Genomic DNA, 60,948 nt, shown 5'->3' on the forward strand with positions numbered 1-60,948 from the left:
CCTTTAATGTGAGAATGTTTAATACTCTCAATTTAATTGTTTAATAGCATAAATCTTTCATTTACTAGGTAATATAGAAAAATATATTATATATTTATTATTATTCATTTTTATTTCATTTGAAGAACTCTTTTGTTTTGCTAAAACAATTTTCATTATTTCTCAACCATTGAATATATATGTTGATATTTGAAAAGTTTGTTTAGATCTCTAAGGTATTTTTTAATTTTTTAATATTTTTATTTTTTGTTTATTTTCATCACGTAGAATACTATTTCAATATATTTTATCTAATTATTTTTTATTTTCTAATTCATTATCAATCATACTGTAATTTTTTACTATAGTTGTATAAATAACTTTTATTTACTACAATATAAAAATTGAATGTAATTGCCATGAATATTTTTATCACCGTCCAAGATATATTAAAGTTCAAAAGATACAAGATCTATGTCAAAAATGTTATTATTATGTTATTATTTGTTCTTTGCGTCATTTTGATGAAGTGATGTATTATAACTTTCATTAGTTTATAAACAATAGATTCATTAGAAATTAAAAAATTGAAGTAAACAAATATTTAAAATATATTTAATTTGAATATTTGTTTTCTTTTTATATTTTTTTAAAAGTATTTTTAAATTTTATCAACTAGGTTTCATTAATGTTTGAAAATTTAATAAATGTTTTTATTCTCATCAAATTTTATTTAGTATTGTAATCTAAAATATAAATAATTATAATTTATTTCAAAGTATTCGATATCGAAGAAACAATTATACTCCTATTGAAGATTTGATAATATTATGTATCCTTTATCGTAATTTTTTATTATTTTATAAAAATTAATTAAAATTAATATTTAAGTAATAAGAAAACGGGTATGAGTACGGGTACGAGATTATACCCGTTATCCGGTGGGAATGGGGATGAGACAAAAGTTTGATACTTGTTGGATTTAAGTATGGGGATGAGGATGAATTTTTTCTACGGGGATGGGTATGGGACAGCGAAACTCGTTCTCGCCCCGTCCCGTTGTCATTCCTAGTGTCAAATGCCTTATGTGATTGAGCTTAGATCTCATTTATATATATAATATAAATAGAGTGGGTCCTATTATATTTAATAGGGGTGGGCATGGATTGAATTTTTAATGATCCAATCCACATCCATTTTAGATCCAAATAATTGAATTAGATTTTCAACCCAAATTCATTTTTTTAGCAAAACTAGTTTGGATTTTTTTAAAATCCAGATCCAAATATTTGGATCAAGATTTAAATCCAGTCCAAATATTTGGATCAAGTTCAAAATCCAGAATCCATTCTTTATAAAAGAAATTTAAATTGAATTTTCTAAAACTTGTGTTCTTAAGGCCAACATGACTCAGTCCGTAAGGTCGTCGGGCACGACTCGTCTGAGTCGTCAAGCCGACCCATCCTAGTCCATCTGAGTCTTCGGGCCCACAGGCCCGTTCGGGTCATCGCACTACAAGAAATATGTTAATTACTGACGGACAAATACCAACGGATATTTATCCGTCTGTAAAATTAATTTTCTGACGGATTTAGCGACGGATGTTAAGCGGGAAAAATACCGACGGATTAGTCTGTCGGTAAGTTCGTGGATTAAACTTAAAAAAAATCAGAAACCCTTTCCCCCATTTCGTAAAACTCGTCTCCTCCAAAGCGCATCATTGAGAACGCGCCGCTCGTGTTGCCGTCGTTACTGTCACTCTTAACCGCCGCCGTGCCACTTCCAATCTTCGCCATAACGGCCTTCTTCCGATGTCGCTGCCTTCCCCCCACTGCAAAACTTGGTTCTTCTTCTCCAAACGCATCATTGAAGTCGCCGCTACTGTTGCCGCCCATTGCTGCTACCACTGCCGCTGCCAAGCCACTCCCAATTGCCGCCGTGACGGCCTCCTTCCAGTAACGCTTTCGGTGGCTTGAGTTCGACTTTGGGGATCCGCTCTGACGTTGATAGAGAAGCAGGGTAAGGTTTTTGTTGCTCGAGCAATAATCCAAGCTTTTAATTCATCCTTACCAATTATTTTTTTTCTGATAGTTGCTTCCATTTTTGTGGTGAAAGGAATTCGAATTGGGCTTCCGCGTGAGTGAAGGTGCTCTGTTTGGTGCTGCTCCAGCCGTGGAGGCATTCCGGCCGTCGAGGTGCTCTGACCGTGGGGGGAACCACTGGCTTTGGTGCTGCTGGGTTGTCGTAGAGGTAACACCCATTTTCCTTTCATTTTTCTTCCTACTGTAGTGCATCCGAATTGAATGATAGAGCATGTGCTGCTGATTTGAAGCTTCATTTTATGATAATTATCATCACCAATCTTATATAATTGTTTAGATAGACTTCATTTTAACTAACCAATGTATATAGATGCATGTATTTTGGACTGCATTGTTTTGGTGAATGGAAGACTTGAACGTGAAAGGTAGTGAATTTTGATATGTTTGTGATTGGAATTAATGATCTGATTTAGCTAGCTAGCATCTTCATTCGTATCATATTTTTTTGGTTTTGTTTTTGGTCCTGTCCATTGGCCATTAGGGTTTTGACTAGCCAAACTCGAATTACATTGTTAATTCTGAGTTGTGATCTTTTCTCCACCTTTCTTCTGTTAATTAGAACTTGTCCAATTAGTTTTATAATAGGTATATGCACTAGTGTACTTAATTTCTAATTTTTTGTAGTTTTAGCATAGTTTAGTGGTAGTTTTAGGCGTTAAGGACCTAGATTTCGAGTTGTTGTTGATTTTAGTCGTGTTTGTTGTTTGTAGTCATATTTTGGCATTAGAAACTTGTGTGGATAGTTAGATTAAAGTTGCATAGGTTAGGGTAGTACATGCACATAGAAAATACTTAATTTAGTAGACTAATCTTGGTTTTAGGTAGTGATTTTGTGTAAATCTCTTCGGAGGTAGTTTGTGTGTTAGGATTAAGTTTTCTTAAGTCATTTTAAACTTGTCTAGGTAGTTTGTATCCACTTCTACCCATGATTTAGCATAACCATAGTTTTTAGCCTAGTTTTAGTGTCTTTTTAGTGGTTTTAGGTTGTGAAAATTTGAGTTTTAGGTAGGATTTCAGTTTTGAGTTATTTCTTAGGTTCCTTTTGTCATTTTAAGTTTGTTGAGTAGGTTCTTGGTGCTATTTTTACCAATTTTCATAGTTATCATATTAGAGCAAAAATGCAAAAAGTCAACCCATGGTCAACTTACCAACTTTTCATCCAATTTAGTGCTTATTTTGGCCACTGTTTCAGCTGCATTTTCTGCCATGGGATCACTGTTTCTGCATCAAACTAAGCCACAAAGTTAGTCACTCTAATTCAATGAGAAAAACATTAACTAAGTTGTGAGTGGTAGACTACTTATGCATAAAGTTAGCCTCCACATATGAATTTTCATGTTCCATTTTATTCCTTACATTGGCCTAAGTTTTCATCATTCTTATACAAATTAGATTGTGTTTGCATCATTGCTTAAGAATTCCCTTACTAATTTGGTAGCCTTAGCTCATTTTGGCCAATTTCTAGTTCATTTTTTGAGTTTTGACTAGCCAAACTCGAATTACCTTGTTAATTCTGAGTTGTGATCTTTTCTCCACCTTTCTTCTGTTAATTAGAACTGTGTATTGAAGCATCCTAAACATTCTCCATCAATTTACACTTGCATTTATTGGTTCAAATAAAAAAGTCAAAGTTTAGTCAACTTTCTAAATGGCTTCTTCTTTTGTAGGTACATTGACTATCTTCTTTTGTAGTTCCTTCTTCTTTGACTCAACCTCAACCCTTCTCTGGTGTTTTTGGTATGTAGCTTTCATTGTAACTTTTTGTTGTTGTTTGAATATATATGATTGAAGTATGATTATAGAAAATACTAATTGCTTTATATAATTGCTACCTTGAAATCAAGTATACTACCTTGAAATCAAATGCCTTCTACATGCATGGGCTTAAGTAATAATAGGTTTATTACTTAAGTCCAATGTTTGATAATTGTCCTTTGTTGCACTTATGCAGTGTGTAACATAACATTTTCCTCCTTTGGTTTGTCCTAGGATATGGCCGAATTTCTCATCCAATTGTATATGTGAATTGCTATTGGACTAAAATAATACTATAAAATTGGTGCAAAAATTGAAATCAAGTTAACTAGAGGTGTGTTAGAATGAAGAAATTATTCGTGCACCCTCTATCTTTGCCTTCTACATGCATGGGCTTAAGTGATAATAGGTTTATTACTTAAGTCCCATGTTTGATAATTGTACTTTGTTGCACTAGCATAGTGTAACATAACATTTTCCTCCTTTGGCTTGTCCCAGGACATGGCCGAAGTTCCCATCCACCGTGGTTGGATGTATGACCGTTGTTATCCTGGAAGAAGAGGTTTGAAGGAAGATTTTATCATAGGAGTTGAAGACTTTGTTTGGACGGCTCGACAATATAAATATTATGCTCTTGATGGAGGGATTAGATGTCCATGCTTAAAGTGCCAATGCACTAAAATTTTGAAAGACGAGGTGGTTAAAGTTCATCTATACCAAAAAGGATTCATGCCAAATTACAAGATTTGGACATTTCATGGTGAAGAAATGCCCTCTGTTGATTTGACTGCACAAGAAAATTGCCTTCATAGTTTAAGTACTGTTGCACACACCTCTGAGATGGAAATCCTTTTACTAATTATTATTTCCTTTAAACTTAAATGTTGTACCTTATTTAACTAATTTGTCATTGTTTTCTTTAACAGGAAGAATTTTCAACTAGACTCTCACAAGTCAGATATGAGCAAGGGTCATGTGCTGAGGCGTCAGAGCATAATGATGAGGAAGAAGTCATTAGGACACAGTGTTGGGTTGACGTTGTCGGCGGAAAAAATAAAGGAAGACTTTATGGCACTAGAGAACTTGGCAAAGGTTACACTACTGGAAGAGGTATCCACAAACAACAAGCATCTTCTTCCAGCAATGCTGAGGAGGCCGTGAATCGACTCACGCAACGACTAGAAGAACGTGATCAAGCTTATGAAAATTTGAGAAGTCAGTTTCAGAACTTCCAAAATCTAGTCATGGCCTTTCTACCTGTTGATGATCAGACCCGTCTTCAACAACAGCAGTCCAACCCAACACCGCCCCAACAACATCCCACTCCAGTCCAACCCACATCAGTCCAACCCACACCAGTCCAATCCACACCAGCCCAGCCCACTCCAATCCAGCCACAGATTGAGCAACAAGAAGAGCCTGCAAAAGAAAATCATTCAGATGATTATGTAGATTATTAGGACTTTTTTCTATACTGAGTTTGTTACTTATGTCTGCTTTTACATTAGTTAAACATAACCTATGAGATTGTGATTGAAATATGTTTATCTTTATTTCACTTTTATATGCAAACTCTTAAAATATTTATGCGTATACGTGTGATGTATGTATAAGATATATGTCTGGATTAGCTACGAATAATTATAAGCTGGGCAGGTCTGATTGTATTTGTGAGATTGCAGGTTTGATAAATTTTGTGGACTGTGCGAATACAAATTGCACTGGAAAACTATTTTGAAATTACCGACAGATTATTCCGTCGACAATCCATCGAAAATGTTGCGTCAAACTCATGTATATACCGACGGATTACGTCGTCAGTAATTACCGATGGATCCTTCGGTCGGTAATTACCGACGGATCCCGTCGTAGGTAATTACAGACGGATCTTGCAGTCAGTAATTACCGACGGACAGTATCCGTCAGTAAGTGTTAGCTACGACCCTTTTACCGACGGATTTTGGCCCGTCAGAAATCCGTCGGAAAAATTCGTTTACCGACGGATATATGTTGTTATCGACGGATCTCGGCCATCGGTAATATCTATTTTTTTGTAGTGTCGGGCCTCCCAGCTCGTTCGGTTCTTCGGGCCCGTCTGACCCATTCTATTCTTCGGGACTGCCTGGCCCGTTCGATTCTTCGGGTCCGCTTGGCCAGTTCGGTTCTTTGGGCCGATTTGGCCAGTTCGGGTCAGGTCATCGGGCCCCCCTGACTTGTTCGGGTCTTCGGTCTGAGTCTAAATTTAGCCTAGTCCATCTCAACCTTTAGCCTAACCCAATTAAAAATTTAAACTGAAAATTTGGATTGGATTTTTTGGATTATCCATGTTTGAAAATCTTGATTTATAGAATGGATATCTAATCCATAAAATATATAAAATGTAGACTAAATTGAAATCCAGATCCATTAAGTGGATTTTAAATGGATTGGATTTTTAATAAAACGGATTTTAAATGGATCAGATCAAAGCAAAAGTGGATTAGATCAAGAAAATTAGATTTTTTATCCACCCCTAATATTGAACATAGAATTTATAAGAGCAAGTAGTTGTATTATATCTAATTAACATAGAGTTTACTCTTAACGGAATTCTAATTACTCTTAGATTGAGATTCTTTGGACGAATCTTGTTAAGACCTAGACGGTCTAGACTTGTCAATTGTTGGACTATCATGTAAAAAAGTTTGATGATAATAAATATGAACATATATTCTTATATAATGTTTATAAACCTTCTCTTATGTCTTTTATACATAAATTAATTATGTGTACAAGTTTAAAATTTTCTCAAATCCACTTAAACATTACACTTAGCATTCAAAGCGTTAAATATATTGAAACAAAGTGATTTGAAGACATTCAAATCTTTCTGTAAAGAATTAATTAGCAATTTATATTTGTATACAATCAATAAACATATTTTGTCAAATATTATTGTATGTTTCTTTGTTTACAAAGTAGTACAGTACAATCTTCTGCACATGGATTGAATATATATATATAAAGTTCACATTTGTGTAAAGAATAAATAATTATGTTATCATATCATTTTTAAATATTATACAAGTAATATTCATATTTCTAACCACAAATTGAATAATAAGAAAATGTTTTTGCCTTTATTGTAATATGTGATTTGTTGAAATGTTACAATATATGTATTTTCCACTTTGAAGTTACTTACTAGAGAAATAGTAATACTAGTAGTTAAGAATATTGATTAGGGGCGGACAAAAAATCTAATTTTCTTGATTTAATCCATTTTTGTTTTGATCTAATCCATTTAAAATTTATTTTATTAAAAATCCAATCCATCTAAAATCCATTAAATGGATCTGGATTTCAATTTAATCTACATTTTATATATTTTATGGATTAGATATCCATTCTATAAATCAAGATTTTCAAATATGGATAATCCAAAAAATCCAATCCAAATTTTCAGTTTAAATTTTTAGTTGGGTTAGGCTAAAGGTTGAAATGGACTAGGCTAAATTCAAACTCAGACCGAAGACCCGAACAAGTCAAGGGGGTCCGATGACCCGAACGGGTCAAGCGGACCCGATGACCCGAACAGGTCAGGCACGCCCGAAGACCCGAACGGGCCAAATCGGCCCAAAGAACCGAACTGGCTAAGCGGACCCGAAAAATTGAATAGGCCAAGCAGTCCTGAAGAATAGAATGGGTCAGACGGGCCCGAAGAATTGAACGGGCCGGGAGGCCCGATGACCCGAACGGGCCTACGGGCCCGAAGACTCAAATGGACTAGGATGGGTCGGCTTGACGACTCAGACGAGTCGTGCCCGACAACCTTACGGGCTGAGTCATGTTGGCCTTAAGAACACAAGTTTTAGAAAATTCAATTTAAATTTCTTTTATAAAGAATGGATTCTGGATTTTGAACTTGATCCAAATATTTGGACTGGATTTAAATCTTGATCCAAATATTTGGATCTGAATTTTAAAAAAATTCAAACTAGTTTTGCTAAAAAAATGAATTTGGGTTGAAAATCTAATTCAATTATTTGGATCTAAAATGGATGTGGATTGGATCATTAAAAATTCAATTCATGTCCACCCCTAATATTGATCAAGTTTTCAATCTTGGAGAGAGACCGAGAAGGAATAACCGGTAATAATTTGTGTGCTAGCCCAGAAATCATAGTACATTATTTTAAAAGTTTCTTAGAAATACATATAAAATAATCTTGTTTGGATCAAAATTTCGTAATTTATATGGGATTCATGAATTTGAATAGATCTCATTTCAAATTGTTTTATTTTTTAAATGTTTTATTTGAATAAAGTAATTTAAATTTAGTGAATTTTTTTTTTTTTTGATAAATTAACCAAATTCAAAACAAAAACTATTTAAATATAACAAAATCGTTAAAATTTTAAAATATCAGTATTAATAATATTTTGTAATTAATATTGATTCATTTTTTTTATCAAAGTTTTGTAAGATTCTTTTATTTTATATTTGCAATTTTTTTGAATTTATGTTAATCAAGTTCAAATTATTAAATGCTAGATCGGGGCGAGTGGCTCAGGCCAAGGACGAGATGAGTTGATTAGTTGGGTTAAACAGACTTAAGGCAAGTCAACATAGTCGAGATGAGTTTACATTGTCTAAGTCAGGACTAACCCATTGATAATGTTATTTCTTGTCATTGTTTGAGTTATATTTTATTAACAAAATTAACTCTTCCATAGCTTTTAACGTTCTTAATCTTCAATTTTATCCTACTTTCCTAGAGAAATATATTTTGGGTTGCACTAATCTAATTATACCATTAATCTCGCTTTTTTGTGTCTAATTTAACCTTTGTTCCAAAACCTAGACAAGTTAGCAATCCTGAGTAACAAGAAAAAGATAAAAAAAATGTCAAATAATAGAGGAGACAGAGCTCGTTGGGCGCCACACAAAGGTTAGGCGATACAAAGTCAGAGAGCTTTTCCAATTCTGCAAAAAGCCAGTGTCGGGCCGCCAATACCAATGTCGGGCGCCAGCTTCATTCCTGAAGGGTGCATCGTGCGCCACCTAAAGGGCGTTAGGGGCCAGATGAACAAAGCCATCTTTTCTCTTCTTTAGATGCTCGTCCCTGATGGTGGACAACTTGCATCGGGAACCACTTTTGTTGATGTGGCAAGTTGGTTTTATATCTTTTTTGATTTCTCAAGGGAAAGTTATATATCTTGAAATGTTTTGAGCACGAAAAACACTCTTTGGAGAGCTTGGAGGTCTATTAGGGCTTGTCAGAGCAATCTTTTCTTCCTCCTTGTATCTTCATCTTCTTCCGCATTTCATTTTGTAAGCTTGTGCTCTCCATGACAATAGAGAGATAAACCCATTTTTTTGGAGGCAGATATAGCCACTAAACTCTCTTGTTTCTTCGAATGTTTTGAATATATACATGTTTCTTCCATTAAATGCTAGGATCTTTGTTTCTTTACTTAATGCTTGCTTTGATTTGGCCACTCATTGCATGATACTTGGTTTATTGAGTATGGGAAAATGTCTTTTGAAACCTAGATTTGGAACAAGATACCTAATGGAACTTGATTTTAGGAATGAAGCTTGACCTATTAGTTGTCTTAAACCCTAGTTCATAAAGCGGGTTCACTTATTTGGGATTCAATGGATTAACTCTTAATGAGGAAACATAGGCTCATTCAACTAAGGGAGTAGGGTTTAAGTAAACTTATGGGTTGACATTAGTATATTAATAAAGAGTTTGAGTGTTTTAAACACATGAGAGTGAAGTCGGTGAAATCTAACCCCAACAATATCAATCCATTTCATTTCTAGTCTTTTCCGCTCGCTAAATGCTTTGGATTTCCCAAGTTCATCTTTTCTCATCTATGTTGAATTTATTTTCTAGCACAAAAACCTCCAGTTATGGAATTATTCTTTAGTCTAGATTAGTTATTAATTGCACAACTATTTGGTATTGCACGACTCTTTTGGGAAACGATATTCCGGTCTTACTAGTTATTACTTGCACGATTTGGTACGGTTGCCAAAGTGTTAACACCCACGTTTAGCCGAGTTGGGCTAGGCCCAAGTCAATCCTAATCCGGTCAAGACCAGGTTGAACTAAGTTAGTTTGTCCCTAATGGAGCTAAGTTAACTCAGGTTTGATCGAGTTGAATATGTGCAAGTCTAATCGAGTTGAGTCAACTTGAGCTCGATCAAGTCATGTTAGCTTGAGTGAGTCATGTCGAGCTAAGTCGACCTGGGTTTCACTTGGGCTGGGTCTAAGTGGGATTGGGCTCAAGTGAGACCAAGACAAATAAAGTCAGATTTAGCCAAGTCGAGTTGGACTATGTTGAATTGATACATCTAGTGTGGACCATGTCAAACTAAGTTAGGTCTCGTCAAATTGAGTCACTACAAGAAAATCTCACATTAACAACCAATTTTTGTGACCCAAAATTTTTATTCACTATAATGACCAATTTAAATACTAATTTATAAAAAAAAATTATTGGTTTCTAAAATAGTCACTATTATGAATAAAAAAATTTAATTAGTCTCTAAATTGCTTTCTAAAATTTGCCTACCAAGATGTTCGCTATTAAGAGAATTAGTTTATAAATTGGTTACTAAATATTAGCTATCAAGGTTTTGGCTACCAAAGAAATTAGTTTTTAAATTAGCCGCTAATTAATTAGTGACCAATTGAGCAACCAAATATAATTTTTTTATTCATAATAGTAATTATTTAGTAACTGTCGCAACCGTAATCGCGACGGGACGACGAACCAAAAAAAGAAAACGGGTTTTAAAAAAAGAGATTTGGGAGTCGCCACCATAGTTATTCCGGAAAACTATGGAAAACCATAAAGATAAGACAAGTCTGCGAAAAACAAGATTTTGGATCCGGGAGTCGATTACGCGTAGGAAAGATATCACCACCCTACAACGCCCGCCCGAGGGCGGTACCTTTAATCAAATATGCCAAGTTGATGTGATTTTCAAAATGTTAATTTTCCCCAAAAATAATGAGAGTAAAATGCTAAAAAGAAACAAAAATATTTTTTTAATTTTTTGAGCCCGACAAGGATTGACCTTGGTCCTACGTATTCTCATGAAAATGAGAAATTAGGGTTACGTAGTTCTTTAAAAAGACGTTATTTGAAAATGTTGATATTTGTGTATTTTGAAAATTTTGTATTTTTTTTTTTTTTGATATTTTTGGATTAGTTGAAGATTTGTGTCACACGACGCGAACGGTCGGACAAACACTAAAAAAGGGAAAATAAAACTTTTTTTTTGGTATTTGAAAATGAGTGTCATGCGGTGCGAGCGACCGGACAGACACAATAAAGAGAAAGAAAACTATTTTTGGTTTTTTAGATTTTTCCTATTTTTTTGTAATTTTTAATAATTTTCAAATATATTTGTTTTTTTTTTAATAAATAAAAGAAGATAAATAAATAAAATGATGAAATTATTTTAAAAAAGATGGTGCATGAATAACATGGGAGGTGCATGAAGTTAATCAGGAGTGTACAGTAAAAAAAAGGGGTGTGACAAGTGAAATATAAAACATGTCCAAAGATGCAATGGAACATGCAAGTAAACATAGTGGGTGTAAAGCTATCAGAAATTGGGGGTGCGAGAAGAAAAGAGATAAGAAGCATAGAGGTGTATGAGATAAAATACAGGAGTACATGTGATAATGGGGGGTGCGAAGAAATAGTTGAAGGTGCAGGAAACAAGGAGGAAACGGAGGGGGCCAAAAAGGTAATAACGCGCGCTGGGGGTGTGGACTCAGTAAAAGAAGGTGTTGCACAAGCAAATCAAATGAAATGGAAACAGCCCCCAAATCAAACGCAAAGTGGCAGCACGGAAGATGATCATTCAACCCTAATCTCCCTCCTTCTCAAAATCGAAAAACGAGACTCTCTTCTTCTCTCACGCCTGGAACCACAAACATCACCAAACTTCAACAGTGCCGCACCCACTCCGGCGGGCCAGGGACGCCGGAGACGACGCCGACCACCATCAACGACCACCTTCATCGTTGCATCACCACGCCACCGCGGCGCCTATTGACGCCGGAGACGTCGCCCTCGTTCTCGGCGGCTCAACGACTCTTTCGCGCACGCATCCAACCCGAGATATCGTCTCCCCGCTGCAACCACCCAAAGACGACGACAGCGACGCCACCACAGACCTCGACGAGAGCCCAGGATACGCGACCTTCACTCTCCCTCCTCCCAAGCACGACTCGAACGGCCGCTGCTCCGGCGCCCAAAGCCACTGCCGACAATGCTTAGCTCACCGCGACCCAGACCGCCGTCGCAGCGCCGCTGTTGGGAACTAGGAACACCGCTGGGGATTCTAGTTCAGTTCCCTTCTCCTCGCGTCAACGCGGCTCAACCCTAGCACCAGTTTGCACACGAGTCCTCTGCGAGAAACCCTGAATCGCCGGCGACGAAGCCGCCGGCGACTGCTTCAATTCGTTTTTTTATCTCTCTGTTCCGATTGGATGTGGCTGTCTGGCACTGGAATTGGGGGTCTGTTCTTTGTTTTTTTTTTTTTTTTTTGTTTTCTATGCAGGTGAATGTGAAAATTGAGGAAGAAAAGATTGTTGTTAGAATCTGGAGATGAAAGCCGAGACAGATTTGGGCTCATTCGTGCGTGAGAATGTGGACGAGATAATGGTGAAAACAGGTCCTAGGAATGTTTACAACTTTGGCTATTTGGTTGGATATGGAAGATGGTGAGGATGAGTGAATAGAGGTTCTCTGCCTTTGGTTGTTTTGTGCAGATTGGAAGAATGGGGAATGTGTTTGAGGTTGAAGTTGAAGTGAGGACATGAATGGATGAGATTTTACGTGCGTGTTGGGTTTGGTCTCGTAGTCTTGATTGTCATACAAGAGAATGGACATATTGGTATGCACGAACGTGTGTGAGAAGATTGGTGAGCATAGACGAATGAGGATCGTGACGAGGAAAAGAATGGGGAGTAGCAAAATCGTGTGACTCAAATCCAACAAATAAAATGCAGCAAACACAACAATATCATCTTTGTTCATGGCATTCAAGGATTAGAACTAGAACGAAACATATCATACCCAACACGCCGGCTTACATCATGCTCAATCAAGTATGGGCGCAGGTTTACCTCGGAGTTCCTTAACTTGTGTTGTGGCCCCAAATCTTTCCTTGCTCGAGCCGCTTGCCTCCTTGTTTTTTCAAGTATAATGAAACTCTCTTCTCCCCCTTTTCATGTGCTAGGAAGTTCTTCCTTTCAAACGACTCTCTCCCTTTTTTCCGTTGCTCTCTTTCTTTAAAGAAAAGTCACTTCCTGCTGCCATCTAGCCATAGCCATAGCTGCATTGCTATGCCTGTCATGGCTGCTGCTGCAGCCAATACCCAAAATTTCCTCTCTCACGTTAAGACCTAAAGGTCAAGAGTTGACCATCATGAAGGAATGACCGGACAGTTCAATAATAAGTCAACTTTCATCATTTCATTTTTTTTTATATTATTATTATTTTTTCCTTTAAAAAAAAATAAATAAAAAAAATAAAAAAAAACAAAAATAATAATAAAAAAGAAATAAAATAGGATAAAAATTCAAAATAAGATAAAATAAATGTAAAGTAAAACGAGATAATAATAATAATAATAATAATAATAATAAATAAATAAAAGTAAATAAAATAGATAAATAAAAAAATAAATATGTACGTGTATATATATATATATATATATATATATATATATATATATATAAGAAATACAAATAATAAAATAAAATTAAAAGTAAAATAAAAATATTTATTTATACTCAAGTCAAGGTTCACCTTCTTTTGTATTTTTTTTATTTTTTAAATTAAAATTTTTATTTTTTACCCGGACGAAATTGGGTGTTGACAGTAACCAATAATATTTTATTTTGTAAATTGGTCAATGTAGTAACTAACCAATTTTACAATTTTTGGTAACTAAAATTGGTTATTATATAAGAATCTTCTTGTTGTACTGACTCTACCTGGACTTTGGTCAAACCAAATTGTCCGAAACGATCCAATCAACAAAGACCAAAATATAAATTTAAAAAATAGGAATGTCTCAAATTCTTACATTTTGGTTGAATTTGAACTTCAGTAATCCAATTATTCTAATGAAATTTTCAAAATTCAATTTCTTTCAAAAACTATGTACTTAAACAACATATTTTATCGTAATGCAATTCAAATTCTATGAAAAAAAAATGAATTATTATCTTAAAACACTATATCCAATCAAAGATAAAAGGTGTGGATAAAGTGGTATAAACTTTTATTTAATTTTCTTTATCCAATACTCTATCAATTTTTTAGAGAAAAATTTTGTAAATCTTTTCAATCTCTTCTCCTAAGATCAGTTTTCTATTTTAAACTTTTCAAATTTCTTAATGACTTAGTTTGTTATTTTAAATTTGTCAAATTTCTTAAATGAATGAAAATTCGTTGAACAAAAGAAGTTTAGAATTAACTTTAATTCTCTCTTAATACTAGAAATTCATTGCGTCAACTATGTAAAACTAGAAATTCTACATCATTTTTCGAAAACCAAGATCAATTCCAGACTAACCAAGTTATTTGTTCTAACAAGTTTAAAAACACTACTAGAAATTCTCATATTACATAAGATTTTTCTTGTAAATTTGTTAAAAAAAATTACAAGAAAAGATATTTTTTTGCCATTTTTTCTAAGAATTTTAATTGGCAGGTAATTCTTTCGTAGGTAATCATTTCCTACAAAATTATAAAATTTGCAAGTATTTTCTACAAAATTTGTTGCGAAAAGTGTTTAATACTATTTTGCAAGAAAATTTGTTACAATTTTTTGCAAAAGTTTTTTTCACAACAAAATTTGTAGGTATTTCCTACAGAAAAATTTTTAAAACAAAATTGTCAGAAAATATGAGTTTTTTTAGTAGTGAAAGTAACGATATCACAGACAAAACATAAATTGCATTTTATAACTAATATTTCTCGACATGAACACGCAAACCTCAATTTCAAGCCTTAAATCAATAATAATAAAAATACAATCAATATCAATTCAACTATTTCAAAGCCCAAAATCAACCATTTTTTTGATAACAACATTTTCTAAATCAGATATTCAACTTTAAAATAGTTCCTCTTTTCTGAAAAATTATTTGGAGTACAATGAATAGGTTAATGAGAGATGAAACCAACCATACAAGTGTAAGTGTCCGTCAGCGATGTTAGAAATTATTTGAATTTCAGTCCAACGATCTTTTAAAGTAAAAATAAAAATAGGAAGGATAAAATTAGGAAGAACAAATATATAAAATAAGGAGGACAAAATGATTTTTTTTTTAAATATTTGATAATAAATTTTAAAAATCATAAATACATCTTGTCCATCTTCATGTATACGTAGGTCTCATAAGTAAATAAATAATTTTTTTTCATGATCGAGCGCTTACTATTAAATTAAAAATTATAGTTAATAGTCAGAACGTAACTATTTGTATTTAGTAATGTAACAGCCCGACCGTCACGATTCGATTGTGATCCAGCTCACTTAGTCTCCGTTACAGGACTATTGATACCACATGTAACAATATCTCCCTCAACAATGTCCTAATAAAAATTCTATTGGGACTTGTACTACTTAACTTCCACCACAAAACAATTTAACCCGCAACATTCCATAAAAATCTTATGATCTTGCTTGAGAAAATGACATTTAAGAAGGTGTTGTCATTTTGAAACTCAAATTTTCAGAAAATAAAGGGAAGGGAACGATGTAGTGCCGAAGCTTCTACCACTCTTGTCTGTCCGTGACAAGTTGTCAACAAAACACGACGTGTTCTCATTGCTGACACCGACAGATTGTGCAATCTTTGACCCTTATTATAATGCTTTTCATATGCTACTTGTCTCCCACTAGCTACCTCAAAAAATGTGTGTTCATCTCATCTTATATATTAATACCACCAAGAATCAAAAATAACTAAGCCACTTACCTCTTCTTCTTCTCTTTCTTGTGGCTTCAATTCAAGCTTCTTCCATATCAGTTCATGGCTTTGTCTTTCTTCTGCTGTTGCCGTTTCTCATCAGATTCCTCACATTCCAAAGAGTTCATATGCCATGGTGATGTTTGCATGCTCAGAGACAGGAAGAAGTATCAAACCAAGAGATCCAAGACCAAGCAATAGCGAAGAAGGTTTTATGCAACTATGATGTTTGTTTTTGTGCATGTTATCAATGGTACTATGGTAAAATCTTGAAGGAGATTGGAGAAAGAATTTTTTGTTCCACTTCTCTCCTTTCTTTAGAATTTTCATGTCTGTGTAGGACATGGCTGAGAAAGTCTGTTGATAGCTACTTCATGAAATTTCTTGAAAAATAAAGTTTTCTTGTGAGAATAATGTGCATGTTAATTTCTTCCTTCTCATTATTTTTATCCTTGTTCATTTTTTGTCTCACTGATCGAAGAAAGCAAGGTTTTTTTTTTCTTCCACACATCAAACTTATGTCAGATAAAAGAAATTATAACAAAAATATTCATGTATGTAGATAATATATCCACCTATTAGTAGAGAATGTATATGATTTTAGAAGAATACAAATGTTAATCATCACAACCAGATTTTCTTCATACTCCATGAAAGTAATGGGAGTCCAACTACTTGGTTAAGAGAAAAATATAAGATAAGTAATTTATACGAGATATATGTGTAAGAATTGTTAAGAATGTATTGCACAAATAACATTATTCTATGAAAAATATGTAAATTCATATGAGAAAAGTTGAAACTTAAATAGATTTTATTAATGAAGAGAATATTGTTATAAAAGTTATTTTCCATCTTTTCCATTTCTAAGTTAAGTAGTAAGGGGGCTGACATATCAGATCTATTTAACTATTTCATAAGAATTAAAAGAAAAATAATTCAGTTAGTGATATTAATTTATTAACATGTTGTATAACTTTTTTTTTCAAAATTATTCCTATAGTTGAAATTTCATGTACCTAATATATCTTTTTTCATCTAAGTAATTCATTCACGATCATTTAAAATATTTTTTATATAAATTAAGGCTTAAATACGTTTTTAATCACAAATAACTGTTTTTCCCTTAAAAAACAATGGCTTTTCTTTTCCTAATATTTTTTTAATATGTTTTCTGATTTAAAACCAGGTTAGATAAGACTTTGAACCATTAGATAAAGCAATTTAAATGTATTTTGAAACAAAATAAAATAACAAAATTCGATTACCTATTAGCGCTTAAAATATATTTAAATCAAAATATAATAATAATAAAAATAAAAATACATTAGAATATTTTTTACATAACATATGATAAAAAAAATTGGTTTTCCTTATTGATTTAGTCTTATAATTTTTGTTTTGGTTCATTTTGATCTTTTTATTATTTTTTTGTTCAATTTAGATTTTTAATTTCTTAAAAAGGTTCAATTTAGTTCCTTATTATTTTTGATTCAATTGAGTCCTTTTTTTTTTAAACGATCCAATTTTATCTTTTGCAATTTGAGACAAAGTTAGTAATTAAGCTTAATTACAACTTGTATGTAAATCTTAAAATAATTTTTTAGAATTTATACATCAAATCACTCTACCTAAATATAAAAAACTTGAGTATTTTGGTGAGTTGTAAAAAATTAAATAAGTTGAATAGTTAAGCGAAGTGATTTGATATATAAATTATAAAAAATTATTTTAACATGTATATATGAGTTTTAATTGAGCTTAATTACTATTTCGATCTCAAATTAAAAGACATTAGATTTTTTAGAAAATAAATGACTAAATTAAATAAAATATTATAAGAGGATCAAATTAAATATATTTTAAAAATTGAAGAATTAAATTAAATCAAAAAATAATAAAAACACGAAAATGAACCAAAGTAGCGGATTAAATCACAAATTAAGCCAAAAACATCATCACCTTTCTTTTTTTCTCAAAATCACGGCTTAAAGTGTAAGTTTTTTGTTTAGTTTCTGAAAGTTGTAACTACAGTTAAGAGGTTAAGAGGTTTAGTGGTTAAATAGAAGGGAAGAGAGAAAAAGGTTGTGGGTTTGATCATGTTGTTAACAATTTAATTTAGAAGGGAAAGGTTGGTTTTGTTGGTTTAGTAAGGAGAGTGGAAGACTCTACATCCTGTTCTTCATTTTTCCATCTTTTTTTTATTCGCATTGCATTCATATGTTTTTGTTAACCATTGACTCTAATATCACTTGTCAGGTTTTACAGAGGGGGTTTGACTGGGGAGAACAACACCAATGAGATCTGAGCCTAACCACATAAGACATTGACACCACTCTCAACCCAAAACCTTAAGGCAATGGGTTTATGGGTCTTGATTCTTATATAGTGTTCTACTTACTCATCTCTGATCAATGTGGGACTTAGATTCACACTTGGATTCCTAACAGTTTTGTCATTATGAATTTAGGTGCTGGATGATTCTACTAAGCAAGCTGGTGAGTGTGGCCCAAAGATGTAGCAAGGTTTTTTTATTTTCCTTTAAGGCTGCAAATGATTTAAAAACTTTTTTCGTTAACAAGAACTAACATTTGTGGATCAAGAAGTAAAAAAGATGTAATTAGTCCTATTTAGAATTGTACCGTATGGCCTATCGACATCTCCGGCCAGATCATCGGTCAGGCGGTCTAAGGATAAGTGGCCGAAAGCCACTCGTTACAAGCGGACGATCATCGGTTAGACTCACACTTGGATTCCTAACAGTTTTGTCATTATGAATTTAGGTGCTGCATGATTCTACTTCGCAAGCTGGTGAGTGTGGCCCAAAGATGTATCAAGGTTTTTTTATTTTCCTTTAAGGCTGCAAATGATTTAAAAACTTTTTTCGTTAACAAGAACTAACATTTGTGGATCAAGAAGTAAAAAAGATGTAATTAGTCCTATTTAGAATTGTACCGTATGGCCTATCGACATCTCCGGCCAGATCATCGGTCAGGCGGTCTAAGGATAAGTGGCCGAAAGCCACTCGTTACAAGCGGACGATCATCGGTTAGACTCACACTTGGATTCCTAACAGTTTTGTCATTATGAATTTAGGTGCTGCATGATTCTACTTCGCAAGCTGGTGAGTGTGGCCCAAAGATGTATCAAGGTTTTTTTATTTTCCTTTAAGGCTGCAAATGATTTAAAAACTTTTTTCGTTAACAAGAACTAACATTTGTGGATCAAGAAGTAAAAAAGATGTAATTAGTCCTATTTAGAATTGTACCGTATGGCCTATCGACATCTCCGGCCAGATCATCGGTCAGGCGGTCTAAGGATAAGTGGCCGAAAGCCACTCGTTACAAGCGGACGATCATCGGTTAGACTCACACTTGGATTCCTAACAGTTTTGTCATTATGAATTTAGGTGCTGCATGATTCTACTTCGCAAGCTGGTGAGTGTGGCCCAAAGATGTATCAAGGTTTTTTTATTTTCCTTTAACGCTGCAAATGATTTAAAAACCTTTTTCGTTAACAAGAACTATAACATTTGTGGATCAAGAAGTAAAAAAGATGTAATTAGTCCTATTTAGAATTGTACCGTATGGCCTATCGACATCTCCGGCCAGATCATCGGTCAGGCGGTCTAAGGATAAGTGGCCGAAAGCCACTCGTTACAAGCGGACGATCATCGGTTAGACTCACACTTGGATTCCTAACAGTTTTGTCATTATGAATTTAGGTGCTGGATGATTCTACTTCGCAAGCTGGTGAGTGTGGCCCAAAGTTGTATCAAGGTTTTTTTATTTTCCTTTAAGGCTGCAAATGATTTAAAAACTTTTTTCGTTAACAAGAACTAACATTTGTGGATCAAGAAGTAAAAAAGATGTAATTAGTCCTATTTAGAATTGTACCGTATGGCCTATCGACATCTCCGGCCAGATCATCGGTCAGGCGGTCTAAGAATAAGTGGCCGAAAGCCACTCGTTACAAGCGGACGATCATCGGTTAGACTCACACTTGGATTCCTAACAGTTTTGTCATTATGAATTTAGGTGCTGGATGATTCTACTAAGCAAGCTGGTGAGTGTGGCCCAAAGATGTATCAAGGTTTTTTTATTTTCCTTTAAGGCTGCAAATGATTTAAAAACTTTTTTCGTTAACAAGAACTAACATTTGTAGATCAAGAAGTAAAAAAGATGTAATTAGTCCTATTTAGAATTGTACCGTATGGCCTATCGACATCTCCGGCCAGATCATCGGTCAGGCGGTCTAAGGATAAGTGGCCGAAAGTCACTCGTTACAAACGGACGATCCCTTGGGTTGTTGATGTGGCAATTTTTTCGAAGTGATTTAAGGGAGCTCGCAACCGAACGGCCTTCGTCGTTCATTCTAGTGAAATTTTGTCATCCTAACATAATTATGGAGACCTCCATGAGAACGCACGGCTCTTCGATCAGGCAACTGCACCAAAACTAAATCAGTAAGCTAAAAGTAAATTAAAATAATACAAGTCAGTAATCAAATTTAAAAAGTAATTGAGTCATGATTAAGAAAACCCTAATCACGGACCCATGTCAAAAACTATAAAATAGGAGCCCAAGGTAAGTTGGTGAGGACTTTTACTTCACATTTATTACAGCATTAATTGTGCTTACCCAAACTGACTTAAGCATCAGAGCCTTGTCTGGTCCACCGAAAGGACAGAAGGAGGACGAATGGAAGACTGAGTGAGGAGAACAAACAGTGGAAGCTACTACGAGAAGAGGACAAACAAATTGAATGTTAGAGATAAATGCTTAGTCCCTATATCCGAAACAAGAACACAAAAAATTTAAATCTTTTTCATTAACAAAAACTAACGACTAACATTTATAAATAAAAAATGTAAGTAGTATTAATTAGATTAGGTTTTTTATAGAAGTTTTTGTTATATAAAATTTTCAATCTCATATATTTCTTAATTTGTAAGTGTCTAATAAGCATTTCTAGCCTTATGTTTCAAATTTTCAATTAAAATTTCGATTCTTAATTTGTTCTTGAATTTACATCGATTGTTTTGATTGTTTTCAGTTGTAGACTTATTCTACCATTGCTCTTCATTTTTCCACTTCACTGTTCCATGTTTTTTATTCACATTGCATTGATATATTTAATCGTTCTGAGTTTAGGTGTTACTTTCAATGGAAGACTCTGCTTTTGAAGGTAAGTGTGGTCCAAGAATGTATCAAGGTCTTTGGACCCTGCTTAAGACTGCAAAAGATTTAAAAAAAAATTCCCCACTAACATAAATTAACAACTAATAATTGTTGATAAAAGAAAGAGAAGTAATTTTAAGATTTGAAGAGAAATTTCATCTATAAACTGAATTTTATTATTCAAAACAAGAAATAGCATGACGCATAGACTTTCATTAGAATGAAAATGAAGAAAACAAGTACTCAAAGACTCTGGAAGGATTAGTCCTTGAATCCCATAAAAATTAGTCTTTATAGGCTAGTTTTGTAGTTTCGGTGCATACCAACAGTACACAAAGCAAGACGTGTTCTCACTGTTGACACTGACAGATTGTGCAATCTTTGACCCTTATTATAATGCTTTTCATATTCTACTTCTCTTCCACTACCTACCTCAAAAAAATGTGTTGATCTCATGTTATAGGTATCATAGCACCAAGAATCAAAAACAACCAAGCCACTAAGCTCTTTTTTTCTTTCTTGTAGCTTCAATATTCAAGCTTCATCCATCAGTTCATGGCTTTATCTCTCTTCTCCTGTTGCCGTTTCTCATCAGATTCCTCACAGTCCAAAGAGTTCATATGCCATGGTGATGTTTGCAGGCTCAGAGATAGAGATAGGAAGAAGTACCAAGCTATAACATCCAAGAGAAAGTAATAGCAAAGGTGTTATGCAAAAAATTAATTCAGTTTGTAAAGTTCATTTATTAACATTTTTTATAACTTTTTTTCAAAATTATCTTAATATTGAGATTTCATTTGCTCAATATTTTTTCATCAAATTAATTCACTCATCATCGTTTAAATTTATTTTTATAAAAATTAAGGCTTAAATACGTTTATAATCACAAATAACTGTTTTTTTGTCTTAAAAATAATGACTTTTTTCCTAATATTTTCATTTTTTATGTTATTTCTTCTGATTTAAAAGTGGGTTAGATAAGACTTTGAACCATTAAACAAAGCAATTTAAATATCTTATTGAAACAACAAAAAAATAATTAAAAACAAAAAAAAAAGATTAAAAAAATATAAAGACTTGAACCAAACTTGGTGATCTATTAGCGTTGAAAATATATTTAAATCAAATAATAAAATCATACATTAGACCATTTTTAACACATCTGATAAAAGAAAATCAACACCTTTTTTTTTTCAAAATATTGCAAAATAGGCACCCGAAACAATAATTAATTTAGTTTTATATAAAAATATAAAAAAATGTATATTTAGAAAATGGCACTACATGCTTCAGGAGTATGCCATGAGTTGTCGTTTGAACATTTTTAACGTGGCATTGATTCCAGTAGTTGGAGTCTAGGAGCATATATGTTGCTGAAGCATCCCATCATTTCAAGATCTGATAGATCTTGCCCTGACCATTTGGATCACCAAGAGTCTAAAAAGTTGCCCCAAATTTTGTGGCTGGCAAGTTCAATCTCTGCATTGTTGACCATTACTTTACATATCCCAAAAGTTAGATGAGCAACGTTATTTTTCAAATTTGGCTTTGCAGTATTAAACCAGTTGGCAAGCAATAAATAAAGGTAATCAACAGGAAAACTCTTCAATACCTTGGAGCTAGAACCATTCATGGTTGTCATCCTCAAACATCTTGTGCTGCTTCCCTGTAAGGCAGAACCAATTTGGTATGTGAGATTATCCAAATTTGTTGCTGCTAGCTGCCATTAAAGTGCCTTGAACCCTTAGAACCACCATTTAGGTTTCTGCTGTTTGGTTTCATTAAACTAATAATTGCTTCAGCGTGTCATACTCAACCTGAGTTAAGGGGAGATGAGAAATTGATATACTAATTCTATTCTCGAATCAGTAATCTGCAATTTTCTTTTTGCACTCCTACATACTTCTTTTTGTGTGCAGGTGATTAGGACGGGCAGATAAGAATAATTGACTGCCGTTTCAAAAAAATACCTTGTCAGGGAGAACAAGTCTTTGCAAAGGGGCTGAATTGAGTTGACATGCAAAGAAAAAGACGCAAGCAATCCTTTTCCATTAGTAACATGTAAATCTCATGTACAAAATAATAGCATAATTAAGAAGTGATGCCCTACCACGAATTCGGATACACAAGTAGTCATCACAAGAAACGAAATATCCAGGCAATCAAATATAATCAAATTGTAAACAATATACATACAAGGCATCAGGACTATATTTTGCCTGCAACCGATATAATCAGTCAACATGCAGACCTTTTTTTCCACAGCTTCAACCCTAGGTTAACGGAAACGTGTTGCATTGATTTGGCAATCCTCGTCTGGAAATGATGATAGTAAGTCCTTGAGTTATTTCTGTTAAATCCAGTCTCCTGCACTATCAAAATCATTTTGAGTCAGGCTAACTTGTGCTAAATCCAATCCGGGTAGAGTTTGGCATTTTCACATATAATATGCAAGCCTTTTAAGGATCAAATTCCACATCCGTGACAGGAGCTGCAATAAAAATTCCTTGACCAGTCCAATTCAATTGGAAACATCCATACCAAGACAGCAATGCCTTATCATAGTTGCAAAGCCAGGTCTGGTTGCTGTGAGTCAACAAGGACACCAGAAGATTGTTTTGCAGGTGACCCTGGAGGTTGAAAACCAATATTCAAATCAGGGGGAAAGGTTTCCTGTTTCTGTCTTGACTGGCTACGAGGACTGAGTCCTCGCCAAGGGGACTGCATCTGAAATCTAGATTGGTCAGCAGAAGCCAACTGAGGGAAAACCATAGGCCGGTTGGGAAATTGTGAAACAGTGCCTGTGTGACTAGATTGAGGAGCAAGTGCTTGAAATGGTTGGAAAGGCATTCCAGCAGAGGGAAACTCCCCTCTAATTCTTGAAATATGCTGATGGAACTCTCTTGTGGAGTTGTACAAAGAATCTGCAGATATCTGACTTTTGGGTGAATTAGAATTATCTGGACCTTGTTTAAACCCTCCAGCCCCAACAGACATCCATGCACGGGCAGCAGCTGCTGAAGCATTGCCTAAGTCGTCTCTCTGCCCGGATGGACCCGATAGTGTCACTGGTGGAGTATCAACAACCGAATGATTGGAATTCTGTTGCTTTTGAGCCCTTTCAGCAAACATTCCCATCACATGAACTGGGTCACTAACACCCAGCTCCTTCCCATGGACAACAGGACCCTCCCTGCTTGATTGGTTTGATGTACTTTCAGGTGATGGACCAGTCACTTGTCTGTTCAAACTTGTATCTGTGACTTTTCCATTAGGCAACTCTCCACTAACATCTGGCTGCTTGAACATGTTCCTTGGCACCATCTCTCTGGGCTTGGACTCTGCTGCAGGAGTGTTACTAGTAAACTTTGCAACCAGGACATTGTTATTCTGCTTACTTGAGGATAAAGAATTCAACTCTTCTTGTTTCAAACCCTTCTTCTCGGGTTTGCCGATTTTCCTGGATTGGTTGTTCTGCTCCTGATTTAGGATGTTGGCCGGAGCACATAGCCTTTCTCCAGCAGAACCAAAGAAAGGTTTTCCTTCAACATCAGGCATCAAAGGATGTTTTCCGTCTAGCATCTGCCTATTTACAGGATGCTCAATGCTGGATTCCACATTCTTACAATTTTTGTCACCCTTTGGTAATTCAATAGTTGAATGCGACTTCATGGCCAAACTAGTTCCTTTATGGACCTCATTATTAACCATTAATATTGGGGTTGGAAGCTGTTCATACTCTCCAACCCAACCACGACCATATTTAAAGCCAGGTGGCAGAGCCTGCTGAATCCTGTGGGAAGCAATTTTCCAAGCAATAGGTCCAAGAGATGCACTAAATCGAGCCAAACTTCTAGCGTAGGAATACTCTGCATGAAGCCCAACCTGTATCCAAAAATTACAATTGTAACGTTATATGTTTTGACAATGAGAAAAAGAAAACGAACAATTCGAGAAAAATATTTCGTTGCTTATGATACATACAGCAACCAGCTGCTTCATTTCACTGTCAAAAGTCATAAAGATTGATTCTGAACGACCAATTGGTTGATTGGACATGTTATAAGATGCACGCCGACTTTCATCAAGCACAACGGACTTCCTTCCCCACTTGGAGTGAAGGCCCTTCCCTGAAAGAATAAAGCAACACAATCAAAATTATTAACTACATTTTGACATAAGAATTCTCCTTTAAAAGTATGTTCAGGAATAATAAAGACAACTGTAACAGGATAAAGATAATAGCATGATCTCTTTACTGAAATACCTGATAAAACGTCTTCAGCTTTCTCTTGATTTGCATCAATCCAGAAAGCATTTGCCTCCAAAATACCATCAATATTGCCAGGCCTCTCACATCTACCACCTTGCATCGGATGGGAAGTTGGCTGTAAATCTGCAATAGTAGCAAGAGTCGCTCCTGAACAGAAATCAGAGCCAACAGGTTCCAGTGAAGTACGTACTAAAGGCTTCTTCAGTTGCTTCTTAACCAAATAATTAGATCCTGCCTTTTGCTCTGATTTCTGCTCCATCTGAGACCGTTCAAAGCCAATCCTTAACTTCTCAAACTTCTTCCGTCCAAGTTCTTGTATTGATCGTGCCTGTGACAAATATAGGAGTCACACAGTAAGCAGAATAAAGCAATCATTGACGTAGAATTTGGGAGGGAAACACAGTGAAGCATCGAACTGTATACCTGTTTGTGGTATATAGTCTCCGCTGCATTGTATTGCATTGCGTTTGAGCAAATTAAAAATATATCACTCTGCATCCAACGATTCCATTCACAAGTCAGTGCAATTAGAGTATAACCTTGTCTACCAACTTTTACTCGATTATAAAGATAAAAATCAATGCACGGTTAAGATAATACTGGAGAGAAAAACATTTTGGACTTTCATCTCATATAGGGATCTATTTGCTTCTCACGCGTTTCTTGAATATCCAATCAAATCCATCATATATACCAATAAACTTTCAAGTCAAATCCACTATCTTTCCATTAAACCAAATCACTTCACTTTCTCTCCAAATACTCCAAATCAATCCTCCACTTGGAAATTTCCACAAAAAAATTTAATAATTATTTTTATAAATTTTTGGGAGGCCTAAAATGATTTTTATAATTTAATGCACTGGAATTAGTTTGCGAAGGGACCACGTCCCCCTCACCTGACTCTGTATCTACAAATTGTCATTACAAAAAAAAAGCCGCCCGAGTTTATCAGAGAGATAAACAACTTTAAGAAAAACAACTTCTCCTTCCCAGAATAAATTAAGCAAGAACCATTATCTCAGAGAAATCTTCAGCAACAGTTTCTAACTAAAAATAACATTGATGTATGTATACCAAAGATACTGCCTCAGTTTTCCTAGAAAAACAAGACTACCAATCCAACACCTAATGAGGCATTAGCATTTGCCATCTGAGAAATACCCATGAAGAACAGGAAGCCAGAAACAGAAACCACGTGCAAATATTACTTACTTCTTATACTTCTGACTAATGATAAAAAGGGAAGCAATAGACAACAAAATCAATAATTAGAGGGAGATGGTGTTATTGACAATATTAAACAACCCTTTTGTCCAGAAAAGGTCTAGGAAGAAACAGAGAATTTGTGCTCACAAGATAGTTTAAGCACGATCAAAATCAAATCATATGATGAGGATGAAATGTTTTGAAGTTCCACATCCGTGAGAGTTAAACTATAACATTAACACCAAGTGAGGGTGTGGTTAGAGTTAGACTATCACGATTCATTGCCAATCAAACAGGTACGAGTTAAACAAAAATAAAAAGATTTTCCTGCCTGCTCTGTGGATAGATCCTTCATTATTGCCCAAATCCAATTAATCAGCAGGTTGAAAGACATGTATCTCATGGGTATAAAACACAATCAAATAAACACCAAGTCTCATTCGATCCCATTCATATTATACTGCAACAATCATCACCCATTAAAACCCATCAAAAAGCACACGAGCAACAACTGTTTAGCATCATGCCATTTTCAGAATGTGTTAACAAAATACCGACATACTTCAGTTAACAATACAATAAACATGGGATGATGCACCAACGAATGAGAAATTAAAATATGCGGCCAATAGTTGCCTACTAAAATGATGCAATAACCATCCTTAAGCAACACTGTTACTACAGAAAGACCAGTTCAAAATTGAAAATATCCTGAATAAGTCAAGAAACTAGTCATTCCGAATGCTTTCCTTGCATGGTAAGCACTCCACATCGGCTGACTCTTGCTAACAACCCAACTATTTCACTGATAGTCTATACATCATTGATAATAGTCATCATTGCTGAATTCTTTATAGAAAAGACAGCAAGTTATGTTTTGCCTAAAGTATGTCAAGTTCAAACACCAACAAATAATATCTAGAAGAGCAGACACAATCAACATCAAAATCCAGTACCAAACAATTAAAAATTCAATACAAAACAGCAAACACCTCCAATCATGAGCAGCTGAAACATGTTTGCACACCTCAAATTGTTCTAAAGTAGTATAAGATCCAGCTGCCAACTTCTGCCTCACAGTGGCAAAGTCCATGGGATGGTCGATCACATCATGATAATCAGGTAGCTGCGAGTCAAAACAGAATTCGAACTTCCAAGTCAGGGGTGTCTTCGAAAAGCAAGATTACTAACTCACAGGAAGAAAATTTGACACACCTCTTCTGGATCAACAGGCTCCGCAAACACACCGTAAGTGTCCTTCCTGCAATCATCCAGACCCCGCAATAGTTCGAAGTCAGAAAACAAAAATAGTACCCAAAAACATACACCCCCACAAATCCCTCAAACACTGAAAAATGGAAAAGGAAACACATACTTCTGAAGCTTGTCAAGGATCAATTCCAGAGTCCTCTTATCAGGTAACGGAATCCCAGATTGAAGAATAACCGGAGTTCCTGACAGTAAAATAAAACAAAAACAAAAAAGGGCAAATTGATGAAAGCACACAAAGGACGATGCAGAAACAAAACCACTGATACCCTTTGAGCAGTCATCACTTTTTTCCTTTTCAATTATCCATATATATATAAAAACTAAAAAACCATACCCACAACCATAGCAAGTACCCCAATTAAAATCACACGAACCTGAAACAGAAATAGAGTGGAGCCCTTTCGATTCTACTTTTCTGCCCTTTACCTGTCATCATTAGAAACACACGCACACAATTAATAGCGTCCAAAGGCTAAATACTTCACTCATCACTTATATTTATAATAGAGAGTGCGACAGAGACACAAATAATAGACAGAGACAGCTATGTATATCTATATATAGAGAGAGAGAGCCTGTGGAGAGAGAAAGAGAGTATATATAGAGAGAGAGTTTATGTATATATAGAGAGATCAGATTCTGTGTTTTAGTTTTTTACAGTTGACTTGTTAGTTAATCTCTCTCTAGATTCCCACACGAACAGAGAGAAATTTAGAGAGAGAAATTGAGATAAATTCCATGGACCAATCGGTTATTACACCGAAGAAGAATCTCAGTGACACTAACACGAATTCTGCTGAAACGTCAAGATTGTTAGCGTTGACAATGTACTCGTGGCCGCATTTATCCGCAATTTCCAGTAACATCAAAGATCGCAACAAAAACGCAACCGCAATTTCAAAATAATGCATTACCACGCCATCTGCGTCTTCTTCTTGCTCTTCCTCTTGCTCATGTTCTTGCTCTTCCTCTTGTTCGTTTTCGTCGTCCTCGTAATCTTCCGCCGGCGTATCAGCGCAAGTGCGGCTTGGCGTCATGTCGTTTTCTTCTTCACGCTCTTCTTCGCCATCCTGGTTCAGCTTCGCCATGAGCTTGAGCTTCTTCTTCTCGCGCCTCCTCTCGTCCTCCTCGTCGTCTAGGTAGTCGCCATCGTAGTCGATGATGTTGTACCTCACGCTCCGGCGCCGGTGGCTTCGCCGGAGATCGGGCTGCGACGCGGCTGCCGGAGACTCACCGGAGCGGCGCGCCAGATCCGCCTTTGACGGCCGTCCCTTCTTCCTCCTTGCGATCTGAACCATCGCGCGCGCCCTTGGCTCCTTTCTCTCTAGAGACCCACTGCTCTCTCTCTCTAATCGGTTCGTTCTTTTTTCCGCCCTGTCTTTATCTCTCTAGAAACGCGTTCTTTTTTTCTCTCTCTTCCCTTGCTTCGTTAGTTCTCCCTTTCCGTGGAGTTTTCGAGGGGCACAGGTTTGGACTCTTTTGGAGACTCGTGTCCGAGGCTGAGCTTCTCACTTGCGAAGCTGAGGCTCGGGTGAGTGGGGCAGTACCTAATAATAAATGATGGCTCCTTCTTTCGTCTCAAGGGTCTGAACTCTGAAAACGGCGCTTAGTGCTGCCCGCTGCCCGGACGGCCCTGCGTGGCCCTTTTGCTTGCTGCCCGAATTTTCATCATTTCGTTTTTTTTTTTGTCTTTCAAGTTTCCACCTGAGCTTCCTCTCTCTCGTGACGCGTAAACCCCACGCGCACTTTTTTACTTTGTCTTTTTTTCAATGCCGAGGCTTTGGAGATTCTTTTAGAATAAAGTTTTGAAAGTATTTTTTAGTTTTTATAATAATGAGTAATGTATTGTGAAAAGAAAAAAAAGTGTTTTAGAATTAAATTGTTTTTAGTTCCTCCACTCCACCTGCAGTTAGGTGTTATCAATCTTATATAACACACCATCTTTTAACACATTTTTTTATTGATTAAGATTCTAATTTATATGTTTTTAATTGATAAAGTTATTATTAAATTATAAATTAATTAAAAATATAAAATAAAAAACATATGTATAAGTTCTAATAATTAATAAAATTTATGTTTTTAGATAAAAAATATATTACTATATAATTATAATTTGTAGTGGTTTATTTATTTTTTTTAAATGTTGCATATTAAACAAATCACTTTAATTAATTTAGTTGACATAATAAATATTAATTAGACTTATTCTTTAATTTTATAATTTTTTTCAATTTAAAATACAATTCCATTGAGTCTTTTTTTATAATCCTCACATTGTATAATGTTTATATATTATTTTATAATGAAATGGTAATGGCTTTAGTTTTGTGATGTTAAATATGTTTTAATTTGAGTTACTAAAAATTAAAAGGTAACCAATAAATATTAAAAATAGTGGTATAATGGATTGTCCGAGTAAAATTAAATTCAGCATATGAGGCCTAAAAAGAACTCATAAGAAAGTGTATTAACTGGGTTGTTGGAAAGGTGTTATAATCATGTTCCGAAGAAATATGCAGACTCGTTGATTAAGAACGAATTTGTTCAGGAATACAAAGTCAAAGATTCATTAATTTAGGAGTCGTTGAGCGAATCAAAAGTCACAAAGCTTATTAACTTTGTTATCATTGGTCGAGAATATTCTCATTGAGCAAATTATGGAAGAATTTTCCTCCCAGAGTTTCAGTGGTTCACTCACTAAGAAAGCCATTTGGTTGTTAGATGAGTGAGCTTTTGTGCACTTTTTGTCTAGCAAGAGGATAGTTTCACTGAGCAAGTGTATTATAAGTCTTTGATCTATTATAGATTTTGGATGTTTTGTGACTAATGTGAAGCATTATTCATGAAAAGGAATGATGTATGAAATTAAAATGTAAATTGTTGATACTAATCCAAGGAGGATGAATGGTTATTTATAATAATAGTGTATGTATTGGTATACGGATCCAGTTGAAAGTTATCATGACACTCTAATGACCGTCTAATTCTCAAGTAGAGAAGGATGGGACATGTGATGAGAAGAGCAGGAGGTCTTAATTTGGGAGTTTTACATTGGCCAAAGATGTTAACAGACTAATCTTTGTGTGTGGCAGGATGAAACCAATTGATAATGGTTCTGCGGAGCAGTAGAGACGTACACAAGTGCACAACTTACCATTATCTAATATCAATGCATGTTTTCAAATAATTGAGTCATTGTTGGGGTTTTTGTGTGAAATAGAATGATATTGATTCATGATTGACTATGTATCATTAATTGATTCTATTCTTTTATATGATTAAGTCTTTTGTACATTAGTTTATCCTTCCCATTAGATTTGTTTTGTCTTGTGTTTTATTCTTATTTATAATGATCACTTAATTGGTGTAAACAAATGAAGACGTTGTAGTTTAACCTCTTTAATGAGTGAATGATGTAGGTGTCTAGCTAATGTTTAGACTCCTTATGCATATACCTTCTTTTTGAAGAATTTCGGTCTCTTTAAAACATGAAAGAATTTCAATCTCTTTAAAATATCACGTATAAATTGTATTTCAGTTTAGTTTTTGGATAAGTTTAATATGACAATTACATTTTAATACTATAGGCTTTATTGATATTAAATATTTTGTTCAGTAATTATACTACTAAATGGGTTGTTATAATTAGGGAAGGCAACGGGGCGGGGTGGGGACGAGTTTCGCTATCCCATATCCATCCCCGCATAAAAAATTCATCCTTATCCCCATACCCAAACCCAACGGGTATCAAACTTTTTTCTCATCCCCATCCCCACCGGGTAACGGGTATAATCTCGTACCCATACCCGTACCCGTGTTCTAACTACTTCAATATTAATTTTTATAAAAGAAAAAAAATTACGGTAAAGAAAACATAATATTCTGAAATATTCAATATTAGGAGGATTTTCTTCGATGCCAAATACCTTAAAATAAATTATAATTATTTACATTTTATATTAGAATACCAAATAAAATTTCATGTGAACTAAAACATTTATTAAATTTGCAAACTACAACATTGATGAACTTAGTTGATAAAATTAAAAAATATTTCAAAAAAAATGTAAAAGGAAAACAAATATTCAAATTAAAATATATTTTAAATGTTCGTTTACTTCAATTTTTTAAATTCTAATGAATCCCTTTTTTATACACTAATAAAAGTTATAGTATATCACTTGATCAAAATGACACAAAGAACAAATAATAAACATAATAATAAAAGAAAAACAAATATTCAAATTAAAATATATTTTAAATGTTTGTTTACTTCAATTTTTTTAAATTATAATAAATCTCTTTTTTATACACTAATAAAAGTTATAATACATCACTTGATCAAAATGACACAAAGAACAAATAATAAACATAATAATAAAATTTTGACATAGATTTTGTATCTTTTGAACTTCAATATATGTTGGATAGTGACAAAAAAATATTCATAGCAATTACATTAAATTTTTATATTGTAGTAAATAAAAGTTATTTATACAATTAAAGTGAAAAAAATTACAGTATGATTAATAGTGAGTTATAAAATAACAAATAATTAGATAGAATATATCGAAATATTATTCTACATGGTGAAAATAAACAATAAATAAAAATATTAAAAAACTAACAAATGTGTGTTTTAGAAATAATTTGAGAGACTATCGAAAGAAACCGCACAAAGGAAATCAAATGTATAATTAAGGTATGATAAAATGAAAAATACCTTAGATAACTAATTATTAAATTACGTTTGAAGTGGTTAAAATTAAATAGAAATATCATTAGTGACCAAAAAATTTGTCATTAAATTACAAATAAATTAGTAATTAAATTGGTCACTAAATCAAGTATCGATTCGATCATTGAATCAGTCACTAATTTAGTCATTGATTCAGATAATAAATCAACTACTACCACCAATGACGAAAAATAGTGACTGATATGAGTTACTGACTAAATCAGTCACCATTTCATGTTTTTCTTGTAGTGAATTATCATATAGTATTCCTAAATATCATTATATATATATATATATATATATATATATATAATTTTAACCACTTCAAACAGAATTTAAAGTGAAAAAATTACATTATGATTAATAATGAGTTATAAAATAAAAAATAATTAGATAGAATATATCGAAATATTATTCTACATGATAAAAATAAAAACAATAAATAAAAATATTAAAAAACTAACAAATGTGTGTTTTAAAAATAATTTGAGAGACTATCGAAAAAAATCACACAAAGGAAATCAAATGTATAACTAAGGTATGATAAGACGAAAAATATCTTAGAGAACTAAGAAAACTTTTCAAATATCAACATATATACTTAATGGTTGAAAAATAACGAAAAATATTTTAATGAAACAAAAGAGTTCTTCAAATTAAATAAAAATTAATAATAATAATAATAAGTAAAGAATTTTTTTTATATTACCTTAAATTGAGAGTATAAACATTCTCATGTGAAAGGAAAATTTATAATAAATAAAAATATTAAAAAATAATATAAATATTCAAATGTGAGGCATAATATTTTTTTTATTAACATACATCATTTTAACATAATTACATAAAAGTTATCATAAGATAAAAAATATATTAGAGATGAGAATGAGTTTCATGACAAATGAAATAATTAAAAGAAAAAAAAAATATATATATATATATATATATATATATATAGGAGTTATTTGATTAATTGTGAATATTTTAATAATTTAAACGAGAATGAAGATATGGCGGGGACGGGTATTATGGCGGGTATATGTACATCCCCATACCCATCCTCATACCCAACTGAAAAAGTCGGGGATTCCCCATACCCATACCCATACCCAGTCAATGCGGGGATTCCCCTTCAAAACGGAGACGAGTTCGGACAATACCCACGAGGACAGATTTATTTGCCATCTCTAATTATAATTACTTCTATTCATGACACATTTTTTCATTATACATTTACAGATAAAATTATACATTATGTGAATAATTTTAAGTAATTTAGAGCAAGTATTCTTGTAAATAAGTGATGAAATTGATAAAACTGACTATGTTAATCTAAAAATATGTGTGATAAACAATTTGTTATACAATTTATTGATGAATTTTGTTCTCATTCACACACACACACACATATATATATATATATATATATATATATATATATATATATATATATATATATATATATATATATATATATATATAAATAACATAAAAAATGATATTTTATGGTCTATTATAACATTAAAAGTAAATGATTATAAAATGAAAAATATTATTATTATTATTATAAAAATAAAATTGTATATAAAAATATATAGATAAAAATGGTATTATATATATATAAGATAAATTAAAACATTAAATTAATTAATTATAAAATAAATAAGTATCATCAACATTTGCAATTAATTATTAACATTAAATTAAATTAAAACATTAAACTCATCAACTGCTTCTCCATAACTGAACGGGACCCACACGTTTTATCGCTAAAAAAAAAAACTAATGCAAAATCCATGAAATATAAAATCGATATCAAACTGGTAAAATCAATCAATCGATAAAAACTCAGTTTTAAAATTTTGTTTAAAATAGAAGGATGTATACAACTATAATATTGTATTTTAACATTATGTTGTATATTTTTAGTTATTAAGATAATTTAATCAATATCGATTTAACTTTCAGTATCTTAATCAATTTAGTGTAGTACAATTTTCTTAAATAACATTGCTCATTAGTTTTTTGTTATGACTATTATCAACGTAATATTTTATTGCACTAAAGGACGTCAGTCTTTTTATGGACAGATTTCTTGTAATTAATGTTGTTCGTTTTCAATGAAAAGTAAATAATAGACGATGATTTGTGAGATTATATTGTAATTTTGATCTTGTTGTTTTGAAAAGATTTACAAGATAATTTTGTAAATTTATTATTTTATCCTTTGTTATTATATTGAAAAATATAGTATTTGTATCGCTAAAACTGTACTCATAGGTTGAAGGTCTGCATAAAAAACAAGATGTTTCATTTATTCTACTTCTCTTTTTTTCTATGTTGGTCGGTTTGATTTTTCATATGATACCCAAAATTTACAGAATTTTCATGGAGATACGAAGAAGTAATGGAATGGATACATTACACTCTACTTGTATATGATTTCAACTTGTTTCCTTTTTTTCCACTTACCCGATCTCATTATTGATATATCCGATTTCAAGTGCTTTAATCTTGTATTTAGATAAGTCTTGTGTTTTATTTTTTTATTGTTGTTATGTTATGGCAGGAAGTTGATGTTGTTTTGTATATGGATACATTTTATTTAATTAATAAATATTTTTAATATTTTAATTTATGTAGAAAAAATTCAAAATTAATTACAATTTATTTAATTACCATTTTATATTATATTTAATACCAATGATAATTTAATAATTTAATTTTTCATAAATTAAATTTGATTTTTTATTTATTATATCAGTCACATCTTATACAAACTTTTACAGAGTTTACTCTCAAATCTATTTCAATATCATTTCTAAATCACTTAAAAAAAACAATACAAATTTCATCCTCAAATCCACTTTAATCAATTATATCCATCTTCTTTAAATCTTTCAACTCATGAAAACACACTCTAAAAATTAGAAGGAGTATTCTATAAGAAGATCAAGAAGATCTTGTATAATACAAAAGAAAAATAATAATAGTGTATGGATTTAATGTAAAGACAAACTTATTTATCATATTAAAATGATTTAATTAAAGGCATTTAATTCTCCATACAACTAGTTTTGTTTTTATATTTTAAAGATCTTAGGAAAATAACTTCTGAATATAAACTTTCGATAAGTTTCTATATTTATCAGAAAATATTTGCATAATTTATTAGGAAAATAATTTTTGTATTATAATAAACAATTGAAAATTAATTGGTGTGTTGAGTTAGGGTGTGGCGAAAGGGTTACATGAAGAAGAAGAAGAAGAAGAAGGAGAAGAAAAGAAAGTAAGAAAATTGATGGAGAAACTGAGAAGTGCAGTGAATGAAATAGCCTACGCTCACACTCTCTCTCACCTTACTCCATTTCACCGCTCTCTGCTCCCTTTCCTTTCCATTTCTTCCACACTCTACAAACTCGTCCTCTCACTTCGTCGCTCACTTTACCAACACCGTTTCTTTCAAGTCCAACGGTAAATTTTTCCTTTTCAGTTTGCGCTTTCGAATTTGGGAAATTGAAATTCATGAAATCGCGTTTCTAATCTTTATCCAAACAAATCCTTAAGTTCACTAACTAACCGTGTTTTCGGTGGTGTTGTTTTGTATGTAGTTTGCCGGTTCGTGTGATCAGTGTTGGTAATTTGAGTTGGGGAGGCAATGGGAAGACGCCGATGGTGGAGTTCATCGCTCTCTGCTTTTCGCGTTACGGAATTTCACCTCTAGTTCTTTCCAGGGTATTTCCTTTTTCATTCCCCGAAATAATAGCCGTTAGGGTCTCTTCTTGGTTCAATTTTTGTAGACTAGTGATTTTGTTTTTCACAGTTAGCAGAAAAAGCATAAATGATTAATTTAATTAGATAAATTGTTCGTTTTCTTAGTGCTTATTTATTAATTGATTATTAAACACTTCTAGTGTAACAAAAAAAAAATGAAATTAGTTTTTCATAAGCTTATACATAAATTAAAAAAAAAAAACTAATGTGAAATAACTTTTATAATTTAGTTTATACATAAGCTGATTCTAGGTTATGGAAAAGCTGATTTTATTTTTTCTTCTTATTTTTTTCTTCTAAAAGTGTTTATGGAAAATATATTTTATCAGACCCCTTAGACATGTTCATGTAAACTTTCTTATGAACACTCAAGCTTCTTATGTTTGTTGAAATTAAGTAATTAAAGAAGCTAAATGAAGTAATTTATACAAATTAGCTAATATTTAAACTAATTTTAACTTAAGAGAGAATCTTATTTATTTATTTTTTGAAGAAGTGTTTGTTGAATGGTGTATCCGAGTAGTGTTTTAACCCAGTCACTGGTCAGATCAATGAACTAGTTATAAAGATTCATGGCTGCTAAATTTCTTACTAAAACAAAAATCTTACTTATCCTGATGCCAAAAGGCTCCTGGATAAGCAAAGATATGAGAGAAAATAATTGTATGTAACCTTTTCAATCACACTATGTGTATCATTGGTTTCCCAATCAGACCAGTTTGACTTGCTAGTCTGAACTGGCCTAGATAACTATGATTATAAGTGCATAAATTATTGACGTAGTTTGGTAATTGGTTAATAATTAAATGTTACAGTTGCTGATGTGTGTGTTGTTTTGCAATACCTTTAGTATTTACTTCCATGTAAAATAATGACACTTGGCTATGAACTTATGACCGTTTTTCTTGATTTTCGTGCTCTTAAGTTTAAACTGAAGCGGTCAATGTCTGGCAGGGTTATGGCGGTGGGGATGAAGTCAACATGCTTAGGAGGCATTTACTTGGGACACCAACCAAGATTGGTGTTGGTGCTAACCGAGCTGCTGTTGCAAGGCAATTTATCCAAAAATATGGCTACATTGATATTTGTAAGACTTCATGGCATGAAAAACAATACCTTGAACAAAAGGTTCATGATTGTCTTGATTCAGAAAAAATTGGGGTTGTAGTTCTTGACGATGCTATGCAGGTAATGCAACTCCTCTCCCCACTTGTTTATTTTCCTCACTTTGTTGATTTACTACCTCATGATTTTGTTGCTAATGATATCCTGAAAGTACCTTGTTCCCCAATTGTGATCTGCTTCGCTGCTAGTGACACAAATGCTTGAAATTAAGATTTTATCTTTTGCCTTGACGTGGCATTTGGTCTAAACCGTATTATCTACATGTAAGGTAGCATTGGAGCTTGTGGCGAGATTTGGATATTGTAATGGTTAATGGATTAACTCTTTGGGGTAACCTTCAACTATTGCCGCGTGGACCGCTAAGGGAGCCGTTGACTGCACTTAGGCGAGCAGATGCAGTTGTAATCCATCATGCCGATTTGGTATGATAAAAATGATATATGTAGTTCCCTTTTAAGAAAAAATTGCTTACCTTTTTGGCAAGCTTTCTTTCATCAGTGTAGTTTTGCTGTTTGCATGAGCAATTTTGGTTTTGCTGAATTTTAAAAGCTTGTCATATTACTGAAAATTGTACTTTGGTAGAACAGGTTTCTGAGCATACTCTCAAGGATATTGAATCAATGATCTTAAGGATTAAAAGGTCTGTTTCTATTTTCTTTACAAAAATGGATCCAACTTACTTATTTGAGGTGGGAACTATCAATGCCAAAATACCATTGACGGCTCTTCATGAAACTACTGTATTATGTGTTTCTGCTATTGGTTCTGCGGAGCCTTTTGTGAAGCAGATTCAAAAGGTATTCCTCCGTACTAGTTACTCCTTATCCTAATGAAATTTATTTATATCTAGACACAAACATATTAATTGACTGTTTCGTTTTAACATCCTAAGACTTATCTACCATTTTACCATTTTATCTAAAATCATATAATTGTAAAATTTCTTAACTTTCGGATGTATTAGAAGTAAAATAACTCAATACTATTTAATGAAATGCTTAACTAAGTGGGTGGCATTCTTGTCACAACGCTGTATAGATTTTAAGTGGATTTTCACTTTCTTTTCTCCTTACTTTTGTCTGTATTTATTATTTGATCTCTAAACTGCAGATAACTTGATGCTGATGCAGATGCGAGCACTTTATGTTGATCGAATAGATTTCAGTGATCACCACATATTCCATGCCAAGGTACACTTTTCTCCTGAATTTGGAAGAAATAATTTGTTGACTGACGGCATACCATGTTAATTGAAAACACCATTTAAACCTGTTGTGCTTTTTTGGATGCTGTGCTGTGCTGTTAAAATGGACAATGGTTTGTAAGATAACTGCACGAGGATCATATTGAGCCTTGTCTACTTCTATTTTATTAATTTATTTTGAATTTTCTTATGTGGTTTAGTTAGACACTGACTAAGATGCTACTTTATTGTATATTTTCAATTAATCCAGGATATTGAGATAATCAGAGCCAAACTTAGAGAACTAGAGGAGAAGTTTGGTTCCAAACCAGTTGTTGTAATAACTGAAAAGGTAAGTAGTCATACTTCCCATATACATTTTGTTGTGTGTAGTGTATGTAGTATTGAGTTACATATATTTCTTAGCCTCTGGAATCAAATCATTATTTCTTCTTGGCAGGATTATGATAGGGACCCTGAAATTCTTAAGCAATTGTATCCATTTAGAGTTTTTGTTCTCTGTTCTGTTTTGAAGATTCTACCCTATAGTGGAAGCACAGAGGATAGCTTTAAGAAATTTCTGAAGGACCATTTAAAATTAGAATGGCCTCCGGCACATTAGTCCTATCCTATGTCACTGGTCCTGGTTACTTTTATATAGTTGATGGTTTTTTTCCCCCGAATTACGCAAGGGACCAATAAAGTTGATACTTATTGTTTTTCAGAGACTGATAATGTACTAGGCACAAAGGGTGAATGATGGAACAATTAAAGTATCTCTGATTTATAATCTTGAGGAATATTTAGTTACTTTTTCTTTAAGGACCAAATTGAGTAGAGTGATTGTTTTTTCAAGACCGGATTTTACTTTTTATCAATTTAGCATATGAAATTCTTAGTATTAGTCAATTTAGTTTCTAAAGTTTTGAAAATATTATCTTAGTCTTTGAAATTACCAAACGACAGGTATCATTTGTAGAGTAATTCTTATTTCAGTAATTAGATTGTTCTTTCCCATCTCATGATGTAGAAGAGGATGAGGTAGAGTTCAAATCCATAAAATCGGCATCATAATCTAATCATCTTTCTTGTTTGAAAGTGAACAACCTTTTCATGTAATTCAACAATTCAGAACAGATCTCCTTGATATATCTTTCCCTGAGATCCTTCCAGACCTCAAAAGTAGATTCCACCTAGTGCAATCTTTGTGTAAATGATTGATCTGATTCTTGATTAACCTGTAATAGGACCCTGCATGATCCAAAAGGTAGATAATGTCTAGATTTGAAGAGAGTTTCATCTATAAAATGGATTTTTATTCTTCAAAACAAGAATAATAGCATCACAGCATCACGCATAGGTTTTCATTAGAATCAAGAAAACAAGTGCTCAAAGAATCTTTGGAAGGATTAGTCCTTGCCAATCTAACGAATCCCCTAAAATTAGTCTTTATAGGGTAATTTTGTAGTTTCTTTGAATACCACCACCACACAATGTGTTGAACTAAAAGTTACATAAAATAATTGAACTATCAGAAACTATAGAATTATTGAATTTTAGGTATTAATATTATGAAAGACTTATAAATATATTGAAACAAGCAAACAACAAAATATCATAACTAAATGTTAACTTCACACTATTTCTTTCCCTTGTTTACTTATGAACCAATAATTTTTTTTTATATGCTTGCCATGAACTCAAACAAAACGGAGGGTAACGTGTTATTATTAAACTCATAAATTTTCGATTGGGACAGAGCCAAATAGAGCATCAATAAGGTCACAAATATCACAATTTCCTTTTTTTTTTTCTTTGTAGATATCTCAACACAAGTTATGATAATAATAAGTTGAAGCTGTTTAAGATATAATAGTGACTTGTATCCAACGGATTGATAGTGATTGTTGCGACGTGGTGCGACAAGTTATAACATCTTTCACTATACTTAATTAAATATTATGCTGAATTTCGATTTACTAAATGTTATAATGTGATTTGCAATATTATATAATTAAGTTGAAAGCTTAGTTTCGATTAGTAATAATTGTTTTAAAAATTATCATTATAATTATACAAGTTAAAAAATTTGTTAACATTAGCACAGCATTCAAATATGTAATAGAAGTCTATTATCTACTTCTCGGATTCTCTAAATTTGTCATGACTTTTTTAATATATATATATATATATATATATATATATATATATATATATATATATATATATATATATATATATCCTTCAATGAATAAACCAATTTATACAATTTGATTTGAATTAATTTTACACTAATTCTATTTTTTTTATTAAAAAAATATGTTTTCTTTTCATCTTTTAAATTAAAATATAATAATAAAAAATATGTTATTCAAAATCTGATACATATATTGAATAATAAGTTTATGAGTAATTATATGCCTTCTATTGTTTTTTTTTTCTTCTACTTTGGATTTGCTCCAATGAATTTATGGTTAATTTCACAACAAATTAAATTACATTGATGTTGGATATCACTCAAATTAAATATTTCATATTAGGACTATTAAAGACAGTCTTGTAGGTCAACAAGGTTTTTTAGATGTACTAGATGGTGAAGCCAAACTTGATGTTTCAAATTTCAATGTCATTTTAAGTGATTATTATCATTTTTCATAATTTCCATATCAACTAAAAAGAAAGAAAACATTAGAGTAGCTACTATAAATTTTTTAAAGGATAAACATCTTATGTAAAACATAATGAAAAAAATAGAAATTATTCATTTTTTTTTATATAACTAGGGAGAGAAGTTTGTCAATAGGGAATTGTGTATAAATGTATTTTGAAAGTTAGTTAACAGTTTTTATTTATCTATGTGGTATTCTAAGCATTTTTTTTTTCTTTTCAAATTCGTTATAGTGAGATTGTATTAATTTCATAAAAAATATTATTATTAAAAATGGACCATTTTTAATTATATAATAATTTACGATTCGATCATTATTAATTTTGTTAAATTATAATTAATCTTAAAATTGAAATACTAATGACAGAAAGTAATGTATTAATATATAAAAAAAAGAATGGGAAATAAAACTATGTTTGTATAAGTCCACTTCAATTCAACTTTAACAGATAAGACTTGTTTGAATGGAATATGATTTTTCTCGACATATAGAGTGAGGTTTGGGTTAAAGGTCTTTGGCAAATTTCTTCTCCTAACTCAAATATTTCTTTGACTAGCTTCTACTTGTATTGAAATACAATTTTTTAATATCGCGGAAATTCCATTTCAGAATAAATGAGAGAAAATCAAAGAATTATGTTAGGTAAATACATTTACTTTGTTACAGCATGCATGTAGATTAATACTTTTTAATGTCGGTTTTATCTTTTTACTTATCACCAGTTAAATATAAAGACTAATTTTCTTTGGGGGATTTAAGGGGTAAATAGGTGAGATCTTTCTAAGTTTGAGTTTTATTCTCTATAAAACCTTAGTAAGTTTTTATTTCTTCATTTACTAATAGACTAAAATTTACTAAATTTTTGAGATTTTTTTTTTAAAGAAACTAAAACTTTGAAGGATCAAAACTCACTTTACACAGTATAAGCTAAGGCTTTATTCTTATTTTTTATTCTTATTAGAATTATGAATGAATTATTTTAATAGTTAAATAATAACAATTAAATAAAAAAACCTTGAAGTATTATATTTAACTAAAAATAATGAGCCACGTCATACATCTTTTTACGGCGCCCACCAAATAACGTGAAAATTAATAATTAACTTATTTGTTATACTTAGCATAAGTATCTTTTAAGACAGACAAATTTTGCTTGAGAACAATATAAATTTGACATGTACTTAAAATCCTACAATTTCAAATTCAAATCATAGCTAATAGAATATTAAATGCCTTTTACTATGAAAAAAACATCAAATTAAACACGAGTTAGAGTTAATAGAATGACATCAAATGTTCACTAATCTTATCAAATTAAATATGAACTGTGAAAAAGAAGTACTTCTAATTAAAAAGAATAAAATAATTATTTTCTCAAAATAATATTACATTTTTTAATATGAACTAGTAAAATACGTATATATGTTCACTTTTTTATAATAACAATAATTAATAAAATTATTATTATTAATCTATATATAAAAATTATAATTACAGATAATTTGAAATAGACAAGTATCAAATTATAACAATTTCTTTTATATATAAAATTTTAAAATTTAAAAGTTTGTTTTAATAAGTAGTTGAAATAGCATTAACGATGCCGCGTGGAAATAAAGACAGAGACTGAGTTGTCGGCAAATTTTGTTTTGAAACCGTTTCCTTTGGTTTGGTTTGGTTTTAAAGTTATGATGTGTGAGGCTTAAAATTTGTCCAACTTTATCTGAAAACATGAATAATAAAAGAACAAGACCATACCTTCCAGGGGAAGTCAAATTTTAGTTCTTGAAAAAACCTTTTTTTTTTTCAAATTTTCTGAGATTTTAGATCATCACTTCGCATTTCAATGAACTAATTCCTTTGAAATTAATGTTAACAAAAGCCTCATCATTGATGTTTGCTGTGTTCATATTAGGAATTGATTGCAGCATCAACCTTCTTCATGGATTTTTTTTTTCTTTGCCAATAAATGGTGTGTGTGGGTCTTTCAAGATATTCAATATGTTCCACTTCAATTGGTTATAAATTAATTCATACAAGATAGAAAAAAAAAATTATAATATTATTTTTAATTTAAAATTTCAATATAATAAGGTTATTAGTCGTTTTCTTTCAAACTCGTACTTTTCTCTCTCTCCATGTGTATATATATATAGATAATACTAACATAATCTGTGTATACATTTTTTAAATATGTGTGATATTATATTAATAGGTGATAATATTGTAATATTATTAAGGTAATATATAAACTAAATTATATTTATTAAAAATGAAATGAAATATATCAAAATAGATGAAAGAATAACCATTGATAAATAAAGAAGAAGAAAAGAAGGAAAGATAGTCGATTTTATAAAAAACTGGTAAAAGTAACTGTCAATTTTAAAAAATTTAAAAAATTATTATATTTAAAAAGTAAAATTGGTATTTTAAATTGTGAACATAAAAAAAAGGAGAATCTCCTTTATATATACAAAATAATGATATACTTATTCCAAAAATAATTTTTATTGCATGTTAATTTTTACTTTGTAACAATAAAAATATAAAATTAATTCTTCTAATTATTATCAAAATAAAAATATTAAATTTATAATTTTTTTTTAAATTACAAAATTAAACATCAAATAATTAATAAACTAAGTTATGTTAATTAATAAGAGTAAAATAGTGTGTATACTAAAAGGTGATTATCAAGTAGTTATCAGTTATCGGAGACAATCATCACATTAATAACCAATATATATATATATATATATATATATATATATATATATATATATATATATATATATATATATATATATGAAAACATTCTTTAACGAGAGACATTCCAAAAAAAAAAATTATGAAAAAATTACATTATTTTATAATACATTAATGATCTTTTAAAATTTAACTACAATAATATCATGATTAATTATATTCTGATGACCTATTTATAAACTTAAAATTATAAAAAAGAATGATATTTTGACTATTAAACTTTGACAACGTTTTTTACAATATGAGGTGTCATATTCTAAATGGTTTTTGAATATTGAAAATGAGAAAAAGGAGAAATAAAAAACCACATAAAAGATAACACCTAAGGTTGTAAGAAAAAGTTGTCAAAATTTAGTAGTCAAAAAATTATTTTCCAATTATAAATGATACTAGTTATAATAATTAAATATAAAAATCTAATATTGTATTGTAAGTTTATGAAAATTATTAACTTTTGCAATATTTATTTATGTTTCAAAAAATGTTTTAATAATCTAAAATTAAAGTTTTAATAATAAATTTCAATTCTTTAAAATATTCATTAATTTTATAGATAATTATATACTAAATAATAAAATATAAATTGATATATATATATATATATATATATATATATATATAACTTAAGTATTTTACAAGTATAATAATATTTTACAAAAAAAATCTGTGAATAAAATATTATATTTTATTAATTATTAAAAAAATATAAAAATAAAAGTACCTTATAATTTTGAATTAAAATAATTAAAAAATTAAATATATTCGTACTCAATTAGAAAAAATAAAAAATAAAAATATTCCTTTTCTATAAAATATATTAAACAAATCTTTATTTTGATTTGAATTATATTTTAAGTAAACATTTAAATGTATTTATATTACTTATAATACATGTTTAATAGAAATAAAAATTATGAATTTAAAATTAATGATATAAATATATGCTTTAACATTTAGTATATAATTATCTATAAATTTATATTATAAAAGAACAAATTTATATTATTAAAAATTAACTAAAATATAAATAAATATTATGAAAGTTAATAGTTTTAATAAATTTATAACATTATATAAATTTTTTATATTTAATTATTATAAATAGTATAAATTATAATGTTAATGTTGCAAGTAGTCACATCCAAATATATTTAATTGCAATTATAATTATAATTTGATTATATCCAATTAAATATTAAATATATAAGACTTTTTATATAAATAATTTGGATTAAATATATTTCTAATATTTAAAGTTAGATGTAAAATTAGAATTCATTCATGTTTTAAATTTTGGATACATTTTAGTCTTTAAAATTAAAAAATGAATTGATTCAATCTTTTTAACTAAACAAATTAATTTTTTTTATTTGTTAAATATTGTTCAAAATTGACATTTAACTCGATCAAATAGTATACACAACTTAAATATTAATTCAACCATAAATTTTGTTTAGCACAAAAAAATATAAGTAATTTAGGTTAAGTCCACCAAATGTATTTATTTTGAAAGTTTAAAGATAAACTAAATTAAAGTTTGAGAGAAATAAATTCTAATTTCCTCTCACATTTTAAGAATTACAAATTTACTTAACCCAAATAATTTTATACTGAAATAATTGTCAAAATGGATGTTAATAGAGAGGAAAGAGGAAAAATTTAAATAAGAGATATTATTGATTTTCTAAAAAAGAATCAAACACAACTATTATTTCATTTATCTAACTAATGAATTCAAAATGAGATAAAAGGACTGTATGCATATACACACACTGTGTCTATGAAAATTTAGAAGTTAGTGACTTCAATATTCCTGAGAGACAAAGACAATTTAAATGTGTGGTTCTGCCATCACCAAACACCAATTTATTACAAATCAAAGACATGATATGAACTAGATTGGGTTCACATTCAATATCTGAGACTACACTTCGGTTCAATTTCTGTGACTCAATTCTCCTTTTCACACTCATCAACTTTCTGATTTTTCCATCTTTAAATCTCTGTCTGTTTCCACACACCAATTCTCAGAAGGATCATTCCAACATGGGAAACAGAACTGTGATCACAAATTCTCTTCTCTTTCTCTGTTTCTTCATCTTCTTCAGCTTAGAACACTTGGAGGCACAAAAGGCTCCTGCAGTTTATGTGTTTGGAGACTCACTTGTTGATGTTGGCAACAACAATTACTTGCCTTTATCCATTGAAAAGGCCATTCTTCCTCACTATGGCATTGATTTTCCTACTAAGAAACCCACCGGCAGATTCACCAATGGCAAAAATGCTGCAGATTTAATTGGTGAGTGATTCAAGATTGATTTACTCTGTGATTTGGGTCATCAAATCAAAACTTTATGCGTCGCATAGTATTTGAAGATGAACAATCTTTAACTTACATCATTGAAATCTTTCTATTCTCCTGTTTATTTCTTATAGTTTCTGCATGTTTCTCTTCTGCTGCATGTGTAGTAAGTTAGAAGTCTTATGTTGCTGTGTTACCAACCAAATTTTTACACTCACTTTACATCCATTATTTTACCTTCTTTCTTTATAAATATAAAAGTTTACTTTTTAATAATTATTTTACCTTAAAAATGGGTTGTCAAATAACTATTTATGTGTCAAAAAATCGTTTACTAGAATTAAAAAGTTTCAATTGGATAATATTTTTCTATACAAATAAATATGACTCGTATTTTTTTTATTTTCACCCTCTATTTTCTAATATGACTTAGTGTGGGTCATTGATTAATATATTATTATCTCTTTTTCTGAAAGAATCAATGATTTATACTAAATCACATCAAAAAATAGGAGTCAAAGTATAATTTTTCAATAAATATCTAACATGGACAAGGATCAGAGGGCAACACTTTAACCTATTACTCATTGATTTCTTCATATATTTTCTTTTGTAAGAAAATCATGGATGATGGGATAACTTCCAAAAGTCCTAAAAGGGTCATCAACATGGGAATAAAAAAAGTATATTTTTTTTGTATTGACTTCAGAAAGAAAATTATAGTTTAAACATGGAATGTAGGGAAACCAAAGGCACTTTCTTTATAGCAATGTGGTAAATAAAAGAAAGACATTTTCTTTTTTATTAGGGGCAATGAAAACTTGTATTGGACATAAAAAATAGAAAAAAGTTAATATGATTGTTTTATTTGTTGTTGTTTTTGCATGCATATTGATAATAGTAGCACAAAGTTACAAATTGTGTTTTGCTAATATTGGCATGAAATGAATTGTTGGGTGACAGCTGAAAAATTGGGTCTACCCACTTCACCACCTTATCTCTCCCTTCTCTCAAAAGTTCACAATTCCAACAAAAACATATCTTTTCTGAATGGTGTTAACTTTGCCTCTGGAGGTGCTGGAATATTTAATGCCTCAGATAAAGGTTTTGTAAGTACAATTTTCTCTACTATTACTTTTATTCATCATATTTAGGAGATTATAATATAACAGGAATTACTATACCAAGAAAAAAAAAACAAAAGTAAAAGAGCAAAATGACCCTTAAGAAGCACCTCAAAATAATAAGAAAATCTTCCCCAAATGAGTTATCTCTTATGAGACATTTCTTGCAGATGCAATCAATTCCTTTGCAGAAACAAGTGGACTACTACTCACAAGTGCATGAAACACTTAGACAGCAAATAGAAGCATCTTCTCTTGAGAAACACCTTTCAAAGTCTATTTTCATTGTGGTGATTGGTGGCAACGATGTCTTTGGTTATTTTGACTCAAAGGATCTTCAAAATAAAAACACTCCTCAACAGTATGCAGATTCCATGGCTTCCACATTGAAACTTCAACTACAGGTAAATGACATGGTTGTAAAAAGTAAGCAACAACTTGGTGTGTGATTGAACAGTTGAAAATTCAATTATGAGTCTAAATTTTACATTGAGTAACAACCAAGAAGTTGAACACCTTATAAGGATAAAAACTCATAGACCCATTGTCTTAAAGGTTTTGGATTGAGAATAATGTTAATTATGTGGTTGGACTCGGGTATTATTGGTATTATATCTCTCCAGTGAATCTTCCTCCTCTAAAGACCTAACATTAACTTGTGCTTGCAAACTTCATGAACATTTGTCTAAAACCATGTTGATGGATATTTCAATGTAACTTTAGGTAACCAAAAATGGATCTAAACACATACTTTATTTTGGTTTGGCAGAGATTATACAACAATGGTGCAAAGAAATTTGAGATTGCTGGTGTTGGTCCAATTGGGTGCTGCCCTGCATACAGGCTTAAGAACAAAACAGAATGTGCTTCTGCAGCAAATGATTTGTCAGCCAAATACAATGAAGCTCTTCAATACATGTTAAAGGAATGGAAGTTGGAGAAAAAAGACATAAATTATTCCTATTTTGATACTTATGCTGCCCTCCAAGACCTCATTCACAATCCAACTTCTTATGGTATTAACATATTACCCTTTTTACCTTTACATTATTATTGGTGTAGATATTGGATATTAGGTCACCACCATGCCTCAGACAAATTTTTTCATATACACCTTTTCAAAATGATTCATAACAAGTTCATAATCATTATAAGCGTTTAAAATGAATTAAAAGTCCCGCATCGAATAAAAAAAAAAACTAGTATATAAATAGGAAGACTCGTAGTATCAAATCTTCCATCACAAACTTTACAAAACATGTAATAAAAACTTACATGTCGAAAAGTATGTGATTTGTAGAAAATTACTTAGATTGAGATGAGAAGATGTTCACCAAAGTGTGTATTCCATTTTCAGGATTTGTTAATGTAAAAGGTGCTTGTTGTGGACTTGGTGAGTTGAATGCACAAATTCCATGTCTACCAGTGTCAAGCATTTGTTCCAACAGACAAGACCATGTTTTCTGGGATGCATTCCATCCGACAGAGGCAGCTTCTCGCATATTTGTGGATGAAATATTCAAAGGACCTTCAAAATTCATATCTCCTATTAATATGGAACAGCTATTGGCTATCTGAATTGGAAAATCAGTGATTACCCTTTGTAATCTACCACTTTTTTTCTGGGGTTACTTGTTATGAAACAACAACAGAATAGAGAAAGGAAAAATAGATTATTGTTTAAAGGATTCACACCAATAGCACTAAACCTTTGCTTCTTAATGTTATCAGTTCCAGTAATATCAGAATTCAGTCTTCTTAAATAAAGTCTCAAGTATAATGAAAAAATATTACAAAGGTTATGTACTAAAGATGACCACACCATTGTCATTTAATTATGTGTATTATTGGTTCAGATTCTGAGAAACTTTAACCTGTTTGTTGACATATTACATTCAATAATACTTGTTTTGTTGAGTACAGTGGGGAGTTTATACTCTGTTCTTTCTGTGGTTATTGTGAACTTTCGATATGAAACATGGCAATGCAACACAAAACTAAGTAGTTAGTTTGATTGAATTGATCTTGTGATCCAAGAACATGGATAGAAATTATCGTAAGGGATCACAGAATTGCTGGATGAGAAAGCACGATAGCTAAGAAACAAGGAGGAGTAAAATCTGTAAGTGTAAAAACAGTTTTATGCCAATAAACAAGTTTGTAAGTGAAACCAAACACACTATGAAAATCAGTTTTATAACATATTTTAAATTAATATTATTTCAAGAAAATCGGTTTTGAAAAGTTAATTAAATTAGTTTTGATTCATAAAAACACGTTTACAATAAACTTTTAAAAGTATTAGACAAATTAACAACTACCATTTTCCATACATATCTACATATTTGAACTCATAGAATAGAAGTCTTCAATACAGTTATATAAGGGCCGCGCAAAACGCAGGCCCACACCCACAAATTACGATGTAGGTACTACAATATTGTAGACCTTAGAGCAGGGGCGTTCCAAGTGCAATGAAAGCCGCTGATCTAGGCCATGGACCTTCTTGATCGTCCATTGACCCCATCCAGGTATGTAAGTTTTCACTCACTTACTTTCAATCTTATACTTCATCCTCCAATTTGTTTTCGCTATCATTTTTGATGTGGGACTCTTCTGCATACCATACTTCAAACATCGGAGGTTTTTGTTTGGCATTTGTTTCTTTATAAAAGGCCTGTAAAATTAATTTTCTAACATAGAATTAATATGTGTTTAGTTTCTAAAATCAATTGAAAGATAATAAATTTATGTATTTATTTAGTTTCCAAATTTAATTAAAAGATAAAGATTTATATGTTGAATGAGAACAATTTTTTTTCCGACACTGAACCAACCACATAAATTTAATATATGTGCATTTTCTCAAATTGTGCTTCAAGTAAGTTTGGAAAGCTAACTAGTGCAAAATCTATTTTGCATTGAGCTTTCAAAAGTAACTCTCAATTTACCACATTTCAACAGTTTCACCCTTTGTTTTAAATAAGGGAGGGCAGGTTATTTATATTTCATTTGATTGGTCAGGGACTAATTGAAAATTAAGTTGTGGTAATTCTAGAGATTTTCCGAGAAAAAAAGAGATATCTTCAACGTTAATCGTACCATGTGAAAGTAGTGATGCAACTTTATATAGTCATTCAATTTGAATGTTACACGAAGAACATGAATCAGATGAAGAAACAAGAAGACCTAAAATGTAGATCATAATATGAATGACAGATTTGGATTTCCACTGGTGTATTTCATTGTGATATATATATATATATATATATATATATATATATATATATATATATATATATATATATATATATATATATATATATATAGATCCATTCTTAAGCAAAGCTACCCTATGATTTTTCCAGTTCTGGAAACCATTTCTATAATCAATTTATCATTCATTAAATTAAATACAAAACCGAATCTAAAACTATTGGAACTTTATCATTACCAAACTAAATGATTAAATTCCATATTCAATTAAACTTTGCATAGATTTAGTATACGGAGATTGTTAAACTTACAAACAGAAACTAGAACCAAAGTAGTAAAAAGAAAACAGGAAGGTTGTTGAACTTATAAACAAAAACTAGAACCAGGTAGAAAACAGAAAACATTGATTAGTGAACTTATAAACAAAAGATTGTTAAACTTATAAACAAAAACTAACCAAGTAGAAAACAGAATACATTGATTAGTAAACTTATAAAAAAAATGTTAATTAATAAACAAAAACTAGAACCAAGTAGAAAACAGAAAACAATGTTTATTAATAAACAAAAACTAAAACCAAGTAGAAAACAGACAGCATTAGTTAGTTAACATAGATAAATATTGAATTAGGAATAGGAGAGGGCTGCGCGGACGCAAACCCCCACTACCACAAATTATGATGTAGGTTCTGTCCATAGGACAGACCTTAGAGTAATGCCCCTCCCATGTGCAATGGAGGTCAGTACCCTAGGCCATAGACCTTATTGATCGTCTATTGACCCCACCCAGGTAAGTGAATATTAACGTTGCCAAAGCTTAAATTTTATAGCTCGTCCAATCCCTTACATTACCTGAATTTTTCAGTGTGGGACTAATCTACTTCTAATGATCATGCACAGGTATGTGATGTTCTAAGAGCATTTATCTCCCACAAATCGATGGCATGGGATGTACTCTTACGTTTCATCTTCAATCATTCAGTAGACATGTTTCTGTGTCTTCTTGGTTAAACAATTTACACACCCATTGATGTTGTTCTTTCGATTCTGCATATCCTCTTGTGACCATTGATGAAAGCCACACACAGATAAAGAAACATTCTGTAAGACTTCAGTATTTAATCATCTAGACCAAACTACAATGAGAAAATCTTAGAACATTTTGACATTCATCGAGAATGATTCAATTTCCACATTACTCTTATCTTAAATTAAGTATTTTTTGTAAGATTTTATTTTATTATTTAATTATAAACTGTTATATTTATACATATGAAAAATTTGTTGGTTTTTATAATAATTGTTTAAGTTATATAGTATATATAATATTTATGAAAATATATAAATATTAAACTCTTACTATATTCCACAGTGCAGATGAAGTAAGAATGAAACTACTGAAGTGAACAAAACCTGTGTTTGGAGAACTACCTTGGAACCATGCTGGCGGCGATTCGGAGAATGACGACAGTGGCCGGAGAAACTGCGCGCATAACCAGATTCTCTCTTCATGCCCCAAAACACGTTAGTTACTTTTTCTCTCTATTGTCTTCATACCCACCCTTCTATTGGTATTTTTCCTTAACTATATTTAATCGTTTAGGTTGCAATAGATTGGGTTAATATCTTTTGAGCATGCGTCAATTGATGAAAATTTTCAGATTTATTGCAAGGTTGAAATTTGTAAATAGAATTGATGGAACTGTTATGTCTTCCATAAGTAATAATGATCACGGTTTCTTGTTTTAAAATTTTTGTTTTTGTTTCAGGTAGAGGTGGAATTTGGCGATGGTAGAATGTTCAAGTTATCAGCTGAATTTCTCAGAATAAATAGTCCCGCAGTTGATGGGAAGATTAGGTCAATTGGAGGTGAAAAGGTACTACTCGTAGCAGAGGTTTTGGGAGCTTCTCAGCATTTAATGGTTGAATTAGGATGTGTTTGGAAAAGTTTCTTTGCATATATATTTGGGCTTATAATGAGAAGCACTTGTTTTAAGTGGTTGAGGCAGCAGATTGTGAAAGTAGCTCATGATTTGTCTCTACGCTGTTTTCAGATTATTTCAGTTAACTCCACAGGATAGCTTATGAAAACAGCTACAATTTATAGGAAATCAGTTTAATCCTATTTCCTTCTTTATTATTAAAACCACTTATGCATGTGAGTTAGTTCTACAATCGTTAGATGAAAGAACTTCTACAAAGTTGAAGCCGTGAGTTAGTTCATTTTCCTTCTTATCCAAACAGGGTCTTATTCTATAAGAGCACTTAATCAAGCTATTTACCCAAATGCGCCCAATAACAATGTCCTTTCTAATATAATCGATTTTGAGATTTTGAATTGAATTCTATTGGTTCCTTTCTAGTTATGCTTCCTTTGATGAACTTGAACCAGGTGATATCTGGGAGACGCCATGTAGGAATCATGTCTGCAGAACCAGTGGGAAACTATGGGGTGAGGTAACACAACAAGCTTTGGCATTGGTTCTAAATTTCAGAGTCCTTGTTTTATTGTCCGTCTGAACTAGACTGCAATGCATGATTGTTGAATTTGGCTGGTTCAGGTTCAATTTTGATGACTTGCATAAGACTGGTATTTATTCCTGGGACTATTTTTATCATCTGGGGAGCAACAAGTTTACCCTTATGAGAAATTACATTAAAACTTTGAAGAAGCATGGACTTAGTAGGGATCCAAGAGGAAGGAAATGATGCAGACTTTAGTTTAACCACCCAAATATAGCTTGAGATTTGGTGGCAGTTGTCAAATATCAGCATGGCACTCTGATAGCTTCATTTGTTGAAGGGTTTGAGTTCAATGAATGGTGAATTATGGATATCAATACTATTGGAGAAGAGAGGGGAATAAAGGAAGGTTTTCCATCCTTTCCGGTTCTTGTTTTTTTGTGAGGAAAGGATAATCTGCGAAGGCAGTTCTGTATTTTCTAGAGAGCTCTTGATTCCATTTTAGATCTTGTTGTATTTTAATTACTGTACCTTGCTTCTTTATTCTTCTTCTTTACTCATATTCATCTATTAAAATCTGTAATCTTTAAAATTCTTTTGACTTACCTGCAAAGTGATCTGAAAAATATTATGGACTTTAATGGAAAAACCCATTTTTTCCTGGTGTTTGGTGATTATGCCAAAACCCTTATAATGCTCATCTTTCCGCTGTGAAAACTTATATTATAAAAACTTTACAAGGCACAATGAACATGATTGGGAGTAGAAAAGGTATCAGTTTTTTTTATTCTCTATCAAGAAGCCAACAGAAAAAGGTAAATATTTCTTCAAAATAAGCTATTTTAACGGTACTGAATATAATTAGCTTTAAAATAAGTCTTCTGTTATATATTTGAATAATTTGATCCCTTAAGATGATAATTAGTTTACTTTATAAGACCAAATTGGTGCAACCAATCTTTGAAAATCCGGGAATGATACCTTGTATATCTTTCGAGGATTAAATTAGAACTTTACTTGTATCTTTATACTTCACTTTTGCTTTATCTCTCTCTTTATAAGTGTTTCAAATATTTATAAGATTAGAAAAATAAAAATAGCTTTCCCATAATAAATTAGAATGGACAATTTGAACACTAATTATTCACATCTTATACCTACAAAACTCTCGAGGTGTAAATATAGCTTATTTTACACCTAAACAGAGAGAGTGAGAAATATTAATCTTTTTGGGTTGGAAGAAGGAAGGATTTGTCTTTGGCTAAAGCTTCCTGTACTCCATAAAGCTTTACTTTATACTCTATCAAAAGCTTCTGAAAAATGTTTTTCCTAAAACAAGAGGGGATTAGTTTCTAGAAAAAAAAAAAATTGTTTACTGTATTCCGAAAAATAAATTCTGAAATGATAAGAGAAGTGAAAGAGTAGTGTTAGAAGAAAATGAGGATGCAGAGGTAATTTCTTTACCTTTGTTCCCCTTCTTTTCTTGTGGTCCAGATGACAAAAGTGGGCCACAATAGGAATTCGCGATAATTTGCTACAAGCTGAATTAGATTTAAGCTAGATAAGGACAAAGAAATTGGAATATGGAATATGTTTTCAAATCCCCATCCAAATATGTAAATAGGATAGCAGCTGCAGAATTGTGTAGAGAACTCCAGATCTCACCAGAACCAAAGTCACAATCACAAAAGATCAGATTTTTTATCATCTGGGTCCAGAAATGTCCAATGCATCCTATAAATTTAAATGCAAACATCAGTTTCTCAATGTCCTTTGTCTTACCATTAGCATTGACATCCCCTTAGCATCTTTGCCTAAAAGAAAAATGGCCTCAACTGTAGTACCAAATATGAGTTTCTATGCCCACACTTCACCTACTAGAATAAACAAATTCTCCAGTGTCAAATTGCTACCATTGTCAAGCACAGGGAATAGAACTTTCTGCAATAATGTAAAGGCTAAGGCAGGAGGTGAAGCAAGTTTGCAGAAGTTAAAGCAGCAGCAGCAGCAGCAATTGCAGCCAAAGATGAGGGTGCCACAAGCTTCACCTAAAGGTAATTAAACAGTAATAATTCATAATTTCTTTTTATTCCTTCACTAGACATTGAAGATAGTGATTTTGACAAATGACAAATGATTACTCTTTATGCAGTGCTGTTGAACCAATTTCCAGTAGCAAGGACTGTGCAGCAAATGATGGACACAATGGAGAGGATGGTGGAGAATCCCTTAGTTTATGATAGCACTTCACCTTGGATAGTTGCAGGAGACGATGAATACAGTAAGGGAAAGATTCCTTGGGCAATAAAGGAAGGCCAGAAAGATTACAGAATGAGATTCAACATGCCAGGAATGAACAAGGATGACGTCAAGATATGGGTAGAGGAGAACATGCTGGTGGTGAAGGCCGAGAAGACACTTAGAGAGCACCATGAAGCTCAAGCAAACAGTAATGAAGAAATAAGTACAAAATATGAAGAAGATTGGCCTGCCAATAGCTATGGTAGATATAACCATAGAATAGCCCTCCCAGAAAACATTGAGTTTGATAAGATTAAGGCACAGGTCAAAGATGGAATTCTTCATGTAACAATTCCCAAAGCCAACACCTCCGCAAAAGTAATTAACATAGATGTACAATAACTCTAAGCTAAAAATTAAGTTTGTGTTCACCACTACATAGTTTATGTCATCTAATTTCTGACATGAAGGATAAAATGAAACCTTATTTTTATTTCCTCAGCACAACGATACTGACAGAATTTCAGAAGGAATTTCTCCGAAAAAAAAAAGCCATATAAAGTAAATCACTGTAGATGATAAATAAAGGTTTACACATTAAATTCCAATCAAGTCAGAAAACAAAATAAGAATACATTCTGGGTTCATGTTATTCCTTTCGTTAGTGTTGTCACGCACAATCAAATGCAAGAAGCCATGCAAGGCAGACTGAGCCATGCAGGCCCATTTTGTGTTCAGAAAGTTTACAAGAATCTGGCTTACAGATTAGCAAAACACATAGAGGTCATTCGAAGTTAGTAATCTCTTTCTGCCGGAAATAGCAGATTGGTGTAAACTGGATTTCAAGAGCAGTTCATACTTTATCCATCAGTTACACTTTTGCTCTCTGAAAATGTAGGTGGGAATCAAGTGCACTTCACACTGCATCCATTAGTGACTCCTTCACTTTCTGAAAATGTTGATTGATAACTTCTTTGTGGAAAGAACAATCAATTAGGATGGCTTTTTCTTTCTGCCGGTTTGTGAGATGCGCTTCAGCACTTGGGTTTCCTTTTTCATTCCTCTGTAATACAAAGGACCAACATTAATTGGAGCCCTTAAAATTTAGTAAAATTAAGGTTGAGTGAGAAGCTTTGAAGTAAATACCTCTGATATAAGTAAATGTAGAGATAGTATAGTAGCAGCAGTATCACAAGCAAAATAGACAGAAAGATGTAGAACACATTTGTCTTCTTCTGCACATGTCAAGAAATTAGTTAACGAAAATTGAGTATCAGTATATCACTCATACAAGAAATTGTATATAGTTGGACAGGTATCATAGGCATACAAAAAGTAAGAAATGATTTGAAGAAAATAAGACCAATTATAGATTTCAGAATTACCCTGCGCCCTCTTGAGAAAGGTTGACTACTTCCAATGCAGCTGTGTGCCTCACAGAATTGGTGCAAGAACAATTCTGTCAAAGTGTTCACATGAGAAAGCAGTTTCACAAACCACCATAAATGCACAATATTTTGCAAGAATGAAGAAATATTGTAATACCATGAAGTCGGCTTGCCACAGGACCCTCATTAATTGGAAAACAACTGTTGGCTAAGCTCTATGAAAAAAGGTACATTAGAAACACACAAAAAATAGTTACATTTTATTATTGTAAAACAAGGGATAGACCAAAGCACACCTCACATAGATGTTTATTCCTAGAAGCAGCGGCAGGATTGCACTTTGATTTTTTTGAACCAGAATTCAATTCATGGTCACAGTGCAGTGCACCACATACATCTGCTAAGCAGTGGCTTTCATTCTGGATTCAACACAGCTATCTCATTTCAGTAATTAATGCAACTGCATCACAGATTGAGCAGAGAAGGCTACCAAAATTCTCATCTTTTGGGTTACTATTACAAAATTTTCAAAGCTAAACATAGTAACATATTACTGAAATATGAAAGTTCTCTGAAATATCATTTACTTTTGACGAGGAATGATCATACAAATCAATCCAACAAGTATTTACTTCCTAAATGATAAAACTAGATCAGATTTGTGAATAAAAATATGAATCTTTATCGATGAAACCTACTTTGCAATCCCTTCCCAGATGTGGGTAGATTACCGATAATTGAAACTACACAGAGAAAATAGTAAATTCCCTGGATATTTGAGAGAGATCCAAGACTCTCCATACATCAACTAATTCCTTCTCTCAATCCCTCTTCATATTTATAGGCAAACATGCTTTATGACTATAATTATCCCAGTCACAAATATAATTGACAAATGACCAACTAATTACTAATGGGGGTACCTAACACTACATATTTTGTTGTGTTTCTAGGTCAAGAGGGGATAACTCTCTAAACATAGAGAGAGCTTAAAGAAACTCAGTATTTTACTTTGTCCTGGACATGAATTGAGTCCATTCTTATATGTTAGGCTCGGCTTAAAATTTAGACAAGGCCGAAACAAGCATGATGTACAGCTTGATCAACACAGGGCAACGGTAAGCAGTACTGGAGTTCAGTTTGGCCCTATTACAACTCCACGTTCCTCATGAGATGACCATAATAATGTCACAAAATACAATATTCATTAACTAAATAATGACTGAAGGCATTTTGATTATTCATTCCAACCCAATTTGTACCTTATCAGAGATATTTTAGACAGTTTTCCATTAACAGAAGAATAAAAGATAGTATTGAAGAAGAATTATCTACCAAATTAAGCAAATTGGAGTGCCTGTTGTCAAAATGATGATCAAGATGTTTCTCTTCATAAAAACTTTTCTTACAGTACCCACATTGCCATTCATTTATATCTATATGAAACTTGTGCTGCTCCTGATCTCTGTATATGTCATTGTCAGGGTGAAACCTACACCGTTTTGGGATATGATATTTTTCTTTCTCCACAAAGGGCATCAAATACTGCAGAAAAAATCATATATCAGGAGAATGTACCCTAATATCAACGGGAGTTATTTGTTTGGCTATATTCTAATACCTCTTGAATGATCTTCCAAGCTGTTCTACTTCTTTCTCTAGAGCAATGTATTTGATGATCACCATCCACCTGATTCAAAATTCTGAACAGCTACATCATATATTAGCCACACCAATTCCTGAATCTTGGATCAAGATGCAAGAAAGGCACAGAGATAGACCAAAAGAAAGTAAAAGAAGGAAACAAATAAAACAAATTATACTAATTCTTGACGTCGAACAAACGACAAAAGTTTATCAACTACGAATCATACACCATTTTAGTTATTTAATTCCTTGCCCTTATCAATAACCGGATAACCACGAAGTGAGGCAGTTAATTCCAAAATGAAAGCTAAAAATTGTGTTCTTCTGGTTCAAAATACTCAAAGTTTAAAGCTCACTCACCTTTCAGCACTTGAATCTGCATAACCCTGTACAAAGAAACAATTGAATATTTATTTTTATACCGTTATGAAATTAGAAAAAATAACTGCACGAGTTTTGGAAATTGGAACTAAAATAAACAAAACAAAACCAGGACCTAACTTAGCTGCTGAAGATGATTGCAAAAAACGGCTCACAATACTAATTTAAAAAGTTCCTACTTCTACGGTGATTCACACGAAAAATATGCCGATCAATTTTAACAGCCAAAAGAAAGGTAGCTAGAAAATAAGAACAAAAACACAGCATGAACAGAAACTGGACTAATTCCTTACACATCACAACACAACTCCCTTCTATAGCAATCCAAATTCAAGCGATCCCAAATAGTCCACGGCAACAAAATGAAACTTTCAGCAAAAAGAGGAGGTAACCACGTTATGAAAGTAAGAAACACAGCATGCAATGCTCAATTCCCATTCCTCAAGTAGAAAAAGTAGAAAAATCATACAAGAACCTATTGATTTGTGCAGAGAAAGAACCAAGGATCCTCAATCGCTTGGATCTCCATTCTGAGTCAAGAATAATCGAAATTCACGCAAAACCAAACAGCCAATGATTAAATTCAGCAAAATCCCTCCCAGAAGGAAAATGGGTATTTGCAAAAATTCGAAAAAACTAACAAAAGCACATAAAAGGATCATTTTTGTTTTATAACTACATGATTAGTGTATGAAGTAGGTGAGATTGAAGATATATACCCTTGTGAACTGCAGGGAAAAACAGAGGCCACAAAGAATGTAGAGAAGAAACAATGGATGATGCGAAACCCACATCTTTTTGGTTCTTCCCTTGGTTTCTTGCTTTGTTCCGAACAGAAAAAAAGGTTGAGACTTGCACCAAAAATGTTTTGGTGCAATCTCCGTTGGGTACCAGAAACCCCTTGGGCAGCCACGACGCTTTATCCTATCAGATTCTGCCGCGTGGCCAACCACGGGAATTGGCACGCCGTTTCTTTGACTTCTGCCGTCTAACCTTGGTGGACCTGTAATGTTTTTCTTTGCAAGGTGATTTTAGGTGGATAAAACACCATTATCTTGGCTAATAATAACCCACTTACGGTTACAATATATTTTTGGTTAACTCCAAAAATAACTATGACAATTAAAAACAAATCATATGTTTATAAATATATATAATCTTAAATAAATTTAATTTATATCAAATACTAGTTTATATTATTTATTTCAAAATTATTAGTCTAAATATCTCAATTCTATAAATACAAAATATGGTATAAGTATCTTTTAAAAAAATTAATATGAAGTATGACTCACAGTTAATTTCACTTTCAAAATTTTATTCTCACATAGATCAACTTCATATATACAGAAACATTTCCAACAATATATAAATTAATATAATCTATCATCATAAAATAGAGCAAGTTTGTTAGTTAAAGCATAGCTTTTAAATTGTAAATTAGTCACTTGCTATTCGATTGAGATTTCTTAGGTGAATTCTCATTCAGTAGAAAATTATGCACAACCGACGACGAAAACAACCTATTTTTCACAACCTCAAATAGTCTAAAGGTTAAAAATTTAACATTTTCAAAAGTTTCGTAACATTGTCAAAAATATGTGAATCAATACGAGTCATATGAGTTTGGCGTAATTCTATGAATCTTGTAGAAAAATTCAATGATGACGTTTTTTAGTGTATGCATTAATATAAGGAGTGAGTATTTGAGGTTTATTCAAATATTCTAATACACATTAAAGACTCTTGTACACTGATATGAATTATGTGTTGAGAGGTGCAGAAATTCATGTCATTAAGAACAATGGTTAAAAGGAATAAATTTGTGTTTATCAACTCAGGTAGAACAACTCATGTCGAGCAATATTCTTTTTATTACCACAATTGTAAAAATCACCAAGAATTATACATTAATGTCTAGACTCAGATAACTGAGTCTAAAAAGTCAGTAATTGTATGTTTGATATTTTTTATGAATGTTTGGAATGTGCTATTTTACGATGTAATCAGTTTAACGGTTATATGATTATTTATTTTATAAATTACCTTACACTCTCTTGTGCTTATGTTTCCTGTGTTGATCGTTCTTCTTTTATAATGATCACCTTTACCGGTGTGAGCAGATGAGAAAATATATGTGGGGTTGTTTCGGAAGAA

The 60,948-nt window shown here is 32.0% G+C and overlaps 6 protein-coding genes and 2 non-coding genes across 8 annotated transcripts; 4 read left to right on the forward strand and 4 right to left on the reverse strand.

The window, feature by feature from the left end:
• Positions 1-23,033: 23,033 nt before the first annotated feature.
• LOC114186538 lies at positions 23,034-29,247 on the reverse strand. Its single transcript, XM_028074473.1, has 9 exons — positions 28,684-29,247; positions 28,144-28,195; positions 27,873-27,951; positions 27,713-27,758; positions 27,525-27,623; positions 25,712-25,780; positions 25,283-25,616; positions 25,000-25,145; positions 23,034-24,900 (listed from the first exon to the last, which is right to left on the reverse strand). The coding sequence occupies exons 1-9, from the start codon at positions 29,065-29,067 to the stop codon at positions 23,575-23,577; spliced, it is 2,535 nt and encodes an 844-aa protein (XP_027930274.1). The 5' UTR covers positions 29,068-29,247; the 3' UTR covers positions 23,034-23,574.
• A 6,479-nt stretch (positions 29,248-35,726) lies between these two features.
• Positions 35,727-39,447, forward strand: LOC114187207 (probable tetraacyldisaccharide 4'-kinase, mitochondrial). Its single transcript, XM_028075388.1, has 8 exons — positions 35,727-35,984; positions 36,122-36,245; positions 37,239-37,472; positions 37,682-37,831; positions 37,997-38,206; positions 38,540-38,599; positions 38,864-38,944; positions 39,053-39,447. Exons 1-8 carry the CDS (start codon positions 35,812-35,814, stop codon positions 39,212-39,214), a joined length of 1,194 nt encoding a protein of 397 aa, XP_027931189.1. The 5' UTR covers positions 35,727-35,811; the 3' UTR covers positions 39,215-39,447.
• Positions 39,448-45,780: 6,333 nt separating this feature from the next.
• On the forward strand, positions 45,781-49,267 carry LOC114187381 (GDSL esterase/lipase At5g55050-like). The gene is made up of 5 exons (XM_028075626.1): positions 45,781-46,329; positions 47,296-47,441; positions 47,627-47,860; positions 48,226-48,472; positions 48,814-49,267. Exons 1-5 carry the CDS (start codon positions 46,077-46,079, stop codon positions 49,032-49,034), a joined length of 1,101 nt encoding a protein of 366 aa, XP_027931427.1. The 5' UTR covers positions 45,781-46,076; the 3' UTR covers positions 49,035-49,267.
• Positions 49,268-49,837: 570 nt separating this feature from the next.
• Positions 49,838-49,995, reverse strand: LOC114189364. Its single transcript, XR_003605667.1, has one exon. It is a non-coding gene; the product is annotated as a U1 spliceosomal RNA (small nuclear RNA).
• A 1,313-nt stretch (positions 49,996-51,308) lies between these two features.
• On the reverse strand, positions 51,309-51,469 carry LOC114189357. The gene has a single exon (XR_003605660.1). It is a non-coding gene; the product is annotated as a U1 spliceosomal RNA (small nuclear RNA).
• Positions 51,470-52,029: 560 nt separating this feature from the next.
• On the forward strand, positions 52,030-53,783 carry LOC114188733. The gene is made up of 4 exons (XM_028077362.1): positions 52,030-52,195; positions 52,441-52,548; positions 53,064-53,128; positions 53,233-53,783. The coding sequence occupies exons 1-4, from the start codon at positions 52,112-52,114 to the stop codon at positions 53,378-53,380; spliced, it is 405 nt and encodes a 134-aa protein (XP_027933163.1). The 5' UTR covers positions 52,030-52,111; the 3' UTR covers positions 53,381-53,783.
• Positions 53,784-54,854: 1,071 nt separating this feature from the next.
• On the forward strand, positions 54,855-55,871 carry LOC114188041 (small heat shock protein, chloroplastic-like). The gene is made up of 2 exons (XM_028076527.1): positions 54,855-55,188; positions 55,287-55,871. The coding sequence occupies exons 1-2, from the start codon at positions 54,855-54,857 to the stop codon at positions 55,775-55,777; spliced, it is 825 nt and encodes a 274-aa protein (XP_027932328.1). The 3' UTR covers positions 55,778-55,871.
• Positions 55,872-55,932: 61 nt separating this feature from the next.
• LOC114188042 lies at positions 55,933-59,807 on the reverse strand. The gene is made up of 9 exons (XM_028076528.1): positions 59,511-59,807; positions 58,771-58,796; positions 58,385-58,466; positions 58,099-58,308; positions 57,060-57,182; positions 56,921-56,978; positions 56,761-56,834; positions 56,522-56,610; positions 55,933-56,438 (listed from the first exon to the last, which is right to left on the reverse strand). Exons 1-9 carry the CDS (start codon positions 59,583-59,585, stop codon positions 56,369-56,371), a joined length of 807 nt encoding a protein of 268 aa, XP_027932329.1. The 5' UTR covers positions 59,586-59,807; the 3' UTR covers positions 55,933-56,368.
• Positions 59,808-60,948: the final 1,141 nt, after the last annotated feature.

Source organism: Vigna unguiculata, chromosome 6, assembly GCF_004118075.2.
Source record: "Vigna unguiculata cultivar IT97K-499-35 chromosome 6, ASM411807v1, whole genome shotgun sequence".
Classification (NCBI taxonomy): Eukaryota; Viridiplantae; Streptophyta; class Magnoliopsida; order Fabales; family Fabaceae; genus Vigna; species Vigna unguiculata.

Excerpts from the sequence above, each read along its gene's own strand:
- LOC114188041 (XM_028076527.1), top strand. The coding sequence starts at position 54,855 with ATGTCCAATGCATCCTATAAATTTAAATGCAAACATCAGTTTCTCAAT. Across the intron at positions 55,189-55,286 it reads GCCACAAGCTTCACCTAAAG|TGCTGTTGAACCAATTTCCA; the intron begins GTAATTAAACAG and ends CTCTTTATGCAG.
- LOC114186538 (XM_028074473.1), bottom strand. The coding sequence starts at position 29,067 with ATGGTTCAGATCGCAAGGAGGAAGAAGGGACGGCCGTCAAAGGCGGAT. Across the intron at positions 28,196-28,683 it reads AAGAAGACGCAGATGGCGTG|GTAAAGGGCAGAAAAGTAGA; the intron begins GTAATGCATTAT and ends TAATGATGACAG. Across the intron at positions 24,901-24,999 it reads AAATGAAGCAGCTGGTTGCT|GTTGGGCTTCATGCAGAGTA; the intron begins GTATGTATCATA and ends TTTTGGATACAG.
- LOC114188042 (XM_028076528.1), bottom strand. The coding sequence starts at position 59,585 with ATGTGGGTTTCGCATCATCCATTGTTTCTTCTCTACATTCTTTGTGGC. Across the intron at positions 58,467-58,770 it reads GCAGATTCAAGTGCTGAAAG|AATTTTGAATCAGGTGGATG; the intron begins GTGAGTGAGCTT and ends GTAGCTGTTCAG. Across the intron at positions 57,183-58,098 it reads ACTCCAATTTGCTTAATTTG|AATGAAAGCCACTGCTTAGC; the intron begins GTAGATAATTCT and ends TGTTGAATCCAG.
- LOC114188733 (XM_028077362.1), top strand. The coding sequence starts at position 52,112 with ATGCTGGCGGCGATTCGGAGAATGACGACAGTGGCCGGAGAAACTGCG. Across the intron at positions 52,549-53,063 it reads GGTCAATTGGAGGTGAAAAG|GTGATATCTGGGAGACGCCA; the intron begins GTACTACTCGTA and ends AACTTGAACCAG. Across the intron at positions 53,129-53,232 it reads GTGGGAAACTATGGGGTGAG|GTTCAATTTTGATGACTTGC; the intron begins GTAACACAACAA and ends TGGCTGGTTCAG.
- LOC114187207 (XM_028075388.1), top strand. The coding sequence starts at position 35,812 with ATGGAGAAACTGAGAAGTGCAGTGAATGAAATAGCCTACGCTCACACT. Across the intron at positions 37,473-37,681 it reads TTCTTGACGATGCTATGCAG|CATTGGAGCTTGTGGCGAGA; the intron begins GTAATGCAACTC and ends CATGTAAGGTAG. Across the intron at positions 38,945-39,052 it reads TTGTTGTAATAACTGAAAAG|GATTATGATAGGGACCCTGA; the intron begins GTAAGTAGTCAT and ends TCTTCTTGGCAG.
- LOC114187381 (XM_028075626.1), top strand. The coding sequence starts at position 46,077 with ATGGGAAACAGAACTGTGATCACAAATTCTCTTCTCTTTCTCTGTTTC. Across the intron at positions 46,330-47,295 it reads AAATGCTGCAGATTTAATTG|CTGAAAAATTGGGTCTACCC; the intron begins GTGAGTGATTCA and ends GTTGGGTGACAG. Across the intron at positions 48,473-48,813 it reads TCACAATCCAACTTCTTATG|GATTTGTTAATGTAAAAGGT; the intron begins GTATTAACATAT and ends TTCCATTTTCAG.